This window comes from Trachypithecus francoisi, unplaced genomic scaffold (genome assembly GCF_009764315.1).
Source record: "Trachypithecus francoisi isolate TF-2019V2 unplaced genomic scaffold, Tfra_2.0 Lachesis_group12, whole genome shotgun sequence".
Lineage (NCBI taxonomy): Eukaryota > Metazoa > Chordata > Mammalia > Primates > Cercopithecidae > Trachypithecus > Trachypithecus francoisi.
The window spans coordinates 116,650,481-116,722,120 of NW_022681457.1; the positions used below are offsets into that span (position 1 = coordinate 116,650,481).

Below are 71,640 nucleotides of genomic sequence, written 5' to 3' on the forward strand. Positions count from 1 at the left end.
CCCGAGAATGGGGAACATGAGGCGGGAGAGAGCAAAGTGAATAAAAATCACTGGGAACAGGTAACCCCTCACCCGCGGGAGTGGCCGGGGGAGACAGGCTGCCCGAGGGGAGGAAGCTCCGCAGGACCCGCTGCAGACCCAGGGCCAAGGGTCCCGCAGGAGGAAATGCGGGCGCGGCGGGGCTGGCTCCAGGCACGCTGGCCAAGGGCAGGAGGGTGGGACACGAAGCCACAAGGCTCCTTGGGTTCCTCCTCCTTCCTGTCTGCCTTCTGCTTCTGCGGCCTGATCTCCGAGTCCCTCTGCCTGCAGGCGGCGGCACAAAGGTCGCATCTCCGCGCTGTCCCCGAACCGAGACGCTCCGCGTTTTCCTGTTCTGACCGGAGAGCTCGTGCTGGGTACCTCGGAGCAGGGCGACGGCCCGATCTACTCTCGATGTCATTCCCCAGCCCACGCCTGCTCCAGCCACAGTTCCCCTGGTTTTCCTGAGGTTCTCCAGCTGCTCAATGATGGGCAGGTTCATCTACAGCCTGGCGCCTCCTCCTCCTCCTCCTCCTCCACCTCTTTTTCCTTCTCATTCTTTCTCCTCCTCATTCTTCCTCCTCCTCTTTCTCCTCCTCATTCTTCCTCCTCCTCTTGCTCCTCCCCTTCTCTTTTTGTTCTTTTCTTCTTCCTTTTCTTCCTTTTCTCTTTATTTTCCTCCTCCTCTCCCTCTTCTTTCTCCTTATCCTCCTCCTCTCCTCTTATTGTTCTTTTTTTTCCTTCTGTTTTCTGCACTTCTGCCCTCCGCTTCCTCTTCTTCTTTTTTTTTTTTTTGAGGTGGAGTCTTGATCTGTGGCCCAGACTGGAGTGCAGTGGCGCGATCTCGGCTCACTGCAACCCCTACTTCCCAGGTTCAAGCGATTCTCTTGCCTCAGCCTCAGTAGCTGGGATTACAGGGATCCACCACCACCACCCCCGGCTAACTTTTAGTAGAGACAGGTTTTTGCCATGTTGGCCAGGCTGGTCTAAACCTCCTGACCTCAGGTGATCCACCCACCTCAGCCTCCCAAGTGTTGGGATTATAGGCATGAGTCACCACGCCTGATCTCTTTCGCCTTTATTTATTTATTTTTTAAGAAAAATTGAAATCACGGTTTTCTAAAAATCCCTTCTAGCTCTCAGCTTCACCGAATCAAGTCCTGGTCATTCACTTGCCATGCCACTGCTGTGCTTCCCCTTTTTCCATTTCCCTCCATTTCTCCCTTCTTCCTCCCTCTGTCACCCATGCAGCGAGGAGCATGGTAAGGGACCAGGCAGACATGGGTTCCAACCCCGCAGGCTCCCTGTCCTGTTGACGCTCTGACTCCACTTGCGGCCCCAATTTCCTCATTTGCATAGTGTTCCCCCAGTGACAACAGCAGTCATACAAAGTTCTAGGGTTCTTTCGAGGACAGTGTGTATTCACCACAATGCACCTCTGACGCCTGGCACATCGGCTGTGCTCAAGTAATGACAGCTATTGCTTTACAGTGATGTGGAGTTAAGGGACCGCATATGGCAAAATGCTGATCATTATTTTGAAGTTGGTTTCATCCCTCTAATCTCAAATCCAGTATTTTAGGGACAGGCTAAATGGTTTGTCCTGGAGAGCTATGTTAAGGGACAAAATCCTTTTCCCTACATCAACTATGACACATCCTGACAGTAGAGAGCTGCTTCCAAGAAGCAATTTAAAGTGCCATTATCAGGCAGGCACAGGGGCTCTAGGGGATTTTGGGGTCAGCAGATATGAAAAGAACAATTTCACAGAGCTGTCACAGAGCTGTGATGGGAATTTCCCAAGAGACCCCGCCCCCGGCTGAGTCACTGCACTCCTCCTATGTTTGACCTGAAGTCCTCCAGAGCTGCAGAAGCCTGAAGACCAAGGAGTGGAAAGTTCTCCAGCAGCCCCGAGATCTCAAGGTCTGTCCATTTGGGGGAGTGGGTGGGGGCACTGAGAGGGGGTGAGGATAGAACTTTTGCTCCCTTTGCCCATTTCTAGACTTTTTCTCCTTCTAATTTATAATAACTTCTCTTCAATAGCCCATTAAATAAACATCAATAACTTGGCCTGAAGAGAGTTTTGCGCTCCTGAGTTTTGTTACCATACAAGCGTCACATCTCAAAACATGTCTCTGTTGAAGAAAATGTGTTAGTGAGTTGAACAGGGAGGTCTTTCCACATATTAGTAGTTAGGTGTTCAGCTAAAGGGGGGAAGAGTGATTTTGTGATAGCTTCTTCTTGAACTGAATTGTCTGATGCCCCTGACAGATTCTGTTTGTAAGGAGTTTATTTCAGGGGCAGTAAGTAATTGGCATTATTGCTGGATGGTACTGCAAAGTACCCATGAAAGTCCCCAAAAGTTCTGGCTGTTGTTATTTCCACATTTCGGCAGAACATGATGGAAAATGCACTCTCAGACTTTGGCAAACCTGCACAAAGCAGTGTGTTTAATCATGCCTGCCTTGTTGTAGTGGTTTCTATGAATTTGCTACTTTTCCATAATATTGCATCATTAATTGTTCCTGAAAAACCCTGAGTTTTCCTCTTGTAGAATTGTATAGGTAATGATTACAAATAGATAATTTTGAAAGGAGAAACCACCTTTCCTTGGAAATGTTTACCTTTTGCAGAGTGACATTTGTGAGCCCAGCTAATTTGATTAAAATTCTCTTGGAATCAGCTTTGCTAGTATTATACCTGTACCAGATTTCATCATGGGAAACAGCTATTACAACATAGTAGCCACTCTGTTGCTGGTTCTGAACTTTGAGAGGACAAGATCATTGCAGGATCTGTGTATTAACTGCCCAGCTGGTGAGTACTCAGTTATCATGTGTATTTGATCTGTTCTGTTGGAAGTATGGTTCAGTTAGTCTAGTAGTCAGGGCCAATGAGCTCCCTTTTAAGGAAAGGAAAATGAAAATTAATTCATTTACCAATATTTATTGGATGCTACAACCTAGCTGTGTGAACACAGCCGTCATTCAACCTCTTGTGCCTTGACTTTCTCATCTGGGGATAATAAGGGAACCTGTTTTATAGGATGGCTGGGAGGATCAAATGAAGGGCTTACAACAGTGCATGGCACATGGCAAGACTGGTATTTATTTGTGGCAATTATTTGTGGACTGAGCTTTCTAAATATTAGAGGAAACATTCATTTGACAAGACAGAAGTTTTACTTACCAAAATGTAAATAAATGTTAGTTTTGTGTGTAGGATTTTGTGCTCAGACTGGGGACAGAGCAGCGAGTAAGTGGGTGTTAAAGGGCTTAACAGAGTGGGGAAAGTCAGGCGCATTTAAATTTTAGTGTAGGACATTGATGTCCTCCTGGATCCAGTCATACTGATCTCCTAGATCAATCAAGATAATAATTTTGTTTTATTCAATAGATAAAGTATTTTCTTTCTGCTGATTTATTTGTTACAATATCTGGTTTTTTGTTTTTGTTTTTGTTTTTGTTTTTGAGACAGAGTATCACTCTGTCACCCAGGCTGGGGTGCAGTGGCATGATCTCAGCTCATTGCAACCTTGACCTCCCAGGTTCAAGCAATTCTGCCTCAGCCTCCCAAGTAGCTGGGATTACAGACATGCACCACTGTGCCTGGCTAATTTTTGTATTTTTAGTAGAGACAGGGTTTCACCATGTTGGCCAAGCTGGTCTTGAACTCCTGACCTCAGGTGATCTGCCCGCCTTGGCCTCCCAAAGCGCTGGGATTACAGGTGTGAGCCACTGCACCTGGCCTGTATTTTCTTATTTCTAATTCTGTGATTACACAAAGAATAATCTTGCAAATGTGTTGTTTTAGGAAGTCAATCAAACTAATGCCTACCACTGTGGCAGCTAGAAAACTCATCATTCTTTTTTTTTTTTTTTGAGACAGAGTCTCGCTCTGTCGCCCAGGCTGGAGTGCAGTGGCCGGATCTTAGCTCACTGCAAGCTCCGTCTCCCGGGTTTATGCTATTCTCCTGCCTCAGCCTCCTGAGTAGCTGGGACTACAGGTGCCCGCCACCTCACCTGGCTAGTTTTTTTTTTGTGTGTGTGTGTTTTTTAGTAGAGACAGGGTTTCACCGTGTTAGCCAGGATGGTCTCGATCTCCTGACCTCGTGATCTGCCCATCTCAGCCTCCCAAAGTGCTAGGATTACAGGCTTGAGCCACCGTGCTCGGCCTTCATCATTCTTTTATAATCCTGTTTTCTTGTAAACTTCAGAATGCCTTGGGTGACGATTGCCCATTGTCAAATGTGTACCACTATTGTCTGCCTTTCTTAGGTACATTCTGTGATAATAACAGGAATCAGATTTGCAGTCCCTGTCCTCCAAATAGTTTCTCCAGCGCAGGTGGACAAAGGACCTGTGACATATGCAGGCAGTGTAAAGGTATGAGTTCAAAGATATTTTCTTCTTCTAGAAGATAGTTGGGAAGATAAGCTTTTCTTTCCTGTTTATTAACTGCTCTCTTTTGAAAATCTCAAGTGTCAAAGACTCTGATTCTTCTGACAACCAGCAGGTCCAGTAAAATAATATCGGGTGACAGCAATTATTTGTGGATTGAGATTTCTAAATATTAGAGGAAACATTCTTTTGACAAGAGAGAAGTTTTTACTTACCAAAATGTAAAAATGTCGTTATGGAGATTTAAAAGTAAACTTTCAAATCACTGGGAACACTATAAGTAGAGTGAACATGATTGTTACTGCAGAGTGTAAATTCACTTCCTGGATTTGGAGGTCAAGTGTAATAAAACGGGGGCTGGGGGGACCTTTGTAGGTGTTTTCAAGACCAGGAAGGAGTGTTCCTCCACCAGCAATGCAGAGTGTGACTGCATTTCAGGATATCACTGCCTGGGGGCAGAATGCAGCATGTGTGAACAGGATTGTAAACAAGGTCAAGAATTGACAAAAAAAGGTACGTTTGCGCTTCTTTGATCTAGGGTAGTTTTGTGATGTAGACAAACTTAGCTTAGGTCTTGATCCTTTGAAAATAAACAGATTTCTTGGCCGGGCGCGGTGGCTCAAGCCTGTAATCCCAGCACTTTGGGAGGCCGAGACGGGCGGATCACGAGGTCAGGAGATCGAGACCATCCTGGCTAATACGGTGAAACCCCGTCTCTACTGAAAAATACAAAAAACTAGCCGGGCGACGAGGCGGGCGCCTGTAGTCCCAGCTACTCGGGAGGCTGAGGCAGGAGAATGGCGTGAACCCGGGAGGCGGAGCTTGCAGTGAGCTGAGAGCCGGCCACTGCACTCCAGCCTGGGCGGCAGAGCAAGACTCCGTCTCAAAAAAAAAAAAAAAAAAAAAAAAAAAAAGAAAATAAACAGATTTGTAGAACCTTAAAGTAACAAGTGAGTATATGATATGTCATATTTTAATTAATAAAATATTTCCGTTATTTCTTCATAAATGGAAATAATTTGAAATCAGAATGTTTGTTAATTGCCAGAACCATTCATCTTCACACATTTCAGACATAGACAATACTTTATGTACAGTTAGAATAAAAACTAGCCATCTTACGGTGTTGTTTCAAGAATTATAGAATAATTTGTGCAGATTGCATTACGGTAATGACTTTATTAAGTTCATCACAGGGAAAGTTACCAAATGATGAAAATGCTCCCTTTTTGTTATTGCTTTCGTTTTTAACGCAAGGTTGTAAGGACTGTTGCTTTGGGACATTTAATGATCAGAAACGTGGCGTCTGTCGACCCTGGACAAAGTAGGTATCATTTCTTTTAGTTTATGGCATAAAGGATCTGGGTTAAATTTTTTGGAAGATGAGGAATGCTGTCATTGAAGCTTTTTTTGCACCCATCAAGTCTAGACAGAATGTAACATACTAATAGGCAGCGTGGGAGCACTGTGAGGTTGTAGCAACTCAGTAGGCAAAGTGGGCATTTTCTCCAGAAACAGTGCCTGGAACATTTAGATCAGAATTGCCAGTGGAGGGTGGGCACGTGCAGTGGCTCACGCCTGTAATCTCAGCACTTTGGAGGCTGAGGCAGGAGGACTGCTTGAGCCCAGGAGTTCGAAACCAGCCTGAGTGAGACCCCGTCTCTACAAAAAAATCAAAAAATTTGCCAGGCGTGATGGCACATGTCTATAGCCTTCCCAGCTATAGAGAAGGCTGATGAGGCAGGAGGATCACCTGAGTCTGGGAGGTTACCGCTGCAATGAGGTATGATCGCACCATTGCACTCCAGAACAGAGACCCTGTCTCAAAAGAAAGGAAAAGAATTGCCAGTGGAACTTTGCCACTGTCTGCCACTTCTCTGTTTCCTTCTCATTCTTTTGCTGCCTGTTATCTTCTCTCGTTGATCAGCCCGTCTCCATGTGCTCAATGCCAGCCCCTAGAATGATACAGAAGTAACTAATTGCTCGTTACCCTCCAAAATGTGGCAGACACTTGGGCACACAAGGCCATCACAGGTGGTAAAAAGCCAGTAGTATACGAGAGAATGTGACCGTTTTGTGGAACCAGAACTCACACTGTGGTCTGTGGATAGGTGCTGGTCCCAAATGGCTTGTCTTGTGCCCCCATCAACAGCGGTGTAGGGTTAGAGAATAAGCATTTAGAAACTTTAAAGGCAAATTGGCAGAGTAATGTGGTCTGTTGACTAAGAATAAAAATTTGGGCGTTGTATTTTATATGTATTTGTTCTTTTTCCATTTGACTTTCTTACTAGAAAATCATTTTTATTATTTTACTTTTACATTTTTATTGTATTTCAAAAGTGTATTGGTCTGTAACAGACTGGAAAGTGACTTTTTTGGAGAGAAAATAAAGTGTTTTAAAACAGGAATCATAGTATCCCTCTGCTTTTGTCATTTACAATTTATCAGCATCAGAGTGGCTGACAAATGGAATCGTGATTCACAAGAAAAGTATTAACTGTTTTCTCGGACTTAGCTGAATTCTCTCTTTGGAAAGTGGCTTTTTAAAAAAGGTCTGTTTTGTTTGTTTGTTTGTTTGTTTGTTTTGAGATGGAGTTTCACTCTTCTTGCCCAGGCTGGAGGGCAATGGCGCGGTCTCACCTCACTGCAACCTCCACCTTCCAGGTTCAAGCAATTCCCCTGCCTTGGCCTCCTGAGTAGCTGGGATTACAGGTGCACACCACCACGCCTGGCATTTTTAGTAGAGATGGGGTTTCACCATGTTAGCCAGGCTGGTCTCGCACTCCTGACCTCAAGTGATCCACCCGCCTTGGCTTCCCAAAGTGCTGGGATTCCAGGCGTGAGCCACCGTGACCGACTGGAAAGTGGCTTTTTAAAAAAAGTCTTTCAATACAAATTTTTCAGAGTTGTTAAGTGAGTCTGCATGGAAGAGTGGGTTTAATCTGGCTCTGGAGGATGGGTGGATGTGGGGTAGGTAAAGGGACGAGGGAAAGGCGTAACAAGAACAGCAACAATGATGGCGATAATGGTGATGATGATGATGATGGCTACCATTTACTCAGCGTGTCAGACGTGCAAGAGTGTGTCACTGACTCACTCATTTGTTCTTTGAAACAGTTCTGGCAGCACATACAATCCTAATTTTGCAGATGAGAAAACTGAGGCTTAGGGAGGTTTCATTTTTCTTTTCTTTTCTTTCTGAGACAGCATCAAACTCTTGGGTTAAAGTGATCAGCCTGGAACTCCTGGGTTCAAGTGATCCTCCCACCTCAGTCTCCTGAGTAGCTGGGACCACAGGCATGCAACACCAGCAATTTTTTTGGTTTGTTTTTTAATTTTTGTAGAGATGGGGTCTTGCTATGTGACTCAGGCTGGTCTCCAACGCCTGGTCTCAAGTGATCCTCTGGCCTCGGCCTACCAAAGTGTTGGGATTGCAGGCGTGAGCCACCGTACCTGGGCTACAGAGATTTCTTAACTTGCCCAAGGTCATTCTGGGAAGCAGCAGACCCAGGGCTCAAACCCCGGTTTGCCTGATGGCAGTGCTGGACCTCTTAACCCTATGCTAGCCTTCATCTGTGCCAGAGATGGTCAAGTCTGATTAAGAAACTGGGGGTGAGAGACTAACCAGGCAAAACAGCCTGAACTAAGCTGTCACCGAACAGAAGGAAGCCATGGAAAGCTGCAGGGAGCCAGACAGTCAAGTGGAAGTTTCTCAAAATATCTTTGCATCACCTTCGAACGCAGACCCCATATATCCTTTTCACTAGGCTACTTCATTGGGTAAAAACTGACAAAGTTTTAAATCAGAATCCTCAGGACCTAAGTTAATTATTTAAACTCTTTTCATTGAACTGTCTAAGCTGTTCTTTGGATGGAAAGTCTGTGCTTGTGAATGGGACGAAGGAGAGGGACGTGGTCTGCGGACCATCTCCAGCCGACCTCTCTCCAGGAGCATCCTCTGCGACCCCGCCTGCCCCTGCGAGAGAGCCAGGTAGCTGGGCTATGCCGTTCAATCAAAGTGCATATCTTGTGGTGATTCCAGATGGTATCTAAATCTCCCCAATATCATGATGTCTCACACCTCCACCTACAACAGGCACCGCCCACGTGCATTCCTTCCTGAATCCTGCCCTCAGGGACCCAGCAGGTTCCTTCCCGGCATTTGTTATTCAGTCTGAGATACACATTTGTAAGCAGTGCCGGAGGACACTTCACCCAGACAGAGTCTATATCTTTATCAATGCCAAGGAAAGGGGATTATAGGGTCCCATCTTTTCTTTTCTTTTTTTTTTTTAAGAGAGTTCCTTGCTCTGTGCCAGGCTGGAGTGCAGTGGCGTGATCTTCGCTCACTGCAACCTCCACCTCCTGTGCTCAACCAATCCTCAGCCTCCCCAGTAGCTGGGACTGTAGGCACGCACCACCACACCTGGCTAATTTTTGTATTTTTTTTTTTTTTTGGTAGAGTTGGGATCTTGCTCTGTTGCCCAGGCTGCTCTCAAACTCCTGGGCTCAAGCAATCGTCCTGCCTTGGCCTCCCAAAGTGTTGGGATTACAGGCGTGAGCTGCCGCATCCAGCCCCTGGGTCCCCTATTTTCTGTGCTAGAAAGGATAAACTGCTTAATTTGTGTGTCCTCTAGGAAAACTATTAAGTTTCTTTCTTTCTTTCTTTCTTTCTTTTTTGAGACAGAGTCTCTGTCACCCAGGCTGGAGTGCAATGGCACGATCTTGGCTCACCACAACCTCCGCTTCCCAGGTTCAAGCGATTCTTCTGCCTCAGCCTCCTGAGTAGCTGGGATTACAGGCACTCACCCACCATGGTGCCCGCCTAAGTTTTGTATTTTTGGTAGAGATGGAGTTTCTCCATGTTGGCCAGGCTGGTTTCAAACTCTTGACCTCAGTTGATCTGCTCACCTCGGCTTCCCAAAGTGCTGGGATTGCAGGCATGAGCCACCGCGCAGCCATTACGTTTCTTTTTTTCTTTTCTTTTCTTTTTTTTTTTTTTTTTTTGAGATGGAGTCTTGCTCTGTTGCCCAGGTTGGAGTGCAGTGGCACCATCTCAGCTCACCGCAAGCTCCGCCTCCTGGGTTCATGCGGTTTTCCTGCCTCCGCCTCCCGAGTAGCTGGGACTACAGGCGCCCGCCACCGCTCTGTTGTTCAGGCTGGTCTTGAACTCCTGACTCTAAGTGATCCTCCTGCCTCGGCCTTCCAAAGTATCGGGATTACAGGCATGAGCCACCATGTCTTGCCTTTTTAAAAGTTTTCCAAGTTTACTCCATTAGCAGGTTGGAGATGCCCAAGGCTCTGATTCTTCTCATGCTTAGGAGTTTACCAATGTAAATATACACATGTGTGTATGAGTGTCAATACATTTCTGCATGCGTTTCTCCTTTTGCTGTGTTTTGCAGGACACTCTCCGCAGATCATCTTCTTTCTTGCGCTGACTTCGACTGCAGTACTCTTCCTGCTGTTCTTCCTCGTGCTCCGTTTCTCTGTTGTTAAACGGGGCAGAAAGAAACTCCTGTATATATTCAAACAACGTAAGATTAACATAATCATATTAGAGCTCTGGCAAGGCAAGGCTTTTTATAATAGAAAGGAAAAGATGATTTTTTAAAAAAATTCTAGAAATGAGGTTCATATAGCCCGGTGGTTATCAAGCAGGGGCAATTTCATCCCTGGGAGTATTTGGTGGCGGTGGTGGTGGTGATTAGGGTGATTAGGTGGTGATTGGCATCTAGTGAGTAGAGACCAGTGATGCTGCTAAACTCCTACCATGCACAGGACAGCCTCCCAGCAAAGAATGATGCTGCCCCAAATGTCAACAGTGCTGAGGTGGAGAAAGCTTGCATATAGAATAGCACATCTTGGTTCTAGAAAAATGTCAGATTTAAATATGCTGCAGCCTTGGATTATTGCGTGTGTGTGTATGTGTGTGTGTGCGCGCGCGTGTGTGTGTATGTGTGCGTGCCTGTGTGTGCGTGTGCGTGCATGTGTGTGCCTGTGCGTGCCTTGTGTGCATGCGTGTGTGTATGCGTGTGTGTGTATGTGTGTGTATGTGCGTGTAGAGGACACTGGCAAATAAGAATCAGAAAACCATGTTCCCCCATGTCCCCATGTCCCTCTGGTTGATAAACTGGTTTAAAATGAGTTTAGACCCGTATTCGAGGAAGGCAGAGAGAACAAAGAGGGAGTTTGAAGGGAGTTTAACAAATGGATTATTACAGCACCAGTATGGATTACATGAAAAATTTCAATAATGAATTTCATTCATTCATTTGTTCAACAAGGTATTATTTCTATAAGGTACTCAGCAAGTGCCTGGCACAGAGTCAGCACCCACTAGACAAAAGCCATTGATATTTATTTGAAAAAGTATATAGATGGAAGGCAGCCTGTTTTTTGTCTTCATGAAGGATAGAACGAGACAGAACAGGCTTAATAAGACTTAATAAGAGGGATATAATAGAAGGAGCTTTTTGAGAGCAAAATTTTAACCCAAAACACCATGTAAGACCAGAATGTGTCTATTTGTAGGTTGTTAAAAATATATGTGCAGGAACGCATTAGTAAAGTTTTTTTTTTTCTTTTTCTTTTTTTTTGGAGACGGAGTTTCGCCTTTGTTGCCCAGGCTGGAGTGCAATGGCGCAATCTCGGCTCACCGCAACCTCCATTCACCGCAACCTCCTCCTCCCGGGTTCAAGCAATTCTCCTGCCTCAGCCTCCCTAGTAGCTGGGATTACAGGCATGCACCACCATGCCCAGCTAATTTTGTATTTTTAGTAGAGACAGTTTCTCCATGTTGGTCAGGCTGGTCTTGAACTCCCTACCTCAGGTGATCCGCCTGCCTCGGCCTCCCAAAGTGCTGGGATTACAGGCGAGAGCCACTGCGCTCGGTCAGTAAAGTCTTATCTAATAAATTATGCTAATTTATTTAAAACCTCTTTTTAAAGCGATATAGAACTTTTTTACATTGTGACCTATATAGAAAAATGCATAAATGCAAAGTTTAACAAATTGTTGTAAACGAACATCCAAATAACTCTACCAGAATCAAGAACTGGACCATAACCTATTCCCGAAGCCCTGGGCTGCCCTTTCTGGATCACAGCCTTCCTTGCCCACTAGTGCTAACCACATCTGGACTTGTATGGTATTAACTTCCTTTTGCTATAGTTTTGCTACCCAACAACACCGTTTTATCAGGCTGCTGTGAACTTCATACAACAGAATCACACTGTGTTTCCTGTATCTTGCTCCTTCTTTCTTTTTTTTTTTTGAGATGGAGTCTTGCTCTGTCGCCCAGGCTGGAGTGCAGTGGCGCAATATTGGCTCACTGCAAGCTCCCCCTCCTGGGTTCACGCCGTTCTCCTGCCTCAGCCTCCAGTGTAGCTGGGACTACAGGCGCCGGCCACTGCACCCGGCTAATTTTTTGTATTTTTAGTAGAGACGGGGTTTCACGGTGTTAGCCAGGATGGTCTCGATCTCCTGACCTCGTGATCCTCCCGTCTCGGCCTCTCAAAGTGCTGGGATTACAGGCGTGAGCCACTGCGCCCGGCCTTTGCTCCTTCTTTCAACGTTGTGTCATGAAGATTCATCCACGTTGAGTTCATCTTTAGTTGATTTCCATTGTTGCACACTCTTTTATTGAATGATGACATTGTTGTTTACCTATTCTAATATTGATGGACACTGGGATCACTTCCAGCTTGGGGTTATTACATGCAATGACATTTGAATATTTTTGTCCGTGTATCTCAGCACACGTAAACACGTGTTTCTGGTTTGGTTGTGTTTTTAAACCTAGGAATAACATTGCTGAGCTACAAGGAACATGTATCTTGGTCTTGAATATGCCAAACTGTTTTCCAGAATGATTGGACCCCATTTACACTCCCCTGGTGGTAATGATGTTCTTTCTACTCCACATCCCCTGATAACTCTTGGCAGCGTCGGACTATTTTTATCAATATGGTGGGCGGATAGTCGTATCTCATTGTGGTTTTAACTTACACTTCCTGGTTGCTAGTGAAGTTAGATGCCTTTTCATGTTATTTTAGCTATTTCCTTTTTAGTGAAGGGCCTGATCAAGTCTTTTGAGTATTTTCTCATAGGATTGTCTGTCCTCTTCTTACGTATAGGAAGTTTTTAGTCTGCTGTTCATGAGCTGCAAATATCTTTTCCTATTCTGTGGTTTGCTCTTTCATTCTCTTTTTGAGGTCTACACCTCCAATTTAAACCTCTACGCTCTCACTTAAGCCTGATTTCGGTTTTGTCTTTTGTTTTTTTGAGACAGGGTCTACTGTGTCACCCAGGCTGAAGTGTAGTGGTGCGATCACAGCTCACTGCAGCCTTGAACTCCAGAGCTCAGGCAATCTCCTGCCTCGGCCTACTAAATAGCTGGGACTATAGGTGCATACTACCACACAGAGCTAATTTTTAATTGATTTTTAATTTTTTTTGTGGAGGTGGGGTCTCACTATGTTGTCCAGGCCAGTCTTAAACTCCTGGGCTCAAGTGGTCCTACCACCTCGGTTTCCCAAAGTGCTGGACTTAATCCTGATTTAAAGGACTACCTCTGCAACAAAGTTCCATCCACACCCCAGACTGCAACAAAGTTCTTTAGAAAATGCTTTTCAAAGGTATTTATGAGTAATTAGTGAGTTTCAGTGGAACCATAAGTCATTTTTTAAAAGTTTTTAGGACACTCCCTGGTGGTCTAGTGGTTAGGATTCAGCGTTCACTGTCGCAATCTGGGTTCGATTCCTGGTCAGGGAAGTCTTCCTTCTGGCTGGGTGCTATGGCTCACACCTGTAATCCCAGCACTCTGGGGGGCCGAGGCAGGCGGATCACCTGAGGTCAGGAGTTCAATACCAGCCTGGCCATGGTGATACCCCGTCTCTACTAAAAATACAAAAAATTAGCCAGGCGTGGTGGCGGGTGCCTGTAATCCCAGCTACTCAGGAGGCTGAGACAGGAGAATCGCTTGAACCTGGGAGGCGGAGGTTACAGTGAATGGAGATCACGCCATTGCACTCCAGCCTGGGCAACAAGAGCGAAACTCTGTCTCAAAAAAAAAAAAAATTTAGGTCATTTAAAAGAAATTTTGATTTTGACATAATTATAGATTCACAGGAATTTGCCAAGACAGATACATCTCTCATGCCATTTCTGGGTTCCATCCTTCAGTGCAATGGCAAAGCAGGAAATTGACATTGGCATGGTGTGTGTGTGTGTACTTTGTCCCTTTGTCACACATGTGAAGTCGTATAACAACCAGCACAATAAAATCAGAACTTTCCATCACCGCTGAGATCTTCTCCCACTACTCCTTTCTAGTCAGGTGCTCTCCCTCTCCCCACCATCCCCTGGCAACCACTTATCTGTCTTCCATCTCTATACTTTTGTTATTTAAGAAATATTGTATAAGTAGAATCATACAGCATGTGTCAAGCTAAATCACAGAGAAAGAGGCTCTCTAAAAGATTATGGTATTTTTTCCAGGAGTAGCATTGCAGTGGGAATATGATGGGTTTATTGAGGGAGGTAAAGGTGACAAGAGTTTTTAAAAGAAAAAATGAGGGGCCGGGCGCAGTGGCTCATGCCTGTAATCCCAGCACTTTGGGAAGCCGAGGTGGGTGGATCACCTGAGGTCAGGAGTTCGAGACCAGCCTGGCCAACATGGTGATACCCCATCTCTACTAAAAATACAAAAAGTTAGCCCAGTGTGGTGACACATGCCTGTAATCCCAGGTACTCGGGAGGCTGAGGCACGAGAATTGCTTGAACCTGGGAGGCAGAGGTTTCAGTGAGCCGATATCACGTCCTGCACTCCAGCCTGGGTGACAGAGCAAGACTCTGTCTCAAAAAAAGAAAAAGGAAAAACTGAGGAGGATTATGTAAGTTATTTTGAAACAATGATCCTTTGCTACGAAGATCAATACCCGCAGAAGTATTTTTTTGTGTAAGACACGGTAGCCTCTGTGCAAGGTTGTGGTTTCTGCAGTCTTGTGATAGTTGTTTTTATCAGGCATGCATGCATAAGAAACTCTCTTCATGGCCTTCCCTGGCTCCATTTGTCAGGATTTTTAAAAAAAATTTTGAGACGGAATCTCCGTGTGTCATTCAGGCTGGAGTGCAGTGGCATGATCTCCACTCGCTGCAAACTCCGCCTCCTGGGTTCAGGCGATTTTCGTGCCTCAGCCTCCTGAGTAGCTGGGATCACAGGCAGCTGCCACCATGCCCGGCTATAGTAGAGACGAGGTTTTGCCATGTTAGCCAGGCTGGTCTTGAACTCCTGGCCTCATGTGATCTGCCTGCCTCGGCCTCCCAAAGTGCTGGGATTACAGGCATGAGCCACCATGCCCGGCTTATTTGTCAGGGTTTTGACACAAGTTACTCCATTTTGATTCTGACAACTTTCACAAAGGTGAACTTTTTTTAGATTTTGCTTTTTCACTCAGCAGAATGCCCTTGATATTCATCCTAGTTGCTGTGTGTTTCAATGATTCATTCTTTTTCCTTGCTGAATAGTATTCCATGATACGCTTGTGCCACAGTTTGTTTTACCATGCACCCATTAAAAGATATTTTGTTTGCTTTCTGTTTTGACTATTACATATAAAGCTGCGAGGAATAATCATGTAGTTTTTGTGTGGGCATGTATTTTTGTATCTCTATGAGAAATGCTCAAGAGTGCAATTCCTGGGCTATATGTTTGGTGCTTGTTTAGTTTTTAAGAAGTTGCCAAACTATTTTCCAGAGGAAGTGTATCATTTTACATTCTCATCGGAGTTTCTCTGCATCCTTGCTTGCATTTTGCATTGCCTCAATTTTTATCTCAGCTGTTCTAATAGGTGTGTAGTGACATCTCATTGGGGCTTTAATTTGCATTTCCCTTATGGGTGGACATCTTTTCATACGCTTATTTTCCATTTTTACGTCTTCTTCAGTGAAGTGTTGTTCAGGTCTTTCGCCTATTTTCTAGTTAGATTATTTGTTTTACTGTTGAGATCCAAGAGTTCTTCATATTTCCCAGATAGGAGTCCTTTGGCATATATATGATTTATAAATATTTTCTCCCAGTCAGTAGCTTGCCTTTTCATCCTCTTCACGGGCTCTTCCACAGAGAAAAGCTATTTAATTTTGATGAAGTCCAATTTATGGATTTTTTCATTGATGGAGTCATGTCTAAGAATTCTTCATTGAGTCCTGAGTCTCAAAGATTTAGATATTTTTCCCCTCTGTCTCCTATAACTTTTACAGTTTTTTTATTTCATATTTAAATCTTGATTTTTTTTTTTTTTCCTGAGACAGGGTCTCTGGTTTGTCACCCAGGCTGGAGTGCACTGGTGTGATCATGGGTTACTGCAGCCTCCACCTCCTGGGCTCAAGTGATCCTCCCTCCTTGGCCTCCCAAGTAGCTGGGACTACAGGAGTGTGCCACCACTTGCCACAGACCTATTGGACTGAACAAAGTGGGGAGAACGTGGGAATAAAAGACAAGAGATAAAAGAATAGATTTGGAAGAAGGAGTCAGGGGTAACCTTGCCTCTAGTGGACAAAGGCCCTGAACTTTACACAGCCCACCGTATTTATTAGGCAAAAGAGCTGGTGAGAAAGCAGGGGTGATGGTCCTGTCGGTAACTGTCAGTTGGCCATTTGGTGTTTGGTTCACAGCAGACTTGGGAGACTGCATCCTTTGAACAATAGGTGCTAGATTTCTCAATAGACAACTTCAAGGAGCCAGGGAGTGATGTCCCTCAGCAAACCTTTTGGTGGCGGGGCAGTGTGAGTTTGCTCACATCTTGCATTTAAACACTTTACTGTTTGATCATGTCGCCTCCAGCGGAATGTTGAGTTGGTGATGTGTCACGACTTCGGCTCCCTGCATGCCTGGGTCATTTTTTATTTATTTATTTATTTTGAGACAGAGTCTCACTATGTTGCCCAGGCTGGTCTTGAACTCCTGGCCTCAAACAATCCTCCTGCCTTGACCTCCCAAAGTGCTGGGATTACAGGTGTGAGCCACTGTGCCAAGCCTTGATTCATTTTAAATTTTTCGTATAAGGTGTGAGAGGTTTTAGCCAAGTCTTTTGTTGTTGTTTTTGGCCTAGGGCTGTCCAATCACTCTAGCATCACTCGTGGAAAAGATTAGTCTTCTTTCATTGTACCGTTGTCAGAAGTAAGTTGGCCGCAATTTCGTGGGGCTATCTGGTTTCCCTCTTCTGTTCTACTGATCCATGTGTTTCTTCTTCTGCCGATACCACACAGCCTTGATTACTGCGGTTATACATAAACACTGAAATTGGGTAGAGGGTGGTAGTCTCTCCCGCTTTATTATTTCATTTCAAAATTGTTTTGTGTATTCTAGTTCCTTTGCATTTCCACATACATTTTAGGATAATATCTATATCTACAAAAAGCTGGTCGGGATTCTGATAACAATTGTGTTAAATCTGCATATCAGTTTGGGGCGAATTGACATCTTTACTATGTGAAGTACAGTCACGTATCACTTAACGACAGGGGTACGTTCTGAGAAATGTGTTGTTAGGTGATTTCGTTGTTATGTGAACATCATAGAGGGCACTTAGGCAAACCTAGACAGTACAGCCTACCATACACCTAGGCTGGATGGTATAGCCTGTTGCTCCTATGTTACAAACCTGTAGGGCGTGTGACTGTACGGAATACCATAGGCAACTGTAACATAATGGTATTTGTGTGGCTAAACATACCTAAACACAGAAGAGGTACCATGAAAATAATATGATTTTTGCCAGGCATGGTGGCTCACGTCTGTAATCCCAACACTTTGGGAGACCAAGGTGGGCTGATCACCTGCGGTCAGGAGTTCGAGACCAGCCTGGCCAACATGGTGAAACCCCGTTTCTACTATAAATACAAAAATTAGCTGGGTGTGGTGGCACGCGCCTGTAATTCCAGCTACTCAGGAGGCTGAGGTGGGAGAACCCCTTGAACCTGGGAGGCAGAGGTTGCAGTGAGCTGTGATCACACCACTGCACTCCAGGCTGGGCAACAAAGTGAGACTCCATTAGGAACGGGGCCACACAGCAGGAGGAGAGTGGTGGGCGAACGTGTGAAGCCTCCTCTGTATTTATAGCTGCTCCCCATCACTTGCATTACCGCCTGATCTCCGCCTCCCGTCACGTCAGCAGCAGCATTAGCGTCTCATAGGAGCACGAATCCTATTGTGAACTGCGCACGTGAGGGATCTGGGTTGCGGCTCCTTATGAGAATCTAATGTCTGATGATCTGTCGCTGTCTCCCATCACCCTTAGATGGGACTGTCTAGTTGCAGGAAAACAAACTCAGGCTCCCACTGATTCTACATTACGGGGAGTTGTATAATTACTTCTTTATATATTACAGTGTAATAATAATAGAAATAAAGTGCACAATAAATGTAATGCGCTTGAATCATCCTGAAACCATCCCCCCACCCAGTCCATGGAAAAACTGTCTTCCACAAAACTGATCGCTCTTGCCAAAAAGGTTGAGGACCTCTGCTGTATATGACTGTAGTCTTATAAACACTGTACACTGAAGCTAAACTAAATTTATTTAAAATGTTTTCTTTCTTCAATAATAAATTAACCTGAGCTTACTGTAACTTTTTGCTTCATAAACTTTAATTAATTAATTTTTTTTTTTTTTTTGAGGCACAGTCTGCTGCCCAGGCTGGAATGCAGTGGCAAGATCTTGGCTCACTGCAGCCTCCACCTCCCAGGTTCAAGTGATTCTTCTGCTTCAGCCCCTCCAAGTAGCTGGGACTACAGGCAGCTGCCACCACGCCTGGCTAATTTTTGTATTAGAGATGGGGGTTTCACCATGTTGGCCAGGCTGGTCTCGAACTCCTGAGCTCCAGTAATCTGCCCACCTTGGCCTCCCAAAGTGCTGAGATTACAGGCATGAGCCATCACACCCAACCTATAAACTTAAAAACAATTTTTTAAACTTTTTGACTCTTTTGTAATAACTCTTAGCTTAAAACACAAGCACATTGTACAGCTATACAAAAATATTTTCTCTTTATTTCCTTATTCTATAAACTTCTCTATTTAAAAGTTTTTAAATTGTTTTTTACTTTTTAAACTTTTTTGTGAAAAACTAAGACACAAACACACATATTAGCCTAGACCCACACAGAGTTGGTGTCTGCCACCTCCACATCTTGTCCCACTGGAAGATCTTCAGGGCAAAAACATGCATGTAGCTGTCATCTCCTATGAGAACAATGTCTTCTTCTGGAATATATGGAATACCTCCCAAAGGACCTGCCAGAGGCTGTTTTACAATTAACTGTTTTTTTTTGATTGTTTGTTTTTTGTTTGTTTTTTTTTGAGACAGAGTCTTGCTCTGTTGCCCAGGCTGGAGTGCAATGGGGTGGTCTCGGCTCACTGTAACCTCTGCCTCCCAGGTTCAAGGGATTCTCCTGTCTCAGCCTCCCAAGTAGCTGGGATTACAGGTGCATGGTGCCATGCGCGGCTAATGTACTTTAGTAGAGACGGGGTTTCACTGTGTTGCCCAGGCTAATCTCGAGCTCCTGAGCTCAGTCAATCCACCGCCTCGGCCTCCTAAAGTGCTGTGATTACAGGTGTGAGCCACCACGCCTGGCCTTAACTGGTTGTGTGTGTGTGGGTGGGTGTATATATAATATATATATATGGAATATACTCTAACTATAAAAAGTATGGCATAGTAAGTCCATAAACTACTAACATACTCATTTATTGTTATTATCAAGTATTATGTGCCGTACATAATTGCATATGCTACACTTTATACAACTAGCAGCTCAGTAGGTTTTTCACATCAGTATCACCACAAATGTGAGCAATGAGCAGTGCTGCAGTGTTATGATGGTTGGATATCACAAGGCAACAGGAACTTTTCAGCTCCACTATAATCTTATGGGACCACGATCATATATGCAGTCTGTTTTTGACCAAAACATCGTTTTACGCTGTATGACTGTATTCCAGTGCACAAACATGGTATGTCTCTCCATTTATTTATATATTTTAAAATTTCTTTCACAGCATTTTGCAGTTTTCACTATACAAGTTCTGTATGTGTTTTGTTAGATTTAGGCCTAAGGAAAAAAATTTTTTTGAAGACAGGTTCTTGCTTGCTGTATTCCCCAGGCTGGAGTGCAGTGGCATGATCATGGCTCACTGCAGCCTCAACCTCCTGGGCTCAAGTGATCCTCCCACCTCAGCCTCCAGAGTAGCTGAGACCACTGGCAGGTACCACCACCCCTGGCTAATTTTTAAATGTTTTGTAGAGACAGGGCCTTGCTGTGTTACCAAAGATGGTCTAGAACTCCTGGACTCAAGCAATCCTCCTGCCTTGGCCCCCATAATACTGGGATTACAGGCATGAGCCCCCACACCAAGTTTCTGGATCTAATTTAGATCATGTATTTTCTCAGGGTTCCTCTGACATCACTCTAGGGAAGGAAGGAGGATGGGCAGCTTGTTACAGCCAGGCAGGGGTGGAGGAAGTTTGGGTTCTGCACTATACCTCCTGGAGGGTGAGCGTCTCCTTTTTATTACTAGACATGTGGGAGTTCCGGCTCCCACTAGGCCTCCTCTGACACCACCCCAGGAAGGAGGGGGAGATGAGCCTTAATCCATGGTGAGGGAGGAAGTTCAGGTTCTCTACGCAGTCTTTCCTGGTGGGCTCGCAGGTGGAGCCACTGTGTTTTTTGTGGTGTTTTGTTAGAATTGAGTGGTTATTGTCTAGAAGTTTTTGGGCCAGGCGCAGTGGCTCATACCTGTAATCTCAGCACTTTGGGAGGCCGAGGCGGGCGGATCATAAGGTCAGGAGTTCGAGACCAGCCTGGCCAATATGGTGAAACCCTGTCTCTACTAAAAATACAAAAATTAGCCAGGCGTGGTGGTGGGTGCCTGTAGTCCTAGCTACTCGGGAGACTGAGGCAAGAGAATCACTTGAACCCGAGAGGCGGAGGTTGCAGTGAGCCAAGATCGTGCCACTGCACTCCAGTCTGGGCAACAGAGAAAGACTCCATCTCAAAAAAAAGAAAAAAGAAAAAAAAAAGAAGCTTTTAGTCTTGCTATGCTGCCCCTTTCCTAGTCTCACAACTAGGGAGTACAAACTCTTCTTAGTTTTTTGTGTGTGTTTTTTGAGATGGAGTCTTGCTCTGTTACTCAGGCTGGAGCGCAGTGGTGCAATCCTTCACTGGGAGGATTGCAACCTTCGCCTCCCAGGTTCAAGCAATTCTCCTGCCTCAGCCTCTTGAGTAGCTAAGGTTACAGGTGTGCGCCACTATGCCCAGCTAATTTTTGTGTTTTTAGTAGAGACAGGGTTTCGCCATGTTGGCCAGGCTGGTCTTGAACTTCTGACCTCAGATGTTCTGCCTGCTTTGGCTTCCCAAAATGCTGGATTACAGATGTGAGGCACCACACCTGGCCTATTCTTGGTTTTTGTTTTGCTTTGTCCATACTACTGGCATTTTTAGGTTGCTGCTTCTCTAGTTCCCAGTCAGAGGGAAATGAGGCAGAAAGAAACCCATTGCCTTGTTGTTTCTTGGATCCGGAGATCATGACCCAATTGGCCTTCCTGTCTCTGCCTTTTGGAGAGGTTTTCAGCAGTACTCAGCAGGACAAATACGGAAAGCATGACATCTCAATCTTTCCAGAAGAGATCTCCATTTTGAAATTCATCTTTGAATCAATTTCAAAAGACATCCCGTTGGTATTTCTGAACATCTTGCCAGTTTTTCATAAGTTCTAGGAGATGGTGTGGTTATTTGGGTTGGGTTTTTTTTTTTTTTATAGCAACAAGCATATGAACTTCGGGTAGGACTTTTTGACTTGCTTGTCTGTAAATAAATACCTGCTTAGGATTGAAAAACTGCTGAGCAGTAACATAAATACTTCACTAACATGTAAAAGAAAGCCTGGCAACTCATGCGCAAATCAGTTCTTGGTTCCTAACGATGGAAGTTGTGGGGATACCTCCACACTCTTGCAGTCATAGCATTGTGTTCCAAAGAAACCATCGGATCTCGAATCTACGTAACCCTCAAGACGAAAATATGTGCTGCTGAATTGAAACTAGAGCTATGATTGGGATATGGCTAATATTTTATGCTTTAGTGATTCATGCTTATGACTTCTTTTTAGCTAATGTAGAAAATAAATAAAATAGTTCTTAAAGACCAGTAAAAATATTTGGTAAACGGAAACAAATGTCAAATAATCTCTAGAGGAAGTTCATCCTTGCTGTTACCTCTCTTGTGGATGAGCTTGTTAAAAGTATTATTATTATTATTATTATTTATTATTTTTTTTTTTTTTTTGAGACAGAGTTTTGCTGTTGTCACCCAGGCTGGAGTGCAGTGGCGCGATCTCGGCTCACTGCAACCTCCGTCTCCGGGGGTCAAGCGATTCTCCTGCCTCAGCCTCCCCAGTAGCTGGGATTACAGGCACCTGCTACCACGCCCGGCTAATTTTTGTATTTTTAGTGGAGATGGGGTTTTGCTATGTTGGCCAGGCTGGTCTCGAACTCCTGACCTCAAGTGATCTGCCCGCCTCCATCTTCCAAAGTGCTAGGATTACAGGCGTCAGCCACCGCGCCTGGCTGAGTTTGTTAAAATTAAAGGTGAGAATGTTTGCTGCTTAGAGATGTTCTGCAGCTGTAATTTATGGAAAATAAGTGTTAAATGATTCAAATAGACAACAAAATATATGTATCTTTAAAATTTTTTTTTTTTAGCATTTATGAGACCAGTACAAACCACTCAAGAGGAAGATGGATGTAGCTGCCGATTTCCAGAAGAAGAAGAAGGAGGATGTGAACTGTGAAATGGAAGTCGATAGGGCTGTTGGGACTTCCTTGAAAAGAAGCAAGGAGATACGAGTCATCCCGCTATCACAGCTTTCAAAATCAAGAACACCATCCTACAAATACCCAGGATTCCCCCAACACATGTTCTTTCCTCAATGCCAATGAGTCGTCCTTTAAAAACACACCACTTCTTTTTTTTTTTTGGACAGGGTCTCACTCTGTCACCCAGGCCAGAGTGCAGTGGCACCATCACGGCTCTCTGCAGCCTTGACCTCTGGGAGCTCACATGATCCTCCTGCCTCAGTCTCCTGAGTAGCTGGAACTATAAGGAAGAACCACCACACCTGACTAACTTCTATTTTTCGTTTTGGTAGAGATGGCATTTCATCATGTTGTCCAGGCTAGTCTGATACTCCTAGGCTCACTTTGGCCTCCCAAAGTGCTGGGATTACGGACATGAGCTGCCATGCCTGGGCAAAATAATGCACCACTTTTTTTTTTTTTTTTTTTTTTGAGACAGAGTCTCGCTCTGTCGCCCAGGCTGGAGTGCAGTGGCCAGATCTCAGCTCACTGCAAGCTCCGCCTCCCGGGTTCACACCATTCTCCTGCCTCAGCCTCCCGAGTAGCTGGGACTACAGGCACCCGCCACCTCGCCCGGCTAGTTTTTTGTATTTTTTAGTAGAGACGGAGTTTCACCATGTTAGCCAGGATGGTCTTGATCTCCTGACCTCGTGATCCGCCCGTCTCGGCCTCCCAAAGTGCTGGGATTACAGGCTTGAGCCACCGCGCCGGGCATAATGCACCACTTTTAACAGAACAGACAGATGGGGCCAGAGCTGGTGATAAAAAAGCATTTTCTAGATACCACTTAACAGGCTTGAGCTAGTTTTTTTGAAATCCAAAGAAAATTATAGTTTAAATTCAATTATGTAGGCCAGTGGTCCAACTACAATGATAATCAAAATCAGTGCAGGTTTGTGTTTTGGTGCTAATATGACATATGACCGTAAGCCACAAGGTGCAGTAAGTACCCCAGCTGAACTTTCCATTGGTTCTGGCATGTAACATGACATGCTTCACCGTCAGGGGAGTTTGAGGAGACTGCCTGAATTTGGGGTCAAGGGCAAAAAACCTCAGGCCTGGAGGAAGTTTTGGAAAGAGTTCAAGGGTCTGCATATCCTGTACACCTTCTGCCTTTGTCCTGCTCCCTTTTAAGCCAGGTTATATTCTAAAAATTCTTAACTTTTAACAAAATATTTTATATAAAAGCAAATAAATAAACCACATACAATAGGTGTGAAGTACAGTGAGAAAATGAGCACCTGTGGACTCATCGTCCTACGACAGCACTAGAGTGGGGGCCGCCAAACTCCCATGGCCAAACCTGGTGCACCATTTGCCTTAGTTTGTTTGCTTGCTTGAGACAGAGTCTTGCTATGTTGCCCAGGCTGGAATGGAGTGGCTACTCACAGGCACAATCATAGCACACTTTAGCCTTAAACTCCTGGGCTCACATGATCCACCCGCCTCAGTCTCCCAAGTAACTGGGATTACATGTGCAAACCTGGCATGGCTGCCATTGTTTGGCTTATGATCTAAGGATAGCTTTTTAAATTTTATTTATTTTATTTTTTTTGAGACAGGGTCTCGCTCTGTCGCCCAGACTGGAGTGCAGTGGTGCGATCTTGGCTCACTGCAACCTCTGCCACCTGGTTCAAGCAATTCTCATGCCTCAGCTTCCAGAGTAGCTGGGATTACAGGTGCGCACCACTGCACCTGGCTAATTTTTATATTTTTAGTAGAGATGGAGTTTCACCATGTTGGCCAGGCTGATCTTGATCTCCTGGTCTCAAGTGATCCATCCACCTCGGCCTCCCACAGTGCTGGGATTACAGGCATGACCCACTGGGCCCAGCCAGCTTTTTCATTTTTAAATGGTTTAAAAGTAATCCAAGGAAGAATAATAGCTTATGGCACATAAAATTATATAAAACTGAAATTTCAGAGTGAATAGGTAAAGTTCTACTGGAACACAGCCACACACATTTATTTATATACTAAGACTGGCTTTGCACTACGAGAGCAGTGTTGAATAGGTGTGACAGAGACTCCATACACCACAAATCCTAGAATGTTTAATATCTCAACACTTACAGGGTCAAAGTCAAGGTCAGAGCCGCCATCCGTGTGCTGCTTTCTCCCCTCACCTTCTGCCCATCCCCAGGCAGCCTCTCTTAGGAATTTTGAGTCTATCTTTCCCTTGCTTAAAAAAATCATTTCTCATGTAATTATGTATCCTAAAACTATGTTATTTAGTTTGGTTTGTTTTTGAGCTTTATGAAAATTGTATTGGGCTATATGGAGACTTCTGTGACTTGCCTGAATCGCTCAAAATTATATTTATAAGACTCATTGTGGCAAGGCATGGTGGTTCACGCCTGTAATCCCAGCACTTTGGGAGGCCGAGCCGGGTGGATCACCTGAGGTCAGGAGTTCGAGACAAGACTGGCCAACATGGTGAAACCCCGTCTCTACAAAAAATACAAAAGTTAGCCAGGCATTGTGGCGGGTGCCTGTAATACCAGCTACTCAGGAGGTTGAGGCAGGAGAATCGCTTGAACCAGGGAGGCGAAGGTTGCAGTGAGCCGAGATTGCACCACTGCACTCCAGCCTGGGTGACAAGAGCAAGACTCTGTCTTAAAAAAAAAAAAAAAAAAAAAAAAGACTCACTGTGTTGTCATGTGTAGCTTTAGTGCATTCGTCTTGACTCTGCTGGAAATATGCCATTATTTATAGATCTATCCTCTACCAAGAGATGCTGGGTTTTTGCCAAGTGTTTCAAAATCATGGCCAATGTTGTCATGGATATTATTTCACGCATCTCCTCTGCAGAAGTGTCTCCAGGGAAAGTTTCTAAAAATGGAAGGCTGGGTCTTAGGGCATGTGATGCTCAACTTTACAAGCTAGTGCCTATATCAGTTAGGACATGCTAAGTTATGCAGAAATAACAAATAATTCCCCAACTCTTAATAGATTACAACAAAACAACAAAGGTGCATTTCTTTTTCTTTCTCTCTTTCTTTTTTTTTTTTGAGACAGTGTCTCACTCTGTCTCCCAGGCTGGAGTGCAGTGGTGCGATCTTGGCTCACTGCAACCTCTGCCTCCTGGGTTCAAGTGATCTCCCTGCCTCAGCTTCCTGAGTAGCTGGGACTACAGGCCCACGCCACTGTACCTGGCTAATTTTTGTATTTTTAGTAGAGATGGGGTTTCACCATGTTGGCCAGGCTGGTCTCAAACTCCTGACCTTAGGTGATCTGCCCACCTTGGCCTCCCAAAGTGCTGGATTACAGGCGTGAGCCACCATGCCCGGCCATTTCTTACACTTTTGTATGACATGCCTATTGCAAGCTTGCCATGCCTCTGTCCCATGTTATTTCACTCTGGGATTTAGGTGGAGGGAGCAGCTTCTATTTGGAACATTGGCCATCACATGGCAAATGGATATCTGTCATTTCTGCTCCTATTTAGTTGGTTCTACTGTAACCTCTTTTTTTTTTTTTTTTTTGAGACGGAGTCTCGCTCTGTCGCCCAGGCTGGAGTGCAGTGGCGCAATCTCGGCTCACTGCAAGCTCCGCCTCCCGGGTTTACACCATTCTCCTGCCTCAGCCTCCCGAGTAGCTGGGACTACAGGCGCCCGCCACCTCGCCCAGCTAGGTTTTTGTATTTTTTAGTAGAGACGGGGTTTCGCCGTGTAGGCCAGGATGGTCTCGATCTCCTGACCTCGTGATCCACCCGTCTCGGCCTCCCAAAGTGCTGGGATTACAGGCTTGAGCCACCGCGCCCGGCTACTGTAACCTTTAGAGCAAATCACGCAGCCTAGCCAGGCATCAATAGGGCAGAAAAGTATAATCTTTAAATAGGGGGGAGGAGAAAATATTTCTGAACAATGGTCTACTGCAGTAACAAATTGCTTTTCCAAGTGGCTCTCCTAATGTACCCCCGTCAGTCATACAAGTGTCATGTAACTATCCCATCGATCCACATCCTTGCCGCCCTCTGGTACTATCAGGTGCCCTTAATTTTGCCAAGCCAGTGGGTACAAAATGAGATCTCACTGTGGTCTTAGTTTGCATTTGTTTGGTTACTGATGAGTAACTTGTCACATATTTATATACCATTTGTGTTTATTTTTTAAATAAAATGCTTGCTCATGCTTTTTTGCTCATTTGAAAAAAAAAACTTGGGGCCGGGTGCAGTGGCTCATGCCTGTAGTCCCAGCTATTTGGGAGGCCGAGGTAGGCAGACCGCTTGAGCCCAGGAGTTCGAGACCAGCCTTGGCGGGTGGATCACATGAGGCCAAGAGTTTGAGACCAGCCTGGCAAACATGGTGAAACCTCATGTTTGAATGAAACCCTGTCTCTACAAAAAATACAAAAATTAGCCGGGTGCAGTGGTGTGAACCTGTAGTCCCAGCTATTCAGGAGGCTTGCTTGAGTCTGGGAGGCAGAGGTTGCAGTGAGCCGGGACTGCATCACTACACTTCAGCCTAGGCAACAGAGAAAGACCTTTTCTCAGAAAACAAACAAACAAACCCAAACGTGGTTGTTTGTCCTGATTCCTAAAAGGTCTTTTTGTATTCTAGATAATAATCTTTGGTCAGTTATATGTGTTAAAAAATATCTCTTTTGTGGCTGGGCATGATGGCTCACGCCTGTAATCCCAGCACTTTGGGGGGCCGAGGTGAGTGGATCATCTAGGTCAGGAGTTCAAAACCAGCCTGGCCAACACGGTGAAACCCTGTCTCTACTAAACAAATACAAAAATTAGCTGGATATGGTGGCAGGTGGCTGTAACCCCACCTGCTCCAGAGGCTGAGGCAGGAAAATCGCTTGAACCCAAGAGGCAGAGGTTGCAGCGAGCCAAGATTGTGCCATTGCACTCCAGCCTGGGTGACAAGAGTGAAATTCTGTCTCCAAAAAAAAAAAAAAAATATATATATATATATATATTATATATATATATATATATATATATCCTTTGTAATTTATTTTTCCCTTTTTAAAAATTTTTATAAAATTTTTTTATTTTTATTTTTAGTAGAGGTGAGGTTTCACTATGTTGCCCAGGCTGGTCTTGAACTCCTGAGCTCAAGTGATCCTCCCCACTCAGCCTTCCAAGGTGCTGGAATTGCAGACATGAGCCACCGCACCCCTCCTGTTTTTCTCTAATTAATGGTGTCTTTCTTTGTCTTTCTGGTAATAAGCAAAAAGTTCTTCATTTGATATGGTTAAATTTATAACTGTTTTCTCATAAGGTTAATAATTTTTCCGGCCTGGCTAAAGAAATCCTTTTCTGCCCCAATACTATAAAGATGTTTGCTCACATTTTATTCCAAAAGTTTTGAGTTTTGTCTTTCATCTTTAAATCTAACATATCAGGAATTGGCTTTTGTGCCTGTTGGGAGGTAGTGATCTGATTCCGTGTCTTGCATATAGGTAACCACTAGTCCCTGCGCCATATGTTCAATGCTTCATCCTTTTCCTACGGGTCTGCAATCTCATCTACCATCCATCAAGTTTCCATATGGCCACAGGTCTGCTTCTGGGCTCCCCGTTCTGTTCCATTGTCAATTTGTCTATCCTGTGCCAATATCACACTGTGTTTATTACAATAACTTTGTAACAGCTCTTGATATCTGGTAGGACATCTCCCTCCACCTTTTTTTTCTACTTCAGAAATGTCTTAGCTAGGCCAGGCATGATAGCTCACGCCTGTAATCCCAGCACTTTGGAAGGCCGATGTGGGTGGATCACCTGAGGTCAGGAGCTTGCGACCAACCTGGCCAACATGGTGAAACCCCGTCTCTACTAAAAAATACAAAAATTAGCCAAGTGTGGTGGCACGTACCTGTAATCCCAGCTATTTGGGAGGCTGAGGCAGGACAATTGCTTGAACCCGGGGGATGGAGGTTCAGTGAGCCGAGATTGTGCCACTGCACTCCAGCCTGGGTGACAGAGTGAGACTCTGTCTCAGAAAAAAAAAAAAAGAAAGAAATGTCTTGGTTATTCTTGGTTCTTTGTTCTTCAATATGAATTTTAGAAGCTGAATTTGAAAAGATTTGGATTGGAATTTCATTAAATCTACAGGTCAATTTAGGGAGAATTGACAGTTTCACAGAATTAAGTAATCTGGTGTTCCAATAAGAATAAGAGAACAATTACTGGCCGTACGATTATTTCCAAATAGTAGGCAAAGCAAAGCTTAGGAAGTATACTGGCGCCATTTCAGGAACAAAGCTAGGTGTGAATTTTTTTGTCTTTCCAAATCATGATACTATAAGTTCTAAAGTGCTTTCTCCTCTTGGCTCTGGACACATGGTGTTTAATTACCTGCTGTTCACTATCCTCAAACAGAAAGAGACCTAATTCTGTGGTCATGCCCCCACAGAATTAGGGCATCCAAGATAACTGAGCGAGCCTCTCATGTGTCCTAGATTACAAACCAAAAATCCACATTTATTCTGTGGATAAAGGAGGCTGTGTTTATGATACAGACTGCGATATTTTTATCATAGCCTATTCTGGTATCATGTGCAAAAGCTATAAATGAAAAACACAGGAACTTGGCATGTGAGCCACTGCTCCCCGAAATGATAATAAATAAGGAAGGAACATTGAGATGGAATAAAATGATCCCCTTCTGGGTTTAATTTAGGAAATTCCATAGTTAGGTTTCATAGAAATAAATGTAAATTTCTATGATTAAAAATAAATTAGCATATTTAGGGATATACAAATTATAAATCATTTTCTAAATGCTAAGAACAAGCTCAGGTTTTTTTCAGAAGAAAGTTTTGATTTTTTTCTTGAGTGGAAGATATCACTCTGATGGAAAGTTTTGATGTGAGGGGCGGATGACTACTAAAGTGAGTGTCTTCCCCCACAGGAAGATGTTTCCATCTGTGGGTGAGAGGTGCCCACTGCAGCTAGGGAAGGTTACGTATGCCCTGTGTGTGGTAGGACTTGGAGAGTGATCTTTATCAGCGTTTTTATTTAAAGGACTCTCTAATAAGACACGAATCTATGATGTTCACAGAAAAAAAAAGAATAAGAAAAAAAGACTTTTTTTTTTTTTTTTGAGACAGAGTCTCGCTCTGTCGCCCAGGCTGGAGTGCAGTGGCCAGATCTCAGCTCACTGCAAGCTCCGCCTCCCGGGTTTACGCCATTCTCCTGCCTCAGCCTCCCGAGTAGCTGGGACTACAGGCGCCCGCCACCTCGCCTGGCTAGTTTTTTGTATTTTTAGTAGAGACGGGGTTTCACGGTGTTAGCCAGGATGGTCTCGATCTCCTGACCTCGTGATCCGCCCGTCTCGGCCTCCCAAAGTGCTGGGATTACAGGCTTGAGCCACTGCGCCCGGCTAAAAGACTTTATTTTAAAAAGCTTTGTATAACTATTGCAACATCAAATCATAAAGGCTAATCATGAAATAAGGTGCCATGCTTTGTAAACGATGGAATCTTAGGCTTTAGTGCTGAAGAATGCTAAAGATTTCCAGTATGAGATTCCTTTTCCTTCCAATAATTGACTTATTAGTCATATAAAAATGAGTGCTGTTGATCGGGTGTGGTGGTTCACACCTGTAATCCCAGCACTTTGGGAGGCCAAGGGGGATGGATCACCAGAGGTCAGGAGTTCAAGACCAGCCTGACCAATATGGTGAAACCCTGTCTGTACTAAACAATACAAAAATTAGCCAGGTGTGGTGGCACGCACCTGTAATCCCAGCTACTTGGGAGGCTGAGGCAGGAAAATCGCTTGAACTTGGGAGGCGGAGGTTGCAGTAAGCCGAGATCGCACTACTGTACTCCAGTGTGACAGAGCGAGACTCTGTCTCAAAAAAAAAAAAGAATGCTGTTTTTGGCCGGTTGCGGTGGCTCACACCTGTAATCCCAGCACTTTGGGAGGCTGAGGCAGGTGGATCACGTGAGACCAAGAGCTCGAGACCAGCCTGCCAAACATGGTGAAACCTCATCTCTACTAAAAATACAAAAATTAGCCAGGCATGGTGGCACACGCCGGTAATACCAGCTACTCGGGAGACGGAAGCACGAGAATCACTTGAGTCTAGGAGGTGGAGGTGGCAGTGAGCCAAGATCACGCCACTGCACTTCAGCCTGAGAGACAGAGTGAGACTCTGTCTCAAGAAAGAAAAAAAAAAGAATGCTGTTTTCCTGGCTTGGGCAACATGGTGAAACCCCATCTCTACCAAAAATATAAATAATTAACTAGGCATGATGGCCCATGCCTGTAGTTCTGGCTACTTGGGAGGCTGAGGTGGGAGGATCACTTGAGCACAGGAGGTTGAGGCTCATTCATGAAGCCATGAATGTACCACTGCCCTCCAGCCTGGATGACAACATGAGACCTTGTTTCAAAAAAAACCAAAAAAACAAAAAAACCCTGTTTTTACATCAATATTGATTCAGATAGCTGTATTTAAAATTCACTAAGCCGTTGAAGCCTTTCAAACACCTTTTCCAAATTCATTGAGGAGGCAGATTCTGAGACATTCATTGAAGACGCTGACTATGGGATCCAAATGACTCCTTCACTGAACTAGCAGCCATCCAGGTGTCTACTCTGCACCAGGAACCACATCAGGACACAAGCACAAGGATAAAACACACTTCCCAGCTGGGAACTTTCATTCAAGGGGAATGGCACGTCCAACCTGATAAGATCCACACGTCCACATGATAAGGTAAAACTCACTTCCCAGCTCTGGACTCTGGGGGGGCCCCAGTGGAGGGCACATGAGGTCACAGGTAGAGCCAGAGGGATCACTGGGGGTTGGGAGTTCGAGACTAGCTTGACCAACATGGTGAAACACCGTCTGTGCTAAAAAATATATAAAAATTAGCCAGGCATGGTGACACACACCTGTAGTCCCTGCTACTCAGGAGGTTGAGGCAAAAGAATCACTTGAACCTAGGAGGTGGAGGTTGCAGTGAGCTGAGATCATGACACTGCACTCCAGCCTGGGCAACAGAGTGAGATTTCATCTCAAAAAAAAACAACAAAAAAAAAAGGAGGATTTGGGTGTTATAAAGTTCCTGCCCAGGTTCCCAATCAGGTCTGTTTATGCAAATAAAAGACTGAAACTTGCTTAGTTTTGATTGGTTTATGCAGCTGCGTCCTCATTGGTTGATACAGCTGAGCTCTGGTTGGTGGAGGCAGGTGAGCTCCGAAAGTCCCAACATTAAGAAGGTGCTGGTTTTCAGGAATCTCCGAGGTACCTGTGTGACTTCTAGTTAGCAAATGGCCACTTGGCTCTATGTTAAATTTAGGCTCTGTTCGCCACTAGGGATCTATGTTGAAGAGTTGCCTCTTTCAGGTTCATCTTTCTTCACAGAAATGAAACAGTGTGACCACAGTGAGAAAGAGATGAGCCTGTCAAACCCCGATCAGTGAGTTAAGATGGCATTTGACCAGCACATGCTGGCATACCAAAGAAATCCCTGGATAATAGTTCTTAGAGATTTCTTTTCACTACTGTTGTTTATTTAAGGTATATAACAAGCCAGAATCCACAGAAAACTCCTTCATCTGATTTTTTTTTTTTTTTGAGACAGAGTCTTGCTCTGTTGCCCAGGCTAGAGTGCAGTGGCGTGATCTCAGCTCACTGCAAGCTCTGCCTCCCTGGTTCAAGCAGTTCTCCTGCTGCAGCCTCCCACGTAGCTGGGACTACAGGCACCCACCACCACTCCCGGCTAATTTTTGTATTTTTGGTAGAGACAGGGTTTCGCCATGTTGGCCAGGCTGGTCTCGAACTCTTGACCTCAGGTCATCTACCCATCTCAGCCTCCCAAAGTGCTGGGATTACAGGGGTGAGCCACCGTGCCTGGCCTGATATACTTAAACAATTTTGAGGCCATCTAGTGTCAGGGTTAACTTCACGGGCTTTGGACCCAGTCAGATTGAGGTTGGATTGCAGCCCCCACCTTTTTGTAGCAGAGGGTCCTTAGGCAGTTTACATAATCCTGTAAACCCTGGTTTCTTCGTCTGTAAAATTACATGGGGCTGTTTCAAAGAATAAATGAATAAGGTATTTAGTCCAGTGCCTCGTTCAAATCAAGCACCCAATAAATGCTCTTCTTGGATTCTCATTTAATAAACATGAGTAATGTATTTAGCCATGCTCGGTACAATAGCACTCACTTCTATTAACTAATTAAAAATTTCTGATGCAAGAAATGCTTATAATTCAGTGCAATTATGATCGCACATCCTGCAATTGTGCTGTTTCCAAATATAGACCCTGGTTCTAAGAGGCCCCAAGAAGGCAATCCAAGCAAACTGTCTAATGTGGGGGACACCTGCTGTGCACCTTTGCAGTCTGATAGCGGTCGGTCGTTGGGCCCCAATTCCTCCTCATTCACTACAAAAGCACTGGGAAGTTGAAATTAGCCTGAGCTTCCCTTTGATGTAAAACATTCTGTAGAGTCAGGCATGGTGGCTCACACCTGTAACCTCAGCACTTTGGGAAGTGGGTGGATCACTTGAGCCCAGGAGTTCACGACCAGCGTGGGCAAGTTAATGAGAGTTAATGAGACCTATGTCTCCACAGAATATAATTTTTTTTTTTTTTTTTTTGAGACGGAGTCTCGCTCTGTCACCCAGGCTGAAGTGCAGTGGTACCATGTCGGCTCACTGCAAGCTCTGCCTCCCGGGTTCCCGCCATTCTCCTGCCTCAGCCTCCGAGTAGCTGGGACTACAGGCATGCACTACCACGCCCGGTTAATTTTTTGTATTTTTAGTAGAGACGGGGGTTTCACCGTGTTAGTCAGGATGGTCTTGATCTCCTGACCTCGTGATCCACCCGCCTCGGCCTCCCAAAGTGCTGGGATTACAGGCGTGAGCCACTACGCCAAGCTAGTTTTTAAAAATTATATTCTGTGGCCGGGCGCGGTGGCTCACGCCTGTAATCCCAGCATTGTGGGAGGCCAAAGCGGGCAGATCACTTGAGGTCAGGAGTTTGAGACCAGCCTGGTCAACATGTTGAAACCCCGTCTCTACCAAAAAATACAAAAATTAGTTCGGCGTGGTGGCAGGCGCTGTAGTCCCAGCTATTTGGGAGGCATAAGCCCAGTCCTAAAAATTATTTTTTAATTGCCTTTCAAAAAGGTACACGGATACGCTTTGGCTGTGTCCCCACCCAAATCTCATCTTGAATTGTAACTGCCCTAATCCCCCCGTCTCCTGGGAGAGACCTGGTGGGAGGTAACTGAATCATGGAGGAAGGTCTTTCCTGTGCTGTTCTTGTAATAGGGAATATGTCTCATATGATATGATGGTTTTGTAAAGGGCAATTCCCCTGATGCCCTGTAAGATATGCCTTTAAGGCCAGGTGTGGTGGCTCACGCCTGTAATCCCAGCACTTTGGGAGGCCGAGATGGGTGGATCACAAGGTCAGGAGTTCAAGACCAGCCCAGCCAATATGGTAAAACCCAGTCTCTACTAAAAATACAAAAATTAGCCAGGCATGGTGGCACACACCTGTAGTCCCAGCTACTAGGGAGGCTGAGGCAGAAGAATTGTTTGAACCCGGTAGGCAGAGGTTGCAATGAGCTGAGATCATGCCACTGCACTCCAGCCTGGGCAACAGAGCAAGACTCCATCTCAAAAAAAAAAAAAAAAAAAAAAGATGTGCCTTTGCTCCTCTTTCACCTTCCACCATGATTGTGAGGCCTCCCCAGTCATGTGGAACTGTGAGTCCATTAAACCTCTTTTTCCCTTATAAATTACACAGTCTCAGTTATGTCTTTAGTAGCAGCATGAGAACAGAGTAATATATATGCCAATTTACGTACCAATCAACGACGCAGAGCCACAGAATTTCTAAATCAGAGGGGAATAGAAGCCCAGACCCAGAGAGAGAAGTGGCCTCTCAAGCTTGTGTAGCTGGTGTCTGATCTGACCAGTACCGGGTTCTGCTGGCTTCTAGGGGTGGTCTTAGTTTACTAGTCATGATCCCCCTTTTTTTTTTTTTGAGACAGAGTCTCACTCTGTTGCCCAGGTCAGAGCAATCAGAGCAGTGCAATCTCAGCTAACTGCAACCTCCCACTCCCAGGTTCAGGCAATTCTCCTGCCTCAGCTTCCCAAGTAGCTGGGATTACAGGTATAAGCCACCATACCTGGCTAATTTTTTTTTTTTTGAGATGAAGTCTCACTGTGTCACCCAGGCTAAAGTGCAGTGGTGCAATCGTGGCTCACTGCAAACTCTGCCTCCAGGTTCAAGCGATTCTACTGCCCCAGGCTCTGGAGTAGCTGGGATTACAGGCGCCCACCACCATGTCCAACTAATTTTTGTATTTTTAGTAGAGACGGGGTTTTGTCAGGTTGGTCAGGCTGGTCTCAAACTCCTGACCTCAGATGATCCACTGCCTTGGCCTCCCAAAGTGCTGGGATTACAGGCATGAGCCACCACGCCTGGCCGAATTTTTGTATTTTTAGTAGAGACAGGGTTTCACCGTGTTGGTCAGGCTGATGTCAAACTCCTTGTCTTCAGAAATCCTCTGCCTCAGCCTCCCAGAGCGCTGGGATTGCAGGCATGAGCCACTGTACCTGGCATAACCTGATTTCTTGACACCCAAGGACAGTCAGAACTTTGCTTCCATTCTCACTCTTTCACTTTTTTAATCTACTAGTTTATAAGATCAGCCACTCATACTTTTTTGTTTTTGTTTTGAGACAGAGTCTCTCTGTCACCGAGGCTGGAGTGCAGTGGCACGATCTCAGCTCATTGTAGCCTCTACCTCCCAGGTTCAAGCAATTCTCTTGCCTCAACCTCTGAAGTAGCGGGGATTACAAGCGGGCGCCACCACACCCAGCTAATTTTTTTGTATTTCTAGTAGAGTTGTGGTCTTGCTATGTTGCCCAGGCTCCCAACCTCAAACTCCCAACCTCAGGTGATGCTCCCACCTCGGTATCCCAAAGTGCTGGGTTACAGGTGTGAGCCATTGCGTGCAGTCCATACTCTTTCAATAATTATTTTAGCTTCATTGGCAAAGGCTGATAATGATCGTATGTGTCTTTCTGATTGTAATTATGGGATGTTTATAGATATTAGGCACATACTCTCCTTGATCAGGGCTTCACTAGAGACTCTTTGGCTCTCTAAGTCAACTGGTGTTCAATAGTTTGAATTCTCACCCTGGACCTTCCTCCTGCTGACCGTGTTTGTGGGGTTGATGTTGGTTTGGTATGGGTGACTGGCATCCATATTGGTGTTCTCACTCTTGGTGTTGGGTTAGCATTAGTGTTGATATTGGCATTCATGGTGCTGATGTCTCGCTACAGTTTTCTGTCCAGCCTGTACTCAAGACAGGAAGTTCGAAGAGTTTCTGTGCAAGTATGAACTTCAAGGGAGCAGTAGGAAGGAAAGTCAAGAAAAACATTCTGGAATGATCTTAGAAGTTTCTTTTCTTTCTTTCTTTCTTTTTTTTTTTTTCAGCTGTATCATAAAGAGAGATAAACAATTAAGACATTCACCAGTTCCTGTTGCAGAGACCTCTGGCTGTATGGATGAAGGAAAGGTGTGTGCCTCGATTCTAATGCAAGTGAAACCAGCATCTTTGCAGGAACATGGAAAAGAATGTTTAGAAAAATTGATTCCCATTTCAATATTTAGTATAATTTACTCCACTTATCATGAAATGCTTCTTCACAAATTTTATGAAAGCAGGAACTGCCCCTACGGGATAGGAACTCCATGCACCTCATGCAATTCTATGGGTGTTGAAAGAAGTACTTGCTGGCTAAGTGAAAGCCTCAAGACTGAAAGGCAACATTCTATTATAGCAGCAGCTGGTTACTCAAAACAAGATGCTCACCTGGAAAGAACTCTGTGTGTCCCTGACCCCCACCCCCACCCACTGGCTGTGAAGGAGCCCTACAGGCCCCCCTCTGTGCCCAGCAAGACAAACTCCCCAGACATACCTCACTCCAACAAGACACTGCCCCATCTCATCACTATGAAATGTCCAAGAAGAGAGCTAAATGTAAAACCAATCACCCACCTTCCCCTAGGAAACTGTCAGCCCAACCTCAACAAGCCCTACATCCCTGCTGACCTTGGAACCACCAGAAAATAAGAAACAATTCACCAAGGAAGAAATACAACTTGTCCTTAAATACTGAAGAAAGATGTTCACTTCATCCAGGGAAGAGCTGATGTTGCAGTCTTGAGCCTGGAGGCCATCTAGAAGCAGAATTCCCTTCTTCTTGGAACACTGCAGTCTTTTTCTCTTGAGGCCTTCAACATGTTGGAAGAGGCCCATCCACATTGTGGAGGACCATCTGCTTTAATCAAAGTTTACTGATTTATTAGGTCGGTGCAAAAGTAATTGCAGTTTTTGCCACAGTTTTAATGGCAAAAACCACAATTACTTTTGGAATGACTTAGTTCATTACGGCCTGGCACAGTGGCTCATGCCTATAATCCCAGCACCATGGGTGGCCGAGGCGGGTGCATCACCTGAGGTCAGGAGTTCGAGACCAGTCATACCAACATGGAGAAACCCCATCTCTACTAAAAATACAAATTAGCCGGGCGTGACGGCCTATGCCTGTAATCCCAGCTACTCGTGGGAGGCTGAGGCAGGAGAATTGCTTGAACCTGGGAGGCGGGGGTTGTGGTGAGTTGAGATTGCGCCATTGTACTCTAGCCTGGGCAACAAGAGCGAAATTCTGTCTCAAAAAAAAAAAAAAAATGTTAATCACATATAAAAAAAGATACTCTCACAGCAACATCTAGATTGATGTTTGACCAAAAACTGTTTACTGTAACTGTAACCTAGCCAAGGTGACACATGAAATTAACCATCATAGAGGTAGTTAGCTGTGTTGGCAATGTTTATTTTCTAAGCTGGGCGGTGGAGATGCATGTATTCATTAAATTATCCTTTAAGTCCCCTTTCTATGTGTTTTTTGTTTGTTTGTTTTTGTTTTATTTTTGTTTTTGAGACAGAGTCTCACTCTATCACCCAGGCTGGAGTGCAGCGGCACGATCTTGGCTCACTGTAACCTCTGCCTCCTGGGTTCAAGCGATTCTCCTACCTCAACCTCCCAAGTAGCTGGGTTTACAGGTGCCTGCCACCACACCCAGCTAATTTTTATGTTTTTAGTAGAGACAGGGTTTCAGCATGTTGGCCAGGCTGGTCTCGAACTCATGACCTCAGGTGATCTGCCCGCCTCAGCCTCCCAAAGTGCTGGGATTACAGGCATGAGCCACCATGCCCAGCCCCTTTTCCATGTCTTAATAACACATAAATACTGCATAACATGTAAATATTTAATAAACAGCAACAATCAGAATATATTCTGGGCCGGGCGCGGTGGCTCAAGCCTGTAATCCCAGCACTTTGGGAGGCCGAGACGGGCGGATCACAAGGTCAGGAGATCGAGACCATCCTGGCTAACACGGTGAAACCCCGTCTCTACTAGAAAATACAAAAAAAAAAACTAGCCGGGCGAGGTGGCGGGCGCCTGTGGTCCCAGCTACTCGGGAGGCTGAGGCAGGAGAATGGCGTGAACCCGGGAAGGCGGAGCTTGCAGTGAGCCGAGATAGAGCCACTGCACTCCAGCCTGGGCGACAGAGCGAGACTCCGTCTCAAAAAAAAAAAAAAAGAAAAAAGAAAAAAGAATATATTCTGAAATAAAAGTAAAAACAAATTGACTACACATGTCTACTTTCTTTTGTTTTTTTAGGAGATAGAGTCTTGCTTTGTCATCCAGGTTGGAGTGCAGTGGCACAATGATAGCTTATTGCAGCCTCAACCTCCCAGGCTCAAGAAATTCTCCCACCTCAGCCTCTCAAATAGCTGAGACTACAGACATGCGCCATCAGGCCCGGCTAATTTTCTTTTTTCTTTTTTGTAGAGACATGGTCCCATTGTGTTACCCAGGCTGGTCTCAAACTCCCGGGCTCAAGTCATCCTTCCGCCTTGGCCTCCCAAAGTGCTAATGTGCCCGGCCATCTTTGCTTTTCATTAGACACAGTCCTTAAAAGCCAGGTATAAGATAAAAATTGATATTAGAACTCCCCCAAAATTAGGTTATAATTAAATCAATGAAAAAAGATTGTAATATAAATTTATTTTTAAAATGTATTCTAAGATCTAAATTTCTAAAATCACAAAACCCTAAAATTCTAACTTTAGCTGTTATGAGCAACAAACCTCTTTCACCTAACCCTTGTGTGAAAGGTACATCAGATGAGTAATAAAACACAGGAAGTTCGTTTTTGAAATCAAAATTTGAAGTACTGGTTAAGTAAAAACAAAGTGTCAGTTTATTTTCATGGGAAAGATGAAAGCTCGCAGGTTCTAATGGGGTTGTGGCTCTTCATTTCTTCCCTCCCTCCCTTCTCTTGCTATTGCTAAGCTGACACTTAAATGTAGTTATGTGACACTCCTGTGCAAGTGTCTACTCCTGCAACCCCCAATCTTTTGGATTTCCTTGGTATTTAAAAATCAGACAATAGGCCGGACGTGGTGGCTCATGCCTGTAATCCCAGCACTTTGGGAGACCGATGTGGGAGAATCGCTTGAGTCCAGGAGTTCGAGACCAGCCTGGCCAACATGGTGAAACCCCGTTTCTACCAAAAATACAAAAATTTGCCAGGGGTGTTAGCGGGAACTTGTAATCCCAGCTACTACTCTGGAAGTTGGGGCAGGAAAATGGCTTGAACATGGGAAGGGGAGGTTGCAGTGAGCTGAGATTGTGCCATTGTACTCCAGCCTGGGCAAAAGTGCGAGACTGTCTCAAAAAAAAAAAAAAGAGAGAGAAAGAAAAAAGAATAAAAGGAAAGAGGGGAGGGAGGGGAGGGAGGGGAGGGGAGGGAGGGGAGGGAGGGGAGGGAGGGGAGGGAGAAAAGTCAGACAGTAAACTGGAGAACAAAAAACGCTCTACCACGAGAGGGCAGTAGATACCACCAGTGCGCAGGCCTCCTTCGAGATCAAAGGGAAGGCTCTGGATGCTGAAGGAACCCTGGGATTCTCTAACTTAGGCCCGTTCTTCAGGGATAGGAAGGAGATGGCTAAGAGGGTCAGCGACTTACCTGAAACCACGCCGCCATTGGCCCGCGTGTATTATCCTTAAAGACTCACGTGCCACCTAATTAAAGGGAAGGAAATAGGAAGCGCTGGCCGGGGACCCTGGCTCACTTCTTCAGCACTTTGGGAGTCCGAGGTAGTAACATCACGTGAGGTCAGAAGTTCAAGACCAGCCTGGCCAACATAGCGAGACCCTCGTCTCTATAAAAAATTAGATTAACAACAACAACAACAACGAAAAGAAATAGGAGGCTCCTTAGTAGGGACGCCCTTCCCCCATAACTTAATAGTCCAACAATGATGTGCAAGTCGCCTAAAGAAAGAAAATGTATGGGGAGTGAAAGTGTGGAAAAAGCCACACTGACGACCCAGGCCGTCTTTAGGCCCCTACGACGTGAATGGGAATGATTTGCAGAGTCTTTACCAAAATGACTACATTGTCAGAACTTCCACGACTTCCTGCTTTCCCCCAGAGAATCACCCGTCCCTGTTGAAGAGACAGGCACTCTGCCCAGAGCCCAGAGAGACCAGAGATAATTTCTAACTTCCATACAAAAAAGTGGGGTGGTACCAATCAGGACAAAACTCTCCCTGAAGGAGTCAGACCTGTATAACACTCACCTGGAGGGGGCAGAGACAGCCTGGAGCCTAAAGGCTGTGTCTGATCCCAGACCCTGTTGCAGGAGCTGGTGGGGAATTGCCGCCCTCCGCAGTCCTGCCTACCCAGAGTCACAGAGCCCCCAAGCTTCCCTCCCAGCCTGGTGTTACCAGCGCTGAGTCCAGCCCTGCTCTCAGTCACCCCTGGCCATTCTCTCCCACCTCATCCATCACCCTCTCCCTTGCACCCACTCCCTCTAGGGTCACTGGATTTCCTTCTGCTCCTTGAATCCACTAAACTTTTCTCTGACTTAGGACATTGGAGTTTGCTGTCCCTTCTTTCTAAAATGCTTTTCCCCACAGACCTCACACATTCAGTGATCTGCTGGGCCAGTCTGCATGGATCCTCATAGGCATCTCAAACCCAGGGTGTTCCAAACTGACCAAGGGGTTTTGTTTTGGTGGCAATGAATTGAACCAGCTCCCCCATGAAGTCCATTTCCTCATTTGTAAAATGAAGACAATAGCACCTACCTTACAGGCTTTTTGTGAGGATTAAATGAGAATACACACACACACACACACAGATGAATATATATACACACAAGTATATAGCAGCTGTATGTATATTTGTATATATATACATATGTATATAGCATATACAAATATACATATAAAGCATGTAGCACAGTGCCTAATCCATAGAACATCTCAATGAATGACAACCTTTACAGTAAATGCTAACATTTTCCTCCATAAAGCAGCCCCTTCCACCTCCTCTCCAAGGGAGAGATCAGATTAGCACCTTTTGACTTTTTCCTCTCTTTCACCACCCACCTTTAACAAAACAACAAATCCCAGTGTGTATTTCTAGAATCCAATGCATTCTTCACATCCTACTCCCACTGTCCTAATTCATGCCTGCGTTATTTCTGGCCTGGATTATTGCAGTAGCCTTCCAATAGCCTGCTTCAAATCCAAGCTCCATTATTTAATCTATGTAGGATGAAAGCTTACCATGCGATGACAGACTACTATGAACAGCTTTTTGCCAGTACATTTGGAAACTCAGACAAAATGACCAACTCCCTAGAAAAAACATAACTTACCAAAACTGACTTAAGAAGAAAGAAAATGTATGGATAGTCATAAAATGATTAGGGAAATTGAAACAGGAGTGAAAACCTTTGTCAAATTAAACTTAGACCTGGATGACTTTCCAGGTAAGTTCTCCTAAACTTTCATGGAGTGGATCATTCCTAACTTATAAAAACTCTTCCAGAGAATAGAAGAGTGGTTATCTTCTCTTAGGTATTCTATGAGGCCAGTGTAACCTTGATACCAAAACCAGGCAAGGACAGGAAAAGAAAGAGAAATAAAAGGCCAATCTCAATCAGGGACATAGAGGCAAAAATATGAAACAATTTTTTTTTTTTTTTTTTTTTTGGAGATGGAGTCTCACTGTGTTGCCCAGGCTGGAGTGCAGTGGCATGATCTGAGCTCACTGCAACCTCCTCCTGGGTTCAAGCAGTTCTCCTGCTTCAGCCTCCCGAGTAGCTGGGAATACAGGCGCCGGCAACCACTGCGCCTGGCTAATTTTTGTATTTTCAGTAGAGATGGGGTTTTTGCCATGTTGGCCAGGCCAGTCTTGAACTCCTGACCTCAGGTAATCTGCCTGGCTGGGCCTCCCAAAGTGTTGAGATTACAGGCGTGAGCCACCACACCTGGCCAAACAAAATATTAGTGTGGTGTTTCATGCCCACACATTATTTAACCTACCTTGCTCCCTCCTGTCACACTCATCAGTGTGAAGAGACCTTACCAAACAGGCTTTGTATGAGCAACAAGGCTGTTTATTTCACCTGGATGCGGGCGGCTGAGTCTGATAAGAGAGTCAGCGAAGGGAGATGGGGTGGGGCCGTTTTATAGGGTTTGGGTGGGTAGTGGAAAATTACAGTCAAAGGGGGTTTTTCTCTTACAGACGGGGCAGGGTTCACAAGGTGCTCAGTGGGGGAGCTTCTGAGCCAGGAGAAGGAATTTCACAAGATTAATCGCTCAGTTACAGTGGGGCGGGAACAAATCACAATGGTGGAATGTCACCAGTTAAGGCAGGAACCAGCCATTTTCACTTTTTTTGTGATTCTTCACCTGCTTCAGGCCATTTGGATGTATACGTGCTGGTCACGGGCATATGATGGCTTGGCTTGGGCTCAGAGGCCTGACACCTCCCTCCCTCCCTCTCTCCCTTCCTTCCTTCCTTCCTTCCTTCCTTCCTTCCTTCCTTCTTCCTTCTTTCCTTCTTTCCTTCTTTCTTTTTTTGGAGACAGGGACTGGCTCTGTCTCCAGGCTGAGTGTGGTAGTACAATCTTGGCTCACTGCAGCTTTGACCTCCCAGGCCCAGGTGATCCTCCCACCTCAATCTCCTGAGTAGCTGGGGCTACAGGCATGCACCACTATGCCTGGCTAATTTTTAAATTATTTGTAGAGAAGAGATTTCGTTATGTTGCCCAGGCTGGTCTTGAACTCCTGAGCTCAAGTGATCCTCCTGCCTTGGCCTCCCAAAGTGCTGGAATTACAGGCGTGAGCCATTGTGCCTGACCATTTATTTGCTATTTCTACATTCAGGCGGTAGAGCTAAGCTTTCCTCCACTTGAGCATGGAGTGACTCATCTGATGATTCCAGGTTATAAAAAGTCTGTGGCTTCCCTGCTGGGTACACTCTCGCTCTCTCTGCGATTGCTGGCTCTGCAGGAAGCCAGCTGCTATATCTGAGAGCCTACATGTTGACAGTCACACAGTAAACCTGGAAGCAGATCTTTCCCTGGTGGAGCCTCCAGATGACTTCAGCTCTGACCAACACATTGACTGCAGCTTCATAAGTGACCCTGAGCCAGAACTCCATAGCTCAGCCCCTCCTGGACTCCTGAGAAAACATGATATAACAAATGCTTGCTGTTTCAAGCCACTAAATTGTGGGATAACTTCTTACGTTAATATAGTTCACAAACAAAATCTAACGTTTAAAAAACATCATAAGGACAGGTGCAGTGGTTCATGCCTGTAGTCCCAGCTACTCAGGAGGCTGAGGTGTGAGGATCACCTGAGCCTGGGAAGATCGAGGCTGCAGTGAGTCGTGATCATACCACTGCACTCCAGCCCGGGCAACAGAGTGAGACCTTGTCTCAAAAAATAAAAAGGACTAGAAAGGAAATTCCTTAACTTGAGGGAAGAGAGAAACTCTCTCATATTGTTTTATACTCAGTACCTGTTTTAAGAAGAAACAAGGAAGTAAAACCAAAGGCAGGCAGCCCAGTGCCAGGCACCAGACCCAAAACCAGACCCAAAACCAGGCCTGGGCCTGCCTGGCCTAAACCTAGTAGTTAAAAATCAACCATGACTTAGCAACCGATATTATCCATAGATTCCAGACATTGTATGGAAAAACACTGTGAAACTCCCTGCTCTGTTCTGTTTCACTCTGACTACCAGTGCATGAAGCCCCTGTCACGTACCCCTTAGATTGCTCAATGAATCATGACCCTTTCATGTAAAATCTTTAGCGTTGTGAGCCCTTGAAAGGGACAGAAATTGTGCACTCGGGGAGCTCAGATTTTAAGACGGTAGCTTGCCGATGCTCCCAGCTGAATAAAGCCCTTTCTTCTACAACTTGGTGTCAGGGGTTTTGCCTGCGGCTCGTCCTGCTACAAACTGATAAAGGATATCTAAAGAAAAAAATTAGTAAACATTATTATATTATTTTTTAAAAAATACCTAACTACATCGACTCAAAGTAAACATTACTCTTAATGAGAAAATGTTGTAAGTGTTTTACTTATGAGCTGAAAGAGGATAAAGATGGTCACAATCACGTGGGATCCCTCAGGCCTCTCTGTTTTCTTTCTGTGTCCTTTCTGAAAATCAGATTGTCTTGACTGCTCTCTGGTATGGTTTGAATCAGACCGTATTTGTGTCGTCAGCAAATCTCATGTCTAATTGTAATCCCCAATGTTGGAGGTGAGGCCTGGTGGGAGGTGATTGGTCATAGGGCGATGCTGTTCTTGTGATAATGAATGAGGTCTCACGAGATCTGAGATCTGGTTGTTGAAAAGTGTGTGGCACCTCCCTCCTCTCTCACTTCCTCCTGTTGTGACCACATAAGATGTGCCTGTTTCCCTGTCACCTTCTGCCATGATTGTAAGTTTCCCGAGGCCTCCCCAGTCATATTTCCTGTACAGCCTGTGGAACCTCGAGCCAATTCAACCTCTTTTCTTTATAAATTACCCAGTCTCAGGATTTCTTTATAGCAGTGTGAGAATGGACTAATACAGTAACCCAGTCAACTGTATAGGTTTTGTCCAATTGAACCCAAATCAGGGCCTTGAACATTCCCAGGCACTGATGAAAGTACCTAGGTTTACTAGAAAAAAACTGTCTCTAGCTCTGGACCAAACCTTCATATAACGCTATATTCTGAGCCCCCTTGCTGTGAGATGCCTAGTCAGAGCACCCCTTCTCTCTGTCCATCTTGAGGGTACTCTGCAGTTCTCGGTATGTAAGTTCCCCTAATACACGCTTTTTTCCAGACTGGCGTTTAGTGCTTATTTTCTTTGTAAATTTAACTGGCCTGATCTCAGGACACTTTGGGGTACTCCTTTTTGGAAATTCCCCTGCCTCCACTTTTGGGGGTAACTCCAGCCACAGGTTTGATGGGACAAAACAATTGCCACTTATATTTTACATGTATCGGGGGTTCTAGACAGTAACTTAGGACAAGAAAAAAGAAATTTAAAGTTTGAAGATCCCAAAGGAAGAAACAAAACCATTCTTATTTGCAGATGGCACGGTTGTATACATGGACAACCCCAAATCTATAGAATACTAGAAATAACAAGAGAAGTTCATCAAGACGATTGGCCATAATATTCATGTACAAATCAGTTGACTTGTAACCTATCAGCAACAATGCATAGTAACAACAAAACCAGAAGGTTCCTAGGAATGCTTTACCAAAAGAAGGATATGACATATATACAGATTATGAAACATGATCAGGCGTGGTGGTTCATGCCTGTAATCCCAGCACTTTGGGAGACCGAGGCGGGAGCATCACTTGAGGTCAGGAGTTTGAGACCAGCCTGGCCAAACATGGCGAAACCCCGTCTCTACTAAAAATACAAAAATTAGCCGGGCGTGGTGGCAGGTGCCTGTAATCCCAGCTACTCGGGAGATTGAGGCAGGAGAATTACTTGAACCTGGGAGGTGGAGGTTGTAGTGAGCCAAGATCGCGCCATTGCACTCCAGCCTGGGCAACAGACTGAGGGAAACTCTGTCTCAAAAAATATTATGAAACATTAATGAAAGACATTAAAGAAGACCTAAATAATGGAGAGACATAATATGTTCATGGATAGAAAGTCTCCATATTGTAAAGATATCTTTCTCTCCAAATTGATGTATAGAGTCAGTACAGTTTCAATAAATGTCTCAGAGATTTCCAAGGAACTTGACAATGTGACTCTAAAATCTTTAAAATTTATATAAACAAGCAAAGGGTGAAGAATAGTGAAGTCATTCCTAAACAAGAATAGGATAGAGGGACTTTCCCTACCAGATAAACAAGCATTAAAAGATGTAGTAATTTACAAAGCATGGTATCGGCAGAAGGAAAAAGAAGGTGACCAATGGAATGGGAATGGAGATCCCAGAAACAGATTTACTACATGTACAATGATTTTCAAACAGGAATATCCCCAATAACTCATTATTTACGTCGTAAAAAGTAAACAGATTCTTAGAAGCTATATAATGACTTAATGCACATCATCAAATATGCCAAGACAATGTAGAAACAGAAATCTCATGTAATTTGGAAGTGAAAATTACTCAAATATAATTTTATACATAATTTATAAAGTTTTTTTTTTTTTTTTGATCAGGTACAGTGGCTCATGCCTGTAATCCCAGCACTTTGGGAGGCCAAGATGGGTGGATCCCCTGAGGTCAGAAGTTCAGGACCAGCCTGGGCAACATGGTGAAACCCCATCTCTACTAAAAGAATACAAAAATTAGCCACTCATCTGTAGTTCCAGCTACCTGGGAGGCTGAGGAAGGAGAATCACTTGAACCTGGGAGGTGGAGTTTGCAGGAAGCTGAAATCATACCACTACACTCCAGCCTGGGTGACAGAGCAAGACTCTGTCTTAAAAAAAAAAAAAAAGCTTCTTTTTCAATATACAGGTTCTGATTAACCTAATTCTCTAAGAAAAATTAGAAAAAAGTCTAGCATCTGGCACAGAAAATCTTATCAGATATTTCAGTGACTATATCATAAAAAATTTTATGTAATAGAATAATTTCTTTTTCTTTTTCTTTTTTTTTTTTTTGAGACGGAGTCTCGCTCTGTTGCCCAGGCTGGAGTGCAGTGGCCAGATCTCAGCTCACTGCAAGCTCCGCCTCCCGGGTTTACGCCATTCTCCCGCCTCAGCCTCCCGAGTAGCTGGGACTACAGGCGCCCGCCACCTCGCCCGGCTAGTTTTTTGTATTTTTTTTTTAGTAGAGACGGGGTTTCACCATGTTAGCCAGGATGGTCTCGATCTCCTGACCTCGTGATCCGCCCGTCTTGGCCTCCCAAAGTGCTGGGATTACAGGCTTGAACCACCGCGCCCGGCCAATAATTTATTTTTCTAAACCAATATGGGATAACATTTTAAAACTTCTTAAAGGCTTCCTCAGGAACATTTTCCACTAAGAACAACACACACATACACACACACATATTAAAATTGTATTCAAAGGCTATAATTTATAATATAATATTATAAGATTAATATTCAGTTCCATGAACGTTTGGTAGAAATCATCTGTAAAGCCACCTGGGATTAGGTTTAATTTGATGAAGTTTTAACCTGTGTCTTAATTAATCCATCTAGAACTGATTTTTATGTTTGGTGTGAGGTAGGGACACTCTTTCTTTCTTTCTTTCTTTTTTTTACATGGATAAACATCCCTTCCCCACTTATCTGCAATACCACTTTTGAGAACTCAAGTATCTAATTACAGAAAAAATGAAAACACAGTTTTTGAGCTTAACTAAGACATTAAAGTTCAAATAACACCTAGAAAACAATTCTACTCTACACTGATAATATTTTCCTTGGGAAGCATTTTCAGGAGCATTTTCATTTGAAAGGAAAACGTGACATTTGCTCCCTCCACTTCTGTTATCTTGAACCCGGGATATCTTGATGTATAGAGTCAGTACAGTTTCAATAAATGTCTCAGGGATTTCCAAGGAACTTGACAATATGACTCTAAAATCTTTAAAATTTATATAAACAAGCAAAGGGTGAAGAATAGTGAAGTCATTCCTAAACAAGAATAGGATAGAGGGACTTTCCCTACCAGATAAACAAGCATTAAAAGATGTAGTAATTTGCAAAGCATGGTATCGGCAGAAGGAAAAAGAAGGTGACCAATGGAATGGGAATGGAGATCCCATCTGATGACATAAATACAGACAGTCATTTATCTCAAGTACTGATACAAAAATGCATGTTGCATCTAGGGGTTAACATATCCAGCACTGGCTTGGAAAATGGAGAGAACACATCCTTTGTACCATAATGACTTGATGCATATCCTCAAATATGCCAGGACTAAGAAAATGTAGACACAGAAACCTCATGTAATTTGGAAGTGAAAATCACTCAAATAGAATTTTATAAATAATTCATAAAGCTGCTTTTTCAATATACACAGATCCCGTGAAGCATATCCAACTCTTTTATTTCAGTTACAAAATGAAATTCCTGAATGAAACTTGGCGATTTTTGAGTAAGAAATTGAGATTGGGCAATTCAAGCTCTTGTTTAGCTTTTATTATAAAGGAGGATTTTTCAGTTTCCATCACATCAGATGGTAGTTATCTGTCAATTAATAATTGACAATTTACTGATTTTAAAACAAGTCTGCACTCCTCATCTTCCTTTTACTGAGATTCTCAGTCCTGAAGATTTTCTCCTGCACTGAGCACACCAGCTTTGAATCACTCTGTTCCCTAAGAGTTAAAGGGAATAGGATTAAGAGGGGAAAAAAAAAGATCACTGCAGACATTTTCAGTTTAGGCCTATTTTTTTTTTTTTTTTTTTTTTTTGAGATGGAGTCTTGCTCTTATCACCCAGGCTGGAGTGAAGTGGTTCGATCTCAGCTCACTGCAACTTCTGCCTCCCGGGTTCAAGGGATTCGCCTGCCTCAGCCTCCCAAGTAGCTGGAATTACAGACGCCCACCACCATGCCCAGCTAATTTTTGTAGTTTTATTAGAGAAAGGGTTTCCCCATGTTGGCCAAGCTAGTCTCAAACTCCTGGTCTCAAGTGATCCACCCACTTCAGCCTTCCAAAGTGCTGGGATTGCAGATGTGAGCCACTGTGCCAGGCCTAGGGTTAATTTTAACCCATAAACTGAGTGGTGTGCTCTCCTTATGCACAAAGCCGATGAAGAAGATACAAGTTAAACATCTGGACAGTTACAATGATATAAAAAATAATAGAGGCAAAAAAATAAATAAAAGATTATAAACAACTTCCAGGTTTGGTTCTGTTTGAGCCAGGGTCTTGCTCTGTTGCCCAGGTTGGAATGCAGTGGTGTGATCAGAGCTCATTGCAGACTTGAACTCCTGGGCTTGTTCCACTGCACCTGGCTAATTTTTGTATTTTTGGTAGAGATGGGGTTTCACCATGTTGCCAGGCTGGTTTTGATCTCCTGACCTCGTGATCTGCCCACCTCAGCCTCCCAAAGTGCTGGGATTACAGGCATGAGCCATTGTGCCCGGTCATATTTTTTATTGCAAAAATGTTATTCTGTTTATTCAAGGTAGAGTCCATGGGTCTCTAGCCCTAGAATCACACGGGAATTCACTAGCAATGCAGAGTCTCAAGGCGGGGCCGGGGGTGGGGTGAGCAGTGGCTCACATGTGATACGTGATTTGACCTTAGTGCACTGGCCAGGGGTCGGCAGGCATGGTTCTGTTTTATTCACCACAGCCCTTGTGCTAAGAAATCAAAGAGGTTGGGCACGATGGCTCATGCTTGTAATTCCAGCACTTTGGGAGGCCGAGGAGGGTGGATCACTTGAGCCCAGGAGTTTGAGACCAGCCTGGGCAACACGGTGCCACCCCGTCTCTACAGAAAATACAAAAACTAGCTGGATGGGGTGGTGTGGGCCTGCTACTTGGGAGGATGAGGTGGGAGGATCGCTTGAGCCTGGGAGGTTGAGGCTGCAGTGAGCTATGATCATGCCACTGCACTCCCGCCTGGGAGACAGAGCAAGACCCCATCTTAAAAAAAAAAAAAGAGAGAGAGAGAGAGAGATAAAGGGCGGATCACGAGGTCAGGAGATTGAGACCATCCTGGCTAACACGGTGAAACCCCGTCTCTACTAAAAAATACAAAAAACTAGCCGGGCGAGGTGGCGGGCGCCTATGGTCCCAGCTACTCGGGAGGCTGAGGCAGGAGAATGGCGTGAACCCGGGAGGCGGAGCTTGCAGTGAGCTGAGATCCGGCCACTGCACTCCAGCCTGGGCGACAGAGCGAGACTCCGTCTCAAAAAAAAAAAAAAAAAAAAAAAAAAGAAAGAAAAAGAAAAAGGAAAAAAAGGAAAGAAATTAGAGAAGTGGTGCAAACCCAGAGAGAACAGTGGATGGGGTAGAGTTCAAACATCTCCATCAAACATCTCCATTTACTTTGGCGAGACACAGAGTGACTAAGCAACAGTTAAGGGGCCAAGCACCCCCATCATTGGGCAGAGAGAGCTTGGCATGGCAGCCAGACCCAAATTCTCTCTCTAGCTATGCCTCTGACTCACTCTACAGTTTTTAGACAAAGAAGAATCTATCATTTCCCAACTGTGGCATAAAAGTGAATGATGGCGTAGGTTTTTTCCTTCTGTTCAAGGTGAGGGAGAGGACAGTCATATTTTAGTGCGTTGTAAGTTAATATTAAAAAGTGCAACAAAATATACGGATGAGTGTATGGAGGGGGGCCTTGAGGGCAATAGAGCATTAGGTGCACCCGCTCCCAGCCCTGCGACTGTGCCCTCCAGGAGCAGCATCAAACCAGGCACAGAGGTGACCAGGCCAGTAAATACTCTCAGCTCATGATCTTAGAGTCCTCACAAGATGTTTGTCTTTCACATGGCAGCACTGTTGGGGGTCTGTGATGTGTCACCACCTATTTTTGCAAAATTGGTATTTCTGGAAGCATTTAAATCCCTGGGTTTGGTTTGTTTTATTTATTTATTTTTTTGAGACAGGGTCTGGCTCTGTCATCCAGGCTGCAGTGCAATAGCACAATCTCAGTTCACCGCAACGTGGGATCAAGTCATCCTCCCACCTCAGCCTCCTGAGGAGCTGGTTTTTGTGTTTTTAGCAGAGATGGGGTTTCACCCCATTGTCCAGCCTGATCTCAAACTTCTGGCTCAAGTGATCTGCCTGCTTTGGCCTCCCAAAGTGCTGGGATTACAGGCATGAGCCATTGTGTCCGGCCTAAATCCCCTTAATATTTTGTTCCTACTATGAGCCAGTGCTCTGTGTTCAAGGATTGTAAAATCTTGACAAACTGTCCAAAAAAGAGAAAGTAAATAAGCATAGTATAGACATTTAATAACACTCATTATCACTTTATTCAGTCAACAAACACTTACCAAGCTCCTTTTGCTAGGAGCTAGGAGCATGAAGGTAAGGAAAGCATAGCCTCTGCTCTGAGATTTCACAAGACAAGTATTAATACTAAACCAAACAACGCAGGCAGAATAACAACCTCTAAAGATATCCGCGTCCTATGCTCCAAAACTTATGAATGTTTTACCTTACATGGCAAAAAGGACTTTTCAGATGTGATTAAGGATCTTGAGGTGGGAGAGTTCCCTGGATTATGTGGGTGGGCCCAGTGTAATCACAAGGGTGCCTTTAGGTGAAAGACAAATATCGGGCTGGGTGAGGTGGCTCACGCCTGTAATCCTAGCACTTTGGGAGACCGAGGCAGGTGAATTGCTTGAGTTCAGGAGTTTGAGACCAGTCTGGGCAACATGGCAATACCCCACCTCCCTGCCTCTACTGAAAATCCCAGCAACTCAGGAGGCTGAGGCAGGAGAATCACTTGAACCTTGGAGGTGGAGGTTCCAGTGAGCCGAGATTGAGCCACTGCACTCCAGCCTGGATGACAGAGTGAGCCTCCGTCTCAAAAAGCAAAAACAAAAGCAAGATGCATGAGGGAGAACCAGTGTCAGAGTCAGAGAAAGACTTGAAGATGCTGTATCGCGAGCTTTGCGGATGGAGGCAAGGCCAGGAGCCCACAAATGCAGGCGGCCCCTGGGAACTGGAAAAGGCAAGAATACGGATGCTCCCCTGGAGCCTCCAAAGGGAAGGAAGCCCAGGTGACTGCTTGATCGTAGCTCAGTGAGGCCCATTCAGACTCCTGATCTCCAGGATGGTAAGAGAATAAGATTGTGTTGTTTGAAGCCACCAGGTCTGTAATACAGTAACTTATTACAGCAGCAACAGGAAACTCGTGCACCGACACTGACCATGCAGTGACAAGCGTCCTGCAGTGCTGCTCTCAGGCACGATGGAGCTATAGCTACTGGAGGGCAAGGTGGGGGCCCAGGGAGGCCACTGGCTGGTTCTCCCAGCCCTGCATCTTGAGGGATGGGTGGAACTTCACCAGGCAGAGAGCCGGCACGTGTGTATACATGTGTTAAACTGTCACCACCATCAAGACCACAGGCAGAGCCATCCCCCAAAGCCTCATGACCTTTTATCTCCTTGAATCCCCCATCACCAAGCAACCACTCACCTGTCTGCTGTCACTATAGATGAGCTTGAATGTTCTAGAGTTTACATAAATGAAACAATAGCATATGTTCTCCTTTTTTGATCTGGTTTCTTTCTTTATAACATTGTAATAATTACTTTTTAATTGACAAATAAAAATTGTACATATTTGTGGTACACAGCATGGTGCTTTAGGATATCTATACATTGCGGAATGGCTGAATCAAGCTAATGAACATACGTATTGCCTCATATACTTAACAATTTTTTTTTGTGATGAGGATACTCAAAATCTACTCTCACAATTTCCTTCCTCCCTCCCTCCCTCCCTCCCTTCTTTCTTTCTTCCTTTCTTTCTTTCTTTCTTCTTTCTTTCTTTCTTCCTTTCTTTCTTTCTTTGACGGAGTCTGGCTTTGTCACCCAGGCTGGAGTTCAGAGGTGTGATCTCAGCTCTCTGTAGCCTCAGCCTCCCCGGATCAAGTGATTCTCCTGCCTCAGCCTCCCAAGTAGCTGGGATTACAGGCACCCACTACCACGCCCGACTACTTTTTGTATTTTTAGTAGAGACGAGGTTTCACCATGTTGGCCAGGCTGGTCTCGAACTCCTGACCTCAGGTGATCTGGCCCTCTCAGCAATTTTCAAGTGTATAATGCATTGTTAATGATAATCACCATGTTGCAAAACAGACTTTAACTTGTTCCTCCTCTCTCACCGACACTTTGTATCCTTTGCTCTGCATCACCTATTAACCACCATTCTACTCTCTACTTCTATGAGTTCTTTTTCTGGTTTCTTTCACTCATCATAATGATCTGGAGATTCATCCATGCATGTATTGATAGCTCATTCCTTTTCAGGGCTGAATAATATTCCACTGCATGGCTGTACGACCATTTGTTTGCCCATTCACTTCTTAGCAGGCATTTGGGTTGTTTCCAGTTTTGGGGGGTGTTACAAATAAAGCTTGAAAGAACACGTGTACGTGAGCCTTTGTGGGGAAGCGTTTTCTTTTCTCTCAGGTAAATACCCAGGAACAGAGTGGTTAGGTCTTTTTCTTTTTCAGATGGTCTCAGTCACTCAGATTGCGGTGCTGTGATCCTCCCACCTCAGCCTCTCAAGTAGCTGGGACCACAGGTGCACGCCACCATGCCTGGTTCTTTTTTTTTGTAGAGATGGGGTCTCACTCTGTTGTTCAGGCTGGTCTTGAACTCCTGAGCTCAAGGGATCCTCCTGCCTTGGCCACCCAATATCCTTTACTCTTAATAGGTTGTGAGCATCTTTCCATGTCAATGTCTAATTTACCTCATCATTTTAATGCTGCTATTAACGTCTTTGTAAATGCATCTGTAAACCTTCTGGTTATCTCCCTAGGATGTGTTCCTTGAACTGGAATTGCCAGATCAAAGATGATCTACATTTAAAGATTTTTGACTCACATTCCTATTTTAGGGCTTCCTAAATTTTCACCATGAAGACAGAAGAGCCACCTAGGCTGGTATTTGCTTCTGTCTGTCCATGGCCCGTAGGGAGAGGGTAAGTACTTCTCAGGTCACTTGCAAGGGCAGGGGAAAACCTGACTCTTAGCTCATGGCAATTAAGTCAAGAGAAAGGCTTAGAATGTGAAGAAGTTGAGGAGACTTTTTAGGGCACTTAAGAAAGTAATCCTTGGCCGGGCGCGGTGGCTCAAGCCTGTAATCCCAGCACTTTGGGAGGCCGAGGTGGGTGGATCACAAGGTCAGGAGATCGAGACCATCCTGGCTAACATGGTGAAACCCCGTCTCTACTAAAAAATACAAAAAACTAGCCGGGCGAGGTGGCGGGCGCCTGTAGTCCCAGCTACTCGGGAGGCTGAGGCAGGAGAATGGTGTGAACCCAGGAGGCGGAGCTTGCAGTGAGCTGAGATCTGGCCAGTGCACTCCAGCTTGGGTGACAGAGCGAGACTCCATCTCAAAAAAAAAAAAAAAAAAAAAAGAAAGTAATCCTTGTGGTTGATTTTGTTTTTATTATTTTAATTCCACTCTTAATGGAGGGGGGAGGGGCTCTATTTTAAAGAGAGCTTAAAGGAGGATTTTTTTTTGTTTTTGAGATGGAGGCTCACTCTGTTGCCCAGGCTGGAGTGCAATGGCACAATCTTGGCTCACTGCAACCTCCACCTCCCAGGTTCAAGCGATTCTCCTGTCTCAGCCTCCTGAGTAGCTGAGACTACAGGCACCCACCACTCCTGGCTAATTTTTGTATTTTTAGCTAATTTTTGTATCTTTAGTAGAGACTGGGTTTTGCCATGTTGACCAAGCTGGTCTCAAACTCCTGACCTCAAGTGATCCATCTGCCTTGGCCTCCCAAAGTGCTGGGATTACAGGCATGAGCCACTGCACCTGGCCGGATCTTTCTTATATTGAGTTCTTTCTTTTCCTTCCTTCCTTCCTTCCTTCCTTCCTTCCTTCCTTCCTTCTTTCCTTCTTTCTTTCCTTCTCTCTTTCTTTCTTTCTTTCTCTTTCCTTCTTTCTTTCTTTCTTTCTTTCTTTCTTTCTTTCTTCTTCTTTCTTTCTTTCTTTCTTTCTTTCTTTCTTCTCACTTTTTCGAAACAACATCTTGCCCTGTTGCTCACACTAGAGTTCAGTGTCGCAACCTCGGCTCACTACAGCCTCAACCTTCCAGGCTCAGGCAATCCTTTCACTTCAGCTTCCTGCTTAGCGGGAACCACTGGCTCACACCACCACGCCTGGCTAGGTTTTGTAATTTTTTTTTTTTTTTTATAGAAATGAGGTCTTCCTATGTGGCCAAGGCTGGTTTTGAACTCCTGGGCTCAAGTCATTTGTCCACCTCAGCCTCCCAAAGTGCTGGGATTGCAAGCATGAGCCACCACACCTGGCCACATTCTACTTTGTTACACTTTCTCATTTGTCCTCTCTGGGGCTTTTTTTTTTTTTTTCATCAAAAAGTTCACCGCCATTATTATCACAGCTAATATGTGTTGAGCGTTTCCCTTTATGAGCACCCTAACCCCGCACCAGCCCTCGAGGAGTTATAAGCATACTCTTATTGTCCACAATCTGCTGGTGAAGAAATCAAGAAGCAGAAGGAAGTAACTTGACCAAGGTCTCATAGTTGGTCGGAGGCAGGGCAGGATTCTCACCCAGAAAGTCTGTCCAGAGCCCCATGGATCTACTCATGTCCACAGGACAACTCTCAAAATGTTCACAGTCAGCCCCCGTGTTCCTCCGACCATCCTACAGCTAATTGTTCTTGGCTGACTCAAGTATTTCTTAATCTAAGTGACGGTTTCCAGAACATCATCTGGACACAGTTGGGTTTGTCAAAAGTTCTGGTGAAATCTTACACTTGTCATGTGGTCTGATGAAGCAGGAGCACAGACTTTTAACCTCCTTTGTCTTAGACATCGTGTCTTTGAGGAGATGGCCAGAGGATTTTCAGCAGCCAGGGCTTCAAGTTGGCTCCAGCAGACAACGGAAACCTTGGAGTAGAGACAGCACTGAAAAGGGAAAAGGAATGAAAAAGAAAAGTACAGACATTTTCCGGAAAAAGCTATACTACTGACCTTATTAGTGAATGAGCGCTGGCAGTGACTCACAGATGACGCATCAGAGGTTGAGCCTGGCCTCTGGGGGAACAGAGGTCCTGCTGGGGTGGGGTGGGAGTGGGGACATGCAGGCAGAGCCAGTCTGAGGGATGGGGAGGAGGAAGGAAGAAAATGCTTAGTGCTCTTTTGGAATTGTTACATTTCAGGAGAAAGTGTCATTTATGTGAAAATGAATGTGTGGCTGGAACCACAGCCTAGGTGGAAAAGGGGATTAGAGAGAGAGATGTGTAAATCATAAACCGAGAAGTAAAAGTTAGAGATAAACTTTAAGTGTGGCCCAACCACGAAGTGAATCAATCGGGGATTTGGGTGGTTTTGGTTCACTTGATGGAGAGAAGCAAGTGTTTAACATGCGAAGCTGTTTAATGTGCTCAGTTCCTAGTCTGGTCCTCTAAAATCTTAGACCACTTAGGCAACGGCCAGGCCAAGACTCGTAGCATCTTTCACAGCTGCCCTTTAGTCTTTGGAAAGAGCCCCTTGTGCTGCTGCAGGGGATCACGTTTGCCTTTGAGACCCACTGAAATTCAATCCTATTAAACACCAGTCTAAGTGGCTTCGTTTTAAAAACTGTTCACTGACGAATATCGCAAGTTCACTTATCATCTGCTTTAAATTCCAGATACATTTATTGCTGCAGATAAAGATTTAATCTTTTTTTTTTCCTTTTGGAGACAGGGTCTCGCTCTGTTGCCCAGGCTGCAGTGCAGTGGCACGACCTTGGGTCACCGCAACCTCTGCCTCCTCTTGGACTCAAGCAGTCCTCCCACTTCAGCGTCCCGAGTAGCTGGGACTATAGTCATGCACTACCATGTCCAGCTCATTTTTTCTTTTTTTTGTAGAGACAGGGTATCACTATGTTGTCCAGGCTGGTCTCAAACTCCTGGGCTCAAGTAAATCACCTGCCTCAGCCTCCAAAAGGCTGGGATTATAGACGTGAGCCACAAAGATTTAATCTCGTTGTTATGTGTGATTACATTCATTATTGGGAAGAATAATTTCATCCTTTTGCTTCCTACTTTCCTACTTTTAATCTCTACTTTGCCCTCCAGATGGCAAACATGTGCCCAAGTCCAGTGGCAATGGAGAGGCTCCTCTGGCTGCTCACACCTTGCTGTGGAGGGAGACACACTGCAGGGTGTTGCCTGCAAGGAGGGCCACTTGCAGGGCTCCCACAATGGAAAAGGCTGCTCCAGCAACCTAATGCCATAATGGAACCTCTCGAATAACAGTACAAACAGCCTGGCAATTTTCATGATACTGTCATGGTCCAAGTCCTCCACATGCAGAGAGAAAGAAAAAACAGCCTGGCCACAAGAATGGCCAGATTGCGCTTTTCTTTTCTTTCTTTCTTTCTTTTTTTTTTTTTTTGAGACGGAGTCTTGCCCTGTTGCCCAGGCTGTAGTGCAATGGCGCAATCTCAGCTCCCTGCAAGCTCCGCCTCTCAGGTTCAAGCGATTCTCCTGCCTCAGCCTTCCAAGTAGCTGGGATTACAAGTGCCCGCCACCATGCCCAGCTAATTTTTGTATTTTTATTAGAGACAGTTTTCACCATGTTGGTCAGAACCAGAACATGCTGGTCTCGAACTCCTGACCTCCTGATACTCCTGCCTCGGCCTCCCAAAGTGCTGGGATTACAGGCGTGAGCCACTATGCCTGGCTGAGCTTTTTTCCCCTCTGATTGTCTTCCAATCAAAAACAAGCAGTAGGAGAGTAGCTGTGTAATATAATGGCGGTGCTAATTAGAAAGCTGAAGCAGAAAGTGAGAGCAAGATTGAAAGGCAAGGAAAATTATGCTCTGGGGTAATGCCAAGGTTTTGACAACTTAATTCATTCTTTGGCAACTGCTAATAGCTCCTTTGTGAGCCTTCAGTTTCACTTCCACCTGGCAGAACCCGCTCCCGTAAGCTCATCTGTGAGCTGCCTTTTAATGAAAAATGTACTCTAGCATGGAGACTGATTGCTCTACATCGTTCGGAAAGCAAGTACTACTCATTCAAAATAATGTGTTATAGTTACAGATGAGGGTTACTTAAAAACACTAGCTTGAACAATATATTAAGCATTCCTGTCTGAGATGGATAAAGCTATTTAGAAATGACAAATATTTTTCTCTGTTCCAATTTGATAAATATTAATAATTTATATCACTTGGAATAAAGCTATCATCTGTTCCCTCAGCCTGGGCCGAGATGGGTTTGGAGCCAGCAGTTCTGATAGCAGGAGAGAGCCAGGGGTTTTGAGGCCCCTCCCGGGGAGACTCGGAGTGGGCAGGGAGCTCTTTGTGTCAGACCTTCCCGACGTCAAAGTCCTACTACCGGGTAGGGCACAGATCCACATAGAGGTTTACTCCTGGGTACCTGGGATACCTTACACCTTGGAACAGGTGCGGGGCGGCTGACTTCCGATGGGTCCGAGAGACAAGATCCTTTGATTCCGGGGATGGAGCAAGAAACTGGGGCCCCACAAGGGCCACACCGGCCCAGGGTTCCGACCCCCACCTCCCCCATCCCCTCACCACCACCTGGGCCTCCGGCCCGATAAGCCCCTCCTTGCCTCTCCTGGCCTCGCCTTTCCTGATTTCCCCACCTCACTTTTCCTGGCTCTGCCCCACATTGTCCTAGCCCCGCTGAGCCTTGACCATGCCATCTAGCTCTGCTCACCACTCCAGGCCACGCCCATTCTTCCCTTGCGACGCCCACCCCATTGGCCCCGCCCCTCTGGCCCATGCCACGCCCTCTCAAGTCACGCCCCGCTTCACCCGCCTCACCTTGCCAGACCCCGCCCAGCCGTGGCCTGTCCTCACCTCGCTCCCCTCCCCGGCCCCGCCTCTATCCAGGCTCAGTAGAATTCTAGGCAGGAGGAGTGGAGGCTGGGTGGGTTGTGCTGGAGGCAACTGTAAGGATCCCGAGTCGCCGTTCCCTGCCCTGTCCTGTCCTTAAGGCCAGCCTACACCGAGGCCATCTCCTGTCCTTCCTGGGAGGAAGTATCCCATACTCCCTGAGGCTGGCACGAAACCCGCGTTTGGGCCGCCATTGTCCACCTCCCAGACCAATGGACTCGACCCAGATGTTGGTTAGCAAAGCACCTACGAAGGCTGCCCTGTGGTTACATGTTGACTACCAAGGACGCAGACATATGGACAAGGAAGAAACAAGAAAGGAAAATTCACCTTTGGAAAACTTTCCAAAGATGTTCCCTTTCCAAATGAGAATTATATACAATGCTATAAAAGTTGTGGAGAGATGGATGGATGGATAGATGATAGGTGGGTGGATGGATGAATGGATGCATGGATGATGGGCGGATGGATGAATGAGTGGCTGAATGGGTGGGCGGATGGATGGGTGGGTGAGTGGATGGATCAGTGGGTGGATGGATGGATGGATGAATGTTCGACGAGTGGATGGATGAATGGATGCATGGATGATGGATGGGTGGGTGGCTGGCTGGCTGGCTGGGTGAGTAGGTGGATGAATGGTGGATAAAATGGGTGGATGGATGGCGAAAGATCGACTGGATAAATGGATGGATGGGTTGTGGATAATGAGTGAGTGTGTGGTTGGATGGATGAAGCTACACTTAATTATCTTTTGGAAAAGCGGTCCTGAGAATCAAGACATTGAAATATTCTGCTAGAAAAGATCACAGGTTGGCTGGGTGCGATGGCTCATGCCTGTAATCCCGGCACTTTTGGAGACCAAGATGGGAGGATCGCTTGAGCCCAGGAATTTGAGACCAGCATGGGCAACATAGTGAGACCTGCAGTAAAAAAAAAATACAAAAATTAGCTGGGTGTGGTGGTGCTCCTGTGGTCCCAGCTACTCAGGAGGCTGAGGCAGGAGGATCATTTGAGTCTGGAAGGTCAAGGCAGCAGTGAGTCATGATCACACTACTGCACTCCAGCCTAGGCAACAGAGTGAGACTTTGTCTCAAAAAAACAAAACAAAAAAAAATCAGATGTTATTTGGCCAGGTACATATGTATCACACAGATAACATGTTCTTTAATTAATGCTCAGCATTGCCAGCAAATATTTATTGAGCGCATACTGTGTTCCAGGTGATAAGGATACATCAGTGAAAAAATACAGGCATACTACAGAAACATTACAGATTCAGTTTCAGACCACTGCAATAAGTGAATATTGCAATAAAGTGAGTCACAGAAATTGTTTGGTTTCCCTTTGGGAGGCCGAGGCAGGTGGATCACCTGAGGCCGGGAGTTCGAGACCAGCTTGACCAACATGGAGAAACCCCCATCTCTACTAAAAATACAAAAATTAGCCAGGCATGGTGGCGCATGCCTGTAATCCCAGCTACTCAGGAGGCTGAGGCAGGAGAATCACTTGAACCTGGGAGGCAGAGGTTGCAGTGAGCTGAGACACTCCAGCCTGAGCAACAAGAGCAAAACTCTATCTCAAAAAAATAAAATAAAATAAAGAATATTTTATTGCTAAAAAAGGCTAATGAGCATCTAAGCCTTTGACAAGTCATAATCTTTTTGCTGGTAGAAGATCTTACCTTGGTGTTGATGGCTGCTGACTATCAGGATGGTAGTTGTTAAAGTTTGGGGTAGTTGCGGCAATTCCTTAAAAATTTTTAAAAAATTGATACATGATAATTGAACATATTTATCAGTACATGTGATATTTTGATACATGCATATAATATGTAATGATCAAGGCATTTAGGATATCCATCATTTTGAAAAGTTACCATTTCTTTGTGTTGAGAGCATTTTAAGTCTTCTAGTTGTGAAATATGAAATACATTGTTGTTAACATGTAATGCAACCATAGTTACATTACTGTGCTATCAAACACTGGAACTTATTCCTTCTCTCAAGCTGTTTGTTTGTACCCACTAACTAGCCTCTCTTCAACCCCTCCCCATCCTTCCCAGACTCTGGTAACTATCATTCTACTCTCTACATCCATGAGATAAACATTTTTAGCTCTCACATATGAGTGAGAGCATGTAATGTTTGTCATTCTGCGCCTGGCTTGTTTCTTCTAACATAATGAATTCAAGTTCAATCTATGTTGCTGCAAATGACAGGATTTTATTCTTTTTAATGGCTGAATAGTATTTCTTTATCCGTCCATCCCTTGATGGACACAAGTTGATTCTACATTTTGGTTATTGTGAGTAGTGCTGCAATAAACATGAGAGTGCAGATATACCTTTGATGTACTGATCTTCTTCCCTTTGGATAAATATCCAGTTTTTTCATTTTTTTGGGAAACCTCCACACTGTTTTCCATAATGGCTGCACTAATTTACATTCCCACCAACAGTGTATAGCACTAATTTACATTCCCACCAACAGTGTATAAGAATTACCTTTTCTCCACATTCTTGCCTGCATTTTTTTTTTGTCTTTTTGATAATAGTCATTCGAATTGGAATATGTATCTCATGATGACTTTGATTTTCTTTTTCTTCTTTTTTTTTGTTTTTTGAGACAGAGTCTTGCTCTGTCACCCAGGCTGGAGTGCAGTGGCATGATCTCGGCTCACTGCAAGCTCCGCCTCCCAGGTTCATGCCATTCTCCTGCCTCAGCCTCCCAAGTAGCTGAGACTACAGGCACCCGCCACCACGCCCAGCTAATTTTTTTTGTATTTTTAGTAGAGACGGGATTTCACCATATTAGCCAGGATGGTCTCCATCTCTTGACCTCGTGATCCACCTGTCTCGGCCTCCCAAAGTGCTGGGATTACAGGCATGAGCCACCACGCTCGGCTGATTTTGATTTTCATTTCCCTGATGATTAGCAATGTTGAACATGTTTTCATATATCTGTTGGCCATTTGTATGTCTTCTTTTGAGAAAGGTCTATTCAAATCACTTGCACTGTTTAATCGAATGATTTGTTGTTGTTTTCTGTTGAGTTGTTTGATTTCCATGTATAGTCTGGATATTAGTCCTTTGTTGGATGAATAGCTTGCAAATATTTTCTCCCATTCCATAGGGTGTCTCTTCACGCTGTTGATTGTTTTCTTTGCTGTGCAGCAGAGTTTTAGTTTAATATAGTGCCATTTGTTTGTTTTTGTTTTTGTTGCCTATGCTTTTGAGGTCTTAGCCATAAAATCTGCCAAGACTGATGTCCTGAAGCATTTCCTCTATATTTTCTTCTAAGGTCTTAACATTTAAGTCTTTAATCCATTTTGAGATGATTTTTGTCTATGGGGGAGAGATAGGCATGTAGTTTAATCATTCTGCATATAGATACTCAGTTTCTCCAGCACTATTTATTTATTTATTTATTTATTTAGAGTCAGGAACTCACTCTGTTGCCCAGGCTGGAGTGCAGCGGCACTATCATAGTTCACTGTAGCTTGACTTCCTGAGCTCAAGCAGTACTTCCACCGGAGCCTCCCAAGTAGCTGGAACTACGGGCACTATCCACTACACTCGGCTAATTTTTAAAGTTTTTGTAGAGATGGGGTCTCCCTTTGTTGCCCAGGCTGGTCTTGATCTCCAGGGCCCAAGCAATCCTCCCACCTTGGCCTCCCAAAGTATTGGGGTTACACACATATGCTACCACACTTGGCCACCATTTATTGAAGAGGATGTCTTCTACCCAATGTATGTTCTTGGTGCTTTTGTTGAAAATCCATTTGCTGTGAATATATGGATTTATTTCTGGGTTTTCTGTGCTTTTCCATTGGTCTATGTGCCTATTTTTATACCATACCATGCTGTTTTGGTTACTAACTTTATAGGACATTTTGAAGTCAGGTAATATGATGCCTTTAACTTTGTTCTTTTTGCTCAGCATTGCTTTGGCTATTCAGGGTCTTTGTGGTCCCATACGAATTTTAGAGCTGTTTTTTCTATTTCTGTGAAGAATGTCATTGTATTTTGATAGGGATTGCACTGAATGTGTCGATTGCTTTGGGGAGTATGGTCGTTTTAACAATATTAATTCTTCTGATCCATGAACATGAGACATCTTTCAGTTTCTTTGTGTCCTCTTTAATTTCTTTCATCAGTGTTTTGTAGTTTTCCTTGTAGAGGTATTTTACATCATTGGTTAAATTCATTCCTAGGTTTTTAAAAATTTATTTTATCGCCCTTGTAAATGGGATTTATTTCTTGATTTCTTTCTCAGTTCATTATTGGTGTATGGGAACACCACTGCTTCTTGTTTGTTGGTTTTATATACTGCAACTTTACTTAATTCACTTATCAGTTCTAATAGTTTTTTGGTGAAGTCTTTAGATTTTCTCTATGTACAATTATGTTATCTGCAAAGAGGGACCATTTCACTTCCTCTTTTTCAATTTGGATGCCTTTTATTCCTTTCTCTTGTGATTGCTCTGGCAAGGACTTCCAGTAATATGTTGAATCAGAGTGGTGAAAGTGAGCATCCTTGTCTTGTTTCAGTTATTAGAGGAAAGGCTTTCAGCATTTCCCCATTCAGCATGATGTCAGCTGAAGGCTTGTTATATATGGCCTTTATTGCGTTAAGGTATGTTCCTTCTATGCGTAATGCATTGAGAATTTTTATCATTAAGGGATGTTGAATTTTATCAAATACTTTCTGTGTCTATTGGGATGATCATATAGCTTTTTGTCCTTCATTGTGTTGATGTGATTTATCACATTTATATGTTGAGCCATCTTTGCAGAATCCCTGGGCTAAATCCCACTTGTTCATGATGTATTATCTTTTTCATGTGCTGTGGGATTGAGTTTGCTAGTATTTTGTTGAGGATTTTCATGTCTATGTCCATCAGGAATATTGGCCTGTAGTTTTCTTTTTCTGTTGTGTCCTTGTCTGAGTTTGGTATCAGGGTAATAGTGGACTTGTAGAATGAGTTTGGAAGAATTCCTTCTCTTTTGGAAGAGTTTGAGAACAATTGATGTTAGTTCTTTGTAAGTTTGGTAGAATTCAGCAGTAAAATCTTTCAGTCCTGGACTTTCTTCGGAGACTTTTTATTAGTGATTCAATCTCATTATTTGTTATTGGTCTGTTCAAGTTTTCTGTTTCTTCCTGGTCCAATCTTGATGGTTGTATGTATCCAATAATTTATGTATTTTCTCTAAGTGCTCCAAATTGTTAGTGTATAGCTTTTCATAAAGGTCTCCAGTGATCCTTTGTATTTCTGTGGTATCAGTTGTAATTTCTCCTTTATATTTTTGATTTTCTTTATTTTAGTGTTCTTTCCCTCCTCCGCCCACTCCCCGCCCTGTTAGTCTAGCTAGCAGTTTTATTGATTTTGTTTATCTTTTCCAAAAGTCACATTTTGGCTTTTCTGATCCTTTGTGATTTTTAAAGCCTCTATTTGATTTACTTCTGCTTTGGCTCTGATCTTTTAAATTTTTATTTTATTTTAAAAATTTGAGACAGGGTCTTACTCTGTCGCCCAGGCTGGAGTGCAGTGGCACGATCACAGCTCACTGCAGCCTTGACCTCCTGGGCTCAAATGATCCTCCTATCTCAGCCTCCTGAGTAGCTGGGACTATAGGTGTATGCCACCATGCCTGCCTATTTAAAAAACTTTTTTATATTGATGGAGTCTCACTATGCTGCCCAGGTTGGTCTAAAACTCCCAGGTTCGGCCGGGCGCGGTGGCTCAAGCCTGTAATCCCAGCACTTTGGGAGGCCGAGACGGACGGATCACGAGGTCAGGAGATCGAGACCATCCTGGCTAACATGGTGAAACCCCGTCTCTACTAAAAAAATACAAAAAACTAGCCGGGCGAGGTGGCGGGCGCCTGTAGTCCCAGCTACTCGGGAGGCTGAGGCAGGAGAATGGCGTGAACCCGGGAGGCGGAGCTTGCAGTGAGCCGAGATTGCGCCACTGCACTCCAGTCTGGGCGACAGAGCGAGACTCTGCCTCAAAAAAAAAAAAAAAAAAAAAACTCCCAGGTTCAATCAGTGCTCCCCCCTTAGCCTCCCAAATTGTTGGGATTACAGGTGTTAGCCACTGCACCTTGCTTTGATCTTTATTATTTCTTTCCTTCACTAATTTTGGGTTTGGCTTGTTCTTGTTTTTCTAGTTCCTTGAGGTACATCATTAGGTTTTTTATTTGAAATATTTCTTCTTTTTTGATATAGGCATTTATTGCTATAAACTTCCCTTTTAGCACTTCTTTTACTGTATCCCATAGATTTTGATATGTTCTGTTTTCATTTGTTTCAAAAATTTTGTTGTTGTTGTTGTTGTTGTTGTTAGACAGAGTCTTGCTCTATCATCCAGGCTGGAGTGCAGTGGCACAATCTTGGCTCACTGAAACCTCTGCTTCCTAAGTTCAGGCAATTCTCACGCCTAAGTCACCCGAGCAGCTGGAACTACAAGCGTGTGCCACCACATCAGGCTAATTTTTGTATTTTTAGTAGAGATGGGGTTTCTCCATGTTGGCTAGCCTGGTCTTAAACTCCTGGCCTCAAGTGATCCACCTGCCTCAGCCTCCCAAAGTGCTGGGATTACAGGCGTAAGCCATCATGCCTGGCTTATTTCAAGACTTTTTAAATTTCCTTTTTAAATTCTGCATTATCCTGGTGGTCACTCAGGAGCATGTCATTTATTTCTGTGTATTTGTATAGTTTCCAAAGTTTCTCTTGATATTGATTTCTAGTTTTATTCCGCTGTGGTTTGAGAAGATACTTGATGTGATTTTGATTTTAAAAAATTTGTCGAGATGTTTTGTAGCCTAACATGTGGTCTATCCTGGAAAATGTTAATGTGCTGATGAAATGAATGTGTATTCTGCAACTGTTGGATAAAATGTCCTGTAAATGTCTGTTAGGTTCATTTGGTCTAAAGTGAAGTTTAAATCCAATGTTTCTTTGTTGATTTTCTGTCTAGATGATCTGTCCAGTGCTGAGCGTGGGGTGTTAAAGTCTCCAACTATTATTGTATTGGAGTCTATCTCTCCCATTAGCCTAATAATATTTGCTTTATGTATCTGGGTACTGTGGTATTGGGTGCTCATATATTTAGAATTATAGCTTCTTGCTGAATTGATCCCTTTATCATTATGTAATGACCTTATTTGTCTCTTTTAACACTTTTTGACTCAAAGTCTGTTTTATCTAAGTATATTTACTCCTGGCTCTTTTGGTTTCCATTTGCAGGGAATATCTTTTTCTGTACTTTCACTTTTAGTCCATATGTGTCTTTACAGGTGAAGTAAATTTCCTGTATGCATCATGTAGTTGGGTCATTTTTTAAATACACTCAGCCAATCTATTTATCTCTCTCATTTTTTTTTCAAAGGTGGGGTCTTGCTGTGTTGCCCAGGCTGGACACAAACTCCTGGGCTCAAGTGATCCTTTCATCTTAGCCTCATGAATAGCTGTGACTACAGGCACATGGCTCCATACCTGGCTCTAAATATTTTAAGTAGGCAACTTAATTTAATCAATTTAAACTCAAGGTTATTATTAATAGGCAACAACTTATTTTTGTCATTTTAAAACTTGTTAAAAAAATAATAAAAATTGTTTCTGGTTGTTTTGTATATTATCCTTTGTTCCTTTCTTTCTCTCTTACTGTTTATCATTGCAGTTTAGTTGTTTTCTGCAGTGGTAACTTTTGAGCTCTTTCTTTTTCTCATTTGTGTGTTTGCTCTACCAGTGAGTTTTATACTTTTGTGTGTTTTCATGATGGTATCTACCATCCTTTCACTTCCAGATGTAGGAATCCCATGAGCACCTCTTGTAGGGCTGGTCTAATGATGATAAATTTCCTCAGTTTTTGCTTATCTGGGAAAGACATTATTTCTCCTTTGTTTTTCAAGGATAGCTTTGCTGGGTATAGTATCCTGGCTGGCAGTTTTATTATCTTCCAGCACTGTAAACATATTGTCTCATTCTCTCCTGGCCTGTAAGGTTTCTGCTGAGAAATCTGCTGGATTCTTTTATATGTGACTTGACACTTTTCTCTTGCTGTTTTTAGAATTCTATTTGTCTTTGACTTTTGAGTTTGAATATAATGTGCCTTGGAGAAGACCTTTTTGGATTGAATCTATTTGGGAATCTTTGAGCTTCCTGTATCTGGATGTCTATATGTCTTGCAAGACTTGAGAAATTTTCAACCAAAAAAATTTTTTTTTTGAGACAAGGTCTTGCTCTGTTGCCCAGGCTGGAGTTCAGTGGTGCAACCTCAGCTCACTGCAACCTCTGCCTCCTGGGTTCAAACGATTCTCTTGCCTCGGCCTCCTGAGTAGCTGGGATTACAGACGCATGGCACCACGCCCAGCTAATTTTTGTACTTTTAGTACAGACGGGGTTTCACCATGTTGGTCAGGCTGGTCTCGAACTCCTGACCTTGTGATCTGCCCACCTCGGCCTCCCAAAGTGCTGGGATTACAGGTGTGAGCCACTGCACTCAGCCTTTTCAATGAAAATTTTATTAAGTATATTTTCTATACCTTTGCCCACCTCTTCTTCTGTAGTACCCAAAATTTAAATATTTGATCTAGAGTGCTTGCTCTAGTCAATTGTTGAAGCTGTAAATTGTATTTTTTATTTTATTCATTTAATTCTTCAATTTGAGGATTTATGTTTGGTTCTTTTTTATGATATCTATTTTGTTGTTGTTGAATTTCGCATTCAGATCACGAATTGCTTCTCTGATTTCTTTGCATTGTGTATCTGTGTTCCATTGTGTTTCACTAGGCTTCTTTAATATCATACTTTTGAATTCTTTTTCAGGCAGTTGGTATATCACTCTTTCATTGGAGTCTGTTGCTGGAGAATTATTTTGTTCTTTTGGAAGTGGAAGTGTCATGTTTCCTTGCTTTTTTATGTTTTTTTTTTTTTTTTCATTGCTGTTATTGTTATTTTGATGGAGTCTCCTCTCTGTTGCCCAGGCTGGAGTGCAGTGATGCGATCTCAGCTTACTGCAACCTCCGCCTCTCAGGTTCAAGTGATTCTCCTGCCTCAGCCTCCTGAGTAGCTGGGACTACAGGTGTGCACCAGCACGCCTGGCTGATTTTTGTATTTTTAGTAGAGACGGGGTTTCACCATGTTGGCCAGGGTGGTCTTGATCTCCTGACCTCATGATCTGCCTGCCCCAGCCTCCCAAAGTGCTGGGATTACAGGCATGAGCCACTGCGCCCAGCCGCTTGTGTTCTTATATTGATATCTACACATTCAGTGCAACAGTTGCTTCTTCTAATATTGTGGAGTGACTTTCACAGAAAAAGACTTTTTTTCTGTATATGTGTCTGTAGTATTGGTTGGGTAGGGCACTTTGGCTTTGATTCTAAGTGGGCACAGAAGTATAGTCTTTATGAGATTTTTTTCAGCACCACTGGTGGTGGTGGCAAGCCAGGTGTGCCAGTCCTTGTGCCCCTGGGTGGTATATAAGGGTACTAGTGGTAGTGGGTATAGGCAGGACAATCTTTGGGTCTCCAGGTGACTTTCTCAGGTGCCAGCATTGGCAGTAGTGGGCTGGGTGGGTGAGTGGGTCTCATGGTTGCATAGTATTGATGATACCAATACTGGTGGTGAACGAATCCATGCCCTCCCCTCTCTGCAGCACATGCTGGCACCAGCATTGGTGGCGACAGGCTGGGTGGACCCATCCTCAGGCTCCCAAAAGGTGTGTACAAGTGCTGGTGGTAGCAGCAAGTGGGATGGGTCAATTCCCAGGCCCCTGATGTGTGTGGGTGCTGGTGATAGTTAGCAAGGTGTTCCTGTCCTCAGCACCCCCCCGGTGTAAGCACATGCTGGTGGCAGCAGGTAGGCAGGTTGATCTCCAGGCCCCAGACAATGTTCATGGGCACCAGGAGGCTAGGCAGACTCATCCTCTGGCTCTGGGGATGTTTGTGTGGGTGCTGGTGGCAGCAGGAGGGCCAGATCAATCCCCTGACCTCTGGACAATGTGCATGGGCACTGATGGCTGTGCCAGGCAAAGGGACCAAATGGTATGCACAGGCACAGTCTATGGTGGGTGAGGTGGATGGATGCCTAGGCCCCTGGAGAGTAGGCTTGGGTACCAGCAGTGGTGCTAGTGAATGGGGCAGACCTGTCCTTAGGTTCCCTCCTGGCATGCATGGGTGCTGGTGATGGGTGGGGTGAGCCAAGCCTGTCATCAGGCTCCCCAATAGTTTGCATGGGTGCCAGAGGCCATGGGCAAGGTGGGTTCATCCCTAGGTTCAGGGACTGGTGGGTAGTGATGGTGGGCGGGGTGGGCCTGTTCTCAAGTTCCTGAATGATGGCTGGTGCTGGTGCTGGTGATGGGAAAAGTGGATCACCCTCAGTGGCCCCACCTTGATGGTGCACACAGGCAGTAGCAGCCGTGGGTGGGCTGGATCAGTCCCTTGGCCCTCAGATGATGTGCACAGTCACTGATGGTTGTGGTCAGTGGGTGAGCCTGTCCTCAGGACTCCCGAGGGTGTGCATGAACACAGCTGTGATGGGTGGTCAATCTCCCAGCCCCTGGATGACACGTGGAGGTGGTGGTGGCAGTGGTGAGTAGAGTGGTCTTGTCCCCAGTCCCTGGGAAGGTGCCCAGGCAAGCTGGTCCCCAGGCCTCCTGAAGGTGCTTGCAGGTTATATTAGTCCATTTCCACACTACTATAAAGAAATACCTCAAACTGGCCGGCCATGGTGGCTCACGCCTGTAATCCCAGCACTTTGGGAGGCTGAGGCGGGTGGATCACGAGGTCAGGAGATCGAGACCATCCTGGCTAACATGGTGAAACCCCGTCTCTACTAAAAATACAAAAATTAGCCGGGCGAGGTGGCGGGCGCCTGTAATCCCAGCTACTCGGGAGGCTGAGGCAGGAGAATGGCGGGAACCCGGGAGGCGGAGCTTGCAGTGAGCTGAGATCCGGCCACTGCACTCCAGCCTGGGTGACAGAGAGAGACTGCGTCCAAACAAACAAACAAAAAAAGAAATACCCGAGACTGGGTAATTTATAAAAGAAAGAGGTTTAATTAACTCACAGTTCTGCATGGCTGTGGAGGCCTCAGGAAACTTACAATCATGGCGGAAGGCAAACGGGAAGCAAGGACCTTTTTCACATGGCGGCAGGAGACAGTGTGTGTGAAGAAGGGACTATCAAACACTTACAAAACCATCAGATCTCATGAAAACTCACTCACTATCATGAGAACAACACGGGGGAAACCAGCCCCATAATCCAATCACGTCCCACCAGGGTCCTCCCCAGACACGTGGGGATTACAATTCGGATTACAACTGGAGATGAGATTTGGGTGGGGACACAGCCAAACCATATCCCAAGTGCACAGTGACCCTACTGTTGGGGGGATGGTGGGGTTTCTGGCAATGGCAGTGGTCCCAGGCGGGCAGCTCTGCGGCTCTGGGGAACATGGGCTTTGTCTCCCTTTGTCCCGGGGCAGCCTCCCTGGTGTGCTGCACCACCCATTCCCAGGTTATAGGACATGCATAGACTAGATTGCTGGGAACCCAGTCACCCGCATTGTGAGGCTGCAGCCTCTGGGTGGGGACATGGCAGAATGTCAGCAGGACGCCATGGATGTGGAGATGCAGGGGCTGTTGAGCCCCAGAGCGGGATGGGGTCTGGTCGGGGGTGGGCTCTCAAAACGGCGCTGTGCTGCAGCTGCTCGGGTCTTAGGGGGTGTGTAGGACCCATCATAAAATCCCTTTTTGGAACAATGCAGGCATCTCCCTATACTAGTCTCAAAGCCCACGAGGGCCAAGGGGCTTTCTGTGGCTAGGACTGTAGGAGTCTGTGGTGGGAATGTGACCTTGTGGCGATCTCTCATTTACCTTTTCCCTAAGCTGGGGAGTTTCTCCTGGATCTGAGCTGATCTTGGCTGGGCCGGCTACTTCACATCCCTCTCTTTCCATGTTTCAGAAGTTCCTTATCCCTTCTCTCTGAATTTCGGTGTTCTCTCTTAGCTGCTCTACTTGACATGTGATTATTCATTTGCTGTCTGAGTCCTTTGTGAAGGAAGTGAGTGCTGGGTGCCTCTGGTCACCATCTTGAGCTGAAGAATGTTTCTTACCATTCACAATTAAAAAAAATAAGACAATGATGAGGTTTGCTGCATCAAATGACTCTTTCACAAAACATTCCTCTGTAGCATATGATGCTATTTAATAACCTTTTACTCACAGCAGAACTTCTTTCAAAATTGGAGTCAGTTCTTTCAAACCCTGCCAATGCTTTGTCAAGTAAGTTTATGGAATATTCTAAGTCCTTTGCTGTCATTTTAACAATATTCACAGCATCTTCACCAAGAGCAGATCCCATCCCAAGAAACCATCTACAAGATGGTCTTTGCTCATCCATAGGAAGCAACTCCTCATCAGTTCAAGTTTTATGAAATTTAAGCAACTCAGTCACATCTTCAGATCCCACTTCTAATTCTAGTTCTCTTGTTATTTCCACCACATCTGCAGTTCTTTCTTCCACTGAAGTATTGAACTCCTCAAAGTCATCCATGAAGGTGGAAATCAACTTCTTCCAAACTCTTGTTTATGTTGATTTTTTTACCTCATTCTATGAATCACAAGTGTTCTTAACGGCATCTAGAGTGTTGACTCATTTCCAGAAGATTTTCAATTGACTTTGCCCGGGTCCATCAGAGGAATCACTATTTATGGCAGTGCTAGCCTCATGAAATACATTTCTTATACAATAAGACTTGAAAGTCAAAGTTACTCCTTGATCCATGAGCATCAGAATGGATGTTGTGTTAATACACATGGAAACAATAGTCATCTCCTTGTATATCCTAATCAGAGCTCTTGAGTGACCGTGTGTACTGTTTGTGAGCAATAATATTTTGAAGAAATTTTTTTTAGAGCAGCAGGTCTCAAATGTGGGCTTAAAATATTAAAATATTTAGTAAACCATGCTGTAAACAGATGTGCTGTCATTTAGGCTTCATTATTCCCTTGGTAGAGCACAGGGAGAGTAGATTTAGCATGATTCTTAAGGGCCCTAGGATTTTTGGAATGGTAAATGAGTGCTGACTTCAACTTAAAGTCATCATCTGCATTAGCTCCTAACAATGGAGTCGGCCTGTCCTTTGAAGTCAGGGATTGACTTCTCCTCTCTAGCTAGGAAAGTCTTAGATGGCATCTTCTTCCAATAGAAGGCTGGCTCGTCTACACTGAAAGTCTGTTGTTTAGAGTAGCCACCTTCATCGATGATTTTAGCCAGATCATCTGGATAATCTACTTCTGCTTCTCCCTCAGCACTGACTGCTTCACTTTGCACTTTTACGTTATAGAGATGGTTTCTTTCCTTAAACCTCATGAACCAACCTCTACCAGCTTTCAACTCTTCTG

The 71,640-nt window shown here is 44.6% G+C and overlaps 1 protein-coding gene across 2 annotated transcripts; it reads left to right on the top strand.

Moving 5' to 3' along the window:
- The first annotated feature begins 1,143 nt into the window (after positions 1-1,143).
- TNFRSF9 (TNF receptor superfamily member 9) lies at positions 1,144-22,577 on the top strand. Of its 2 annotated transcripts, none has more exons than XM_033228510.1 (8): positions 1,144-1,941; positions 2,652-2,835; positions 4,296-4,403; positions 4,857-4,931; positions 5,676-5,742; positions 8,279-8,409; positions 9,824-9,955; positions 22,182-22,577. In XM_033228510.1, exons 2-8 carry the CDS (start codon positions 2,736-2,738, stop codon positions 22,268-22,270), a joined length of 702 nt encoding a protein of 233 aa, XP_033084401.1. In that variant the 5' UTR covers positions 1,144-1,941; positions 2,652-2,735; the 3' UTR covers positions 22,271-22,577. The 2 variants fall into 2 exon arrangements, with proteins under 2 accessions (XP_033084401.1, XP_033084400.1); XM_033228509.1 differs by having other exon boundaries at positions 1,145-1,941; positions 4,794-4,931.
- The last annotated feature ends 49,063 nt before the right edge of the window (positions 22,578-71,640 follow it).

Coding starts and splice junctions, on each gene's coding strand:
- TNFRSF9 (XM_033228509.1), top strand. CDS start 2,736: ATGGGAAACAGCTATTACAACATAGTAGCCACTCTGTTGCTGGTTCTG. Junction 5,743..8,278: donor GTCTGTCGACCCTGGACAAA/GTAGGTATCATT, acceptor GAACTGTCTAAG/CTGTTCTTTGGATGGAAAGT. Junction 8,410..9,823: donor TGCCCCTGCGAGAGAGCCAG/GTAGCTGGGCTA, acceptor TGTGTTTTGCAG/GACACTCTCCGCAGATCATC.